Source organism: Conger conger, chromosome 12, assembly GCF_963514075.1.
Source record: "Conger conger chromosome 12, fConCon1.1, whole genome shotgun sequence".
In the NCBI taxonomy this organism is placed as follows: Eukaryota; Metazoa; Chordata; class Actinopteri; order Anguilliformes; family Congridae; genus Conger; species Conger conger.
The window spans coordinates 2861476-2933411 of record NC_083771.1 but is presented as its reverse complement, the minus strand read 5'-3'; the positions used below and the strand labels follow the sequence as shown (position 1 = coordinate 2933411).

The following is a 71936-nucleotide window of genomic DNA, read 5'->3' as shown; positions in this document are numbered from 1 at the left end:
GAAATTGATGTTGTAAGAGATGCAAATACAATAATACATTATAAATATTGGGAAAATGTAAGAATAGGACAAAAGTTAATTCACAAAAAAATCTATAAAACCCTGTTCTAAACCAAGTAGGTCAGACTTATCCAAAGGTAAAGGTATGATTGGATACTTGTCAAATATTAATTTCATACTGTCCAAAGAGATAAATGAAGCAATGGCTTTTTTCTGATTTCACTTATGATGGAGACACATATTACTTGAATTATATATAAAGCACATTCAAAAACAACTGTATTATATTTTGACCAACTTGCTGTATTTTATTTTATTTTGTATTTATTTATGTAGCACCTTTCAAGCCAAGCGCAAAATAAAATGAGAAATTGTTAGAGACCCAAGCACAGACCAAGGAATAATCAGAAAAAACATCTTGTTTATTTCAGTCCAAGGTCAAAGCCAGGTAATCCAATAAACACAATGCCAAATCGAGTTGCAAAAGAATCGTGAGCAAACAGTCCAAAGTCAAAAATCCAGATGAGCAGAAAGGCAATGATACAAAAGGGCAAAGCAAGAGAGAAGTCAGAAGCACAGAGCGTCAAAAAATCATTATAGAAAACAAATCAAAAGGGCAAGGCAAACTCGCAATCAGGCAAAGGGGTGTCTCAGGAATCACTAATAAACAGACTTACAACTAATCGGCACAGAATATGTAGATCAACGCTCTGACAAAGAATAGAACTGAGACCAGGGTTTAAATATACAGAGAGATGAGACAAACTAGCCGGGAGTGAGAATGATCTGACGAATGACTGAGAATGATCTGACAAATAAACATCAGGTGAGATACATGAACTGGTAATTATACAATGACATGGGAGGAACTAAAACGCAGACTGGATAGAACTGCGTTCTGATAGGAAGTAGTGTTATTTATGAATAAAACACTGCAAGAATACTTTAAAATATTGCATTCATCATGACTGCTGGGAACTTATTAGTAGAATAAAAAACTTACAAACAAAATTATCCATAATTCTTGCAAATTATGTATAGAATTTGTGGTACGGTGTGTTGCTACGCCACCTAGCAATACTCCTTCTTTGGCATGTCATGTTTTATTTACATTATTTTAATATCTTTGTCATGGTGCCTTAAATTATTTTGCAATCAGGGTTGATTTGCCAGAAGCACCATGACTAGTGTAATTCACTGTTTTCTCTGATTAGCTGACATTTTCAAAAAAAAGTGCACCAACAAGCAAAACACACAAACACAATAACAACATAAGCTATGGCAGAAAAAAACAAAGAAAGAAGCCGTCCCACAGCTTCACAGCAAACGAAATGGAGATATGGTTGGAGGATGTGGTGCTGAATAAAGAAACAGTATTTTCCAGTTTTAGGACTACAATGACCAACAAAACAAAAGAACTATGGTTACACATGGCTCCAGCCCACAGAGAGAGTGGGAATGGAGGTTCATCTTTGCTGTAACAAGATGCCTACCCTCTCTCTCGCATCGAGAAGGCACTGGACCACATTGCGGGATCCAACTGGTCCTGCTCGCTGGATCTCCGCAGTGGGTACTGGCAAGTGCGGACGGCCCCTGATGCTCAAAGCAGTTGTGTGGTGTGCATGGATGACCTCCTTGTGCATGCCAACAGCTTCGAGCACGCCCTCGCTACCTTGCTCGATATGCTCGCAGCGATTCGACTGGCTGGGCTCCGGCTGAACCCCAGGAAGTGCCAGCTGCTCTGGAGGGAGACGGCCTTCCGAGGGCGCATCGTGAGTGAGCGAGGGGTAGCCACCCACCCAGCTCAGGTAAAGGACTGGAGTTATTACCGGCGGTTCATGCGGGACTTTGCATCAATCGTTAGCCCTCTCCTCCGCTTCACCGACAAGCACCGACCCTTCCACTGGACTGACGAGTGCGCAACAGCCTTTGCCCGGATCAGAACGGCCCTCACCAGGCCCCTGCACTAGCGTTTCCCGATGTGCATCGCCCCTTCATCGTCGACACTGATGCCAGCAACGTCGGACTGGGGGCCGTCTTCTCCCAGAAGGACAGCCCAGGCAGAGCGAAACTATTGTGTCACACGATGCGAACTGCTAGCTGTTGTCAGGGCACTCCACCATTTCCGACCCTACCTCCAAGGCAGTCTCTTCCGCCTCTGCACCTGCCATGCCTCGCTCACCTGGCTGATGAACTTCAAGCATCCAGAAGGCCAGTAGCATGCTGGATAGAAGCGCTGCAGGAATACGACTTCCGGGTGGAACATCGCACAGGGCGTCAGCATTGGAGCAGAGGAGTGGCTGGCCCTCTCCAACCAGGAACTGAGGGAAGGTCAGGAGGCCAACACTACTCTATGAAAGGTGAGTGGCTGGATCGAAGCAGGGGGACCGTCGACCTGGGCTGAAGTCTCAGCCAAAGGGCCCAAACTCAAGACTTACTGCAGCCAGTGGAGAAACCTTGAACTGTGGGACGGGCTGGCTTATAGACATTGTCAGGCGCCCGGGCTAGAGAGCACCACCCTCCCTCAGCACTCCAAGTCCTTGGACTGGCTCACGGCTCGGTGAGGGCAGGCCACTTCGGGAACAGCAGGACTCTGAGGCGCCTGAGGGGGCGTTTCTACTGGCCGGGGGGCCGGGGGGCCGGGGGGCCGTCGCGACGTGGAACTACACGTGCACCGCTGTGACTCCTGTACGGCACCAAAGGGACCTGCTCAGCCCTCCCACGCCCCGATGGAGAGAGTGGGGGTGGAGAGAGAGAGTGGGGGTGGAGAGAGAGTGGGGTGGAGAGAGAGAGTGGGGGTAGATGGAGAGAGTGGGGATGGATGGAGAGAGTGGGGTGGAGAGAGAGAGTGGGGGTAGATGGAGAGAGTGGGGATGGAGAGAGAGAGTGGGGGTGGATGGAGAGAGTGGGGGTGGATGGAGAGAGTGGGGTGGAGAGAGAGAGTGGGGGTAGATGGAGAGAGTGGGGATGGATGGAGAGAGTGGGGTGGAGAGAGAGAGTGGGGGTAGATGGAGAGAGTGGGGATGGATGGAGAGAGTGGGGGTGGATGGAGAGAGTGGGGGTAGATGGAGAGAGTGGGGATGGAGAGAGAGAGTGGGGGTGGATGGAGAGAGAGTGGGGGTGGATGGAGAGAGTGGGGGTGGATGTTCTCGGCCCCTTCCCCGTTACCGAAGCTGCTACATCCTGTATCCATGGACTACGTCACCAAGTGGCCCGAAGCGTAGCCATGGACTACTTCACCAAGTGGCCCAAAGCGTAGCCATGGACTACTTCACCAAGTGGCCCAAAGCGTAGCCATGGACGACTTCACCAAGTGGCCCAAAGCGTAGCCATGGACTACTTCACCAAGAGGCCCAAAGCGTATCCATGGACTACTTCACCAAGTGGCCCAAAGCGTATCCATGGACTACTTCACCAAGAGGCCCAAAGCGTATCCATGGACTACTTCACCAAGTGGCCCAAAGCGTAGCCATGGACTACTTCACCAAGTGGCCCAAAGCGTATCCATGGACTACTTCACCAAGTGGCCCAAAGCGTATCCATGGACTACTTCACCAAGTGGCCCAAAGCGTATCCATGGACTACTTCACCAAGTGGCCCAAAGCGTAGCCATGGACTACTTCACCAAGAGGCCCAAAGCGTATCCATGGACTACTTCACCAAGTGGCCCAAAGCGTATCCATGGACTACTTCACCAAGAGGCCCAAAGCGTATCCATGGACTACTTCACCAAGTGGCCCAAAGCGTAGCCATGGACTACTTCACCAAGTGGCCCAAAGCGTATCCATGGACTACTTCACCAAGTGGCCCGAAGCGTACGCAGTGCCAGACCAAAGTGCTGTGATGTTCACACGTTTCCGAGCCCCTGCCGAACAGGGACACAACTTTGAGTCACGAGTGTGTGAGTGTTCGCCCCTGTCAGCAAACGCCTCTGAGTCACGAGTGTGTGAGTGTTCGCCCATTTCTGCAAACGCCTCTGAGTCACGAGTGTTCGCCCATGTCTGCAAACGCCTGGGAGCAGTGAAAACCTTTGAGTCAAGAGTGTTCGCCCATGTCTGCAAACGCCTGGGAGCACTGAAAACCTTTGAGTCACGAGTGTTCGCCCATGTCTGCAAACGCCTGGGAGCACTGAAAACCTTTGAGTCACGAGTGTTCGCCCATGTCTGCAAACGCCTGGGAGTAGTGACAACTCGAACACCGCCACTCCACCCTCAAAGCGACAGGCTCATCGAGAGGTTCAGCCAAACTCTAACTGTCCAACTTGCACGACTGGAACTGCCATGCAGGAGCCTGCTTGTGCATACCTGCTGCCCTAATGTTCACCTGCTGCCCTAATGTTCACCTGCTGCCCTGATGTTCACCTGCTGCCCTAATGTTCACCTGCTGCCCTGAGGTTCACCTGCTGCCCTAATGTTCACCTGCTGCCCTAATGTTCACCTGCTGCCCTAATGTTCACCAGCTGCCCTAATGTTCACCTGCTGCCCTGATGTTCACCTGCTGCCCTAATGTTCACCTGCTGCCCTAATCTTAACCTGCTGCCCTAATGTTCACCAGCTGCCCTAATGTTCACCTGCTGCCCTAATGTTCACCTGCTGCCCTGAGGTTCACCTGCTGCCCTAATGTTCACCTGCTGCCCTAATGTTCACCTGCTGCCCTAATGTTCACCTGCTGCCCTAATGTTCACCTGCTGCCCTAATCTTCACCTGCTGCCCTGAGGTTCACCTGCTGCCCTAATGTTCACCTGCTGCCCTAATGTTCACCTGCTGCCCTAATGTTCACCTGCTGCCCTAATCTTCACCTGCTGCCCTAATGTTCACCTGCTGCCCTGAGGTTCACCTGCTGCCCTAATGTTCACCTGCTGCCCTAATGTTCACCTGCTGCCCTAATGTTCACCTGCTGCCCTGAGGTTCACCTGCTGCCCTAATGTTCACCTGCTGCCCTAATCTTCACCTGCTGCCCTAATGTTCACCTGCTGCCCTAATCTTCACCTGCTGCCCTAATCTTCACCTGCTGCCCTAATGTTCACCTGCTGCCCTGAGGTTCACCTGCTGCCCTAATGTTCACCTGCTGCCCTAATGTTCAGGAGATCTCCTGTCAACTTGGTGTTCAGGATCCCGGGGGGGGGGGGGGAGACAAAGCGCAAAGGGTTGAACAAGTGAATAAAGAATTACAATAATTAAGTTGTGACAATATAAATGCATCTATGATATTTTCAGTATCCTTAAATGATAAAAAACTAACATTTCATTTTTTTTCAATGATAGACACACAACTGAGAGATTATAGTCCAAGGTAACGCAAAGATTTCTGGAGACTGAGTTCACATTACCTCTCTTGTGAGATCCCTTAATTTGGTCAGCAACATGTCTTGAACCGAGCATCAATACTTCTATTTTATCACTGTTTAGCTGGAGGAAGTTTAGGGACATCCAGCTCTGAACATGGGTCAAACAATTGTGTAAAACAGTCAAGACAGACATGTTTGTTTTGATATGTTTTGCCCCATATCGAGGAAAATGGCTACACTGATTTTACAAAATGCCTATGCACATAATTTAACAAATAAACTCAAGTCAAAAAAGCATGACAGTGCTCCTTTAAGATTACCAGTGTTCACTGAAAAGGTTCTCTTCTTCAGGTACGAAATGAACTATTTTTGAGCAGTAGCCTGAATGCCAGCCCCATTGTCAAAACATGCAAGAAAGATGTTGTGGTCCACTGTGTCACTGGGACCAAGATTGGGCTTTTTGATTGGAGGCTAAAACACTGCATGTTTAAAATGGGATATAACAGAGCCTAAGGCAAGACAGCTGTTAAGAGAAGAAAGAATTCTAGGTAAAAACATGTGTGAGGTATGAGGGAACAATGTCAAGGGGCAGGTTGTGGGGCTTTATGACAAAATATTCCTGTCAGAAAAGAGAGACAAAGGATCAAACTAATTAAGGACAGTAGTGTACATACAAGAGGAAGGATTGTGAGCAACGTGAGATCTAATATTAGCAATCTTGTCAACAAAACATTTAAGAACATTTTCACAAGTTGCAGAGGACTAGTACTAACAGTAAGATTAAGTTTTGCATTTATAGTACTGAACAGAACTTAGATAAATACTTTGCTCTCAGTTTGAACAGTTTGCTGGTATTTAGCCTGATGGTCCCTCAAAATATTATAGAACAAGGAAGAGTATTCAGTTTTGATTTTCCAGTTAAACAATAATAAAATTTATTAAATTGTGGGTGTTCATTCATGTCAATTTTATATAGAGAACGCATGTGATTCAGAATGCTCTTAAACACAAATCCTCAATGGGTTTTTATGGTTATTATGTACAACTGTTATGCAAGTTTGTGCAATATACCCGGAATGTTTTTTCAGGGACAGAAATTGTTTGGAAATACATTCTAAAAACCAAGTGGGAATCTAACTGGAATGTACCACCAACATTCCTGAAATGTTTACTTTTGGGTTTTTGCTGCGGCCCAACAGAAGCAGAGTGGATTTTTCAGGAACTCCTCCGTCTCCCCTGTGCAGGAGTGGCCTTCACTATCCTCATGCTGCTTGCAAGCCTGAACTCCTGCACCAACCCCTGGATCTACACCGCCTTCTCCAGCAGCACCTCCCGAGACCTCAGGGCCCTGCTATGCTGCAGCCCCCACGGTCACCAGAGAGGATCCCTGCCCGATGACTCCACCACCACCACCACCACCACCCACACCTCTACAACCCCCGCCTACACCTCCACCTCCACCCCAACTCACACCACCACCCACACCTCTACAACCCCCGCCTACACCTCCACCACCAACACCACCCACACCTCTACAACCCCCGCCTACACCTCCACCTCAACTCACACCACCACCCATACATCTACAACCCCCGCCTACACCTCCACCACCACCCCACCTCACACCACCACCCATACCTCTACAACCCCCGCCTACACCTCCACCTCAACTCACACCACCACCCATACCTCTACAACCCCTGCCTACACCTCCACCTCCACCCCAACTCACACCACCACCCATACCTCTACAACCCCTGCCTACACCTCCACCTCCACCCCAACTCACACCACCACCCATACCTCTACAACCCCTGCCTACACCTCCACCTCCACCCCAACTCACACCACCACCCACGCTTCTAACACCCCCGCCACCAAAGATGGGATGTAATGAGGGCCAGGGAGTGCATGGCCAGGGCCAGCCCAGGGGTCAGAATTACAGAGAGAGAGATAGAGAGAGAGAGGGAGTGGGAGATAGAGAGAGTGAGAGAGATAGAGAGAGAGAGGGAGTGGGAGATAGAGAGAGTGAGATAGAGAGAGAGAGAGAGTGAGATAGAGAGAGAGATAGAGAGAGAGAGAGCCCTTGTGTGGGCTGTCTGCACACAGCTCACTCAGTTCATCTTCCTCAGTGTGGTCAAGCTTTAACCTTCAGAATTTTCCATGAATAGAAATGAATTTTCCATGTTTTTTGTCAGGCCTCCAGCAGCACTGCTGTGGGACGGGGTCCAGAGCCGAGCATGTAGTGTGCAATTCACATCAGATGTGAGTGCTGCATTTTCAGCCAAGTCCTCAACTGGAAAAGGGAAAACATGGAAAAACTTACTTCCACGGTTTGTTCCTTCCAGCACTTATTACAAATTTGTCTAATTTCTTTTACAGCTGCTGAAGTCCTGCAAAAATATCCATGAGAGACTACATACTTTTTAACCCTTAGATGCAGATGTGGGTGAAAGATTACCAGGTTGTGTTTTTTTTCTTTAATATGTCTCAAAATAAGACATGTTAACAACTGTAGCCCCTTGAATACAGCTACAAACTGGGCTTTAATTGATAGAGTAGATTATGTATGCAACGTTAAGATTAGTTTTTCATTACTACCCCATGTTTACATAGGCCAGGTCATTTTTTAACCTTTTGAGCCTGAATTTGATGTCTTTTTTTGAGTGTTGTGTTATATACTTAAGAAATGAGCTTATATTGTGTTCAAATATACTGTGTATGACATTACTATTATCACATCGTATATACTTCATCATTTTGGATTTTGCATGAGTTACTGATCACAATAAAGTGTCCGTAACATCCCACTTGTATAAGACATGTATGGTGTGGGGGTGGGGGGTGAAGGTGGGGCATTATTTAGATCATAAATATACACTCAGTGGGCCTCATTTATCAAGCGTGAGCCGAACAAAATTAATCGTAAATCCTTCGGAAAAACAAATAATGTGCAATTCATCAAAGAGGAGCCGAACAAACATCACGAGTCTCAGCTATTCGTATTGTGTGCTGTTCATATTGTGTGCAGAAATTAAAGAACATGCTTATGAAGCGTGTTTTGAGCTTTCATTATTCAATTAATTTCTATTTTATTTTCATTAAGTGTGGCAAAATAATTTCACTAAGCCAATTGAATATTGTAATTAGATTGTGAGATTACATGCACATTTATATGGCTGGCCTGTCATTAGATTACATGCACATTTAGTGCTTTATTAGAAGATTAAGGGGCATGGTGTAGCCTACTTCAGAAAGAGCGCGTCTTAAAAGACCGAGCCGATGTCTTTGCCTCACAAAAGAAACAATGAACAATAGCAGCAAATTGCAGTTCAAGTTCAAGTTTACACCTGCAGACATCATGGCATGTGGCTGATGAGTTTTGTTTTCTGCCTCATTTAATGTTAGAGGCGAACTGTTTTTCCTAGTCAAAAGGTGGTAATTTGGTCATTCCGATATGATGTGAACGCAGCATTAGGCTTTGTTGCTATACCTCTCTTTCCCTTACATTTACTGCTGTATAAGAAGATTTGAAGCATGACCAGATAACCACTTTGTTTGAGGCTTGTGACACCCCCTTCTGGCTCTCTGCAAGGACAGGGAGGCTATTGCTGTCATTCTCCAGTGGGATTCCAGAAAGCAACATCTCTCCTATAATTTGCCGATGCCTTCCTCCAGCTCTGACTTTCCTTCTCTCAGTGAAGCCTGACAAGCAGCAGCCTGTAGAACTAGTAAGCTAAGCTAATTATGGCTAATTTGCTTGTTGCTCCCAATAGCGAACTGGTATCATTTTATAACTAGATATGTATTCTTTGCTTGGATAATAAGCAATAGTATACAGAGTTTCAGTGATTGTTTCACTCCGATTGTCTGGAGTTCAATTTGGGCAGCTACACTTTCCTTTTATCTCTTTACGTGTTGAATCATGCGTGTTTAGATAAACTTTCATTTGTCTCAAACTGTGAGTTGCAGTTGCATCATTTGTGATACACTATCATATCTCAGTTATATAGCCATATAGCCTGTTCCATAGCCAAAGTTGCTTGCTCATAATATAGTTGGTTAGCTAAAGTGAAAACTTCAAAAAGACAAAACATATAAATAGTGTTGTTTCCACACACTGAAGTCAACATTTCATAAAGTCACCTGTTTGGTGAACATTTTTTTACTAGACCACTACAAAAAGACGGCAGGCACTGTCAACTTTCCAAAACAGTGCATGTTGTGGTTTGAGGGTGTTTGTTGCTGCAATTCCTCTTGACCGTTAGGAGTCCAAAATGACCTATTGTACCTAATGAGGGTGGCATTAGGGCAGCCAGATAGCAAGTCACATACACTGAATACATTTGGGGTTGAGATAAAAAGATGAACACAAGACACGAGGCAACGGGTGCATCCCATTAGCCAGAAAGTGCATACTTCCTAACTCCACTACCACCCTCCTCCACTCCGTGCCCCAGAAAATGATCTTTCTGGACTGAAAGTATAGGAACAAAACATCTACAACCTACAAAATCTGGCACTGTCCAGACCCAGGAAGTGGAGATGTCAGGGAACTTGAATTCCCCCAATTTGGCTATGCTAAAATATTTAGCTTTGTTATTACTATCATCCTACCCAGATGGTGAAATGTCAGTTTGTTTTTGTGGGTCATATCCAATAAACAAATTTGGCAATTTAAAACAGGGAAGGGTGTTTATGCATTTGTTTATACAAAAAACCAGCATGACCTGGTCTCACAACCCATTCGTAGCTATGGTATGAATTTGCGTACCCTCAAAATTCGTAACATCAGTACAAAAGACCAAAAAACATTGGGTGACTTTACAAGACTCCACGAGCGGTGTCGAAATAATACGAGATGGCTGCCATTTTATCACCAGTGAATCAATACAGGTAAGCCAAGGTCGATATTTAATTTCAAATGTACATTTTTATAAAAGCTTTATTTCGGAATTGCATTTTAATACAATATGAATGAATCATTCTCTACATTTGTCGTCGCATTTATTATGACATATATCCCAATTTGTTTGTATTAGCTTAAACCAGTGGTTTAAAGCCAGCTATGCAGCTAGGTGCAGTTAGATCAGTGAGGCTGCAGTATTCTGATTAATAATGGGTTTATCTCCTGTGCTAGCCATCGGCACATGTTGTTTTGAAAAGTATAACATGAGAGAACTGCGCTAATCTGTCTATTTTATAGAGAAAAGCGGTGTCCGGACATCTCGCGTACATACGCTACCTCATTTTAAAAATGCCTTAAGATCATCTCTGATCTACATAATTTAAACTAACAAGCCACATAAATACCTAAATGGAATAGACGCAACTCACCATTGCCCAGTTGAATGTATTAGAGATGTAATACATTTCTCGTTTTATCACCAAAAGAAATTTAAAGCATTTTAATGAACAAGGATTTTTATATGACCTATTTCATAGTGACATTGCTCAGATTGCAGAAATCCCCAACAGTGAATTAGCGTTGAAACATTTTATCAATATTTTTAATTCAATTGCAGATAAACACGTACCCTTTAAGAAACAAAGAATTAAAGATAGATCTAATCCATGATTCTCTTCTGCATTATCTGAATGACTTATTAATAGAAACAAGGCATGGTCAGTAACCAAAGCATCAAATCTCCCCTCAGACTGGCAGTCCTCCAGACAACTGAAAAATAAATGCCTCACCTTGATCAGAAAGGCTAAATCTGAATCTTTCATCTTTCATCATCTTTCATTGATAACAAACAGAAGTGCACAGCACTGTGCATTGACCTCTCTAACGCCTTTCATACAGGTGATCACACATTTTACTAAAGAGACTGGCCGCGTGTTATTGGTTTCAGGATTATCTATCAAATAGAACGCAAGCCGCATTATCAAACGAGTTTAAATCTCCATTACTAACCCTACAGAAAGGTGTCCCTCAAGGATCTATTCTTGGTCCCTTACTCCAATAAAGTCTACAAAACCTGTGCTTGTGTAATAAAAATATTTGTCATGAATATTCTTTGAGTGTGGGTCAGGAGGACAAAGAGTTTTTTTATATACACAATTTTAAATAATGTTGTTAAAATGTGCACAATTTTATGATACTACAGACACTCCAGTACTTGTTAACGTACATTATGTACTTGATAACGTACATTATGTACTTGATAACGTACATTAAAAATAAAATGGCGTCCTACGCTCAACACGCATCAACCCTACGGTATAACAGGAGGATCAAAAAGCATTCAAATAAATAAATAAATCTGGTCGATAACTGAGGGCTACAACGCCACCTAGTGGTGCAGCAGATACACTGCCTTACCTCCACCCCCTCTTTAAGTGATGGCGTCCCAGCCATCGGATCAACCACCAGAACAGTATACAGTATAACCTGAGAAATTCAAAACAATAAAAGTGTAGTGCATGTTTGAGGTGTCAGGTGTGTGTAGTATGCGTGTGTGTATGTAACTAGCTATCTGTTATTAAAGTGAATGCAGTGTGGCCCTATATGTGTCCAGCCGCTCTTCGTGCTTTGGCTCTTTGCCACAACTTTCTCCCTCTCTGTATCTTCTGCTGGACACTCTCATGGTTACGACTTGGGACTCAAACAAGAGTTTTGCGGGGGGACGCCGCTTCCTCTCCGGGTTTCTCCTTTCAGTGTTGGTTCTTTGGGTGGAGGTGGCACCACTACTGGTCCCATGCCTTTCCTCTCCTTCACTCATTTCCTCCCCACATCAGCCTGTTCAGAACTTGAGTGCTCCTCTCCACTTACTGTTCCAGACACAGCTCCATCACTTTGCTCTGTACCGTCACCCTCTGGTTCCCCCTCTGGGTCCAACTCCAAGCTGGCATCCAATGCCTCGCTGTCTGATTGGCCCTCTTCCGTGGTCACTCCACTGCCTCGTTCCACTGGGAGGAACTGGGTAAGGAGGTTCCGGTGCACCACCCTTTCTGCTTCTCCATCCTCCAGACGCACCACGTATACAGGCTGGCTGGGTTGCTTCTTCACCACGACATAGGGACGGGCATACCAACGGTCTCCCAATTTCTGCTTCCCCTCCACATGACAGACTTTGACTAAGACTCTATCTCCGGGACTGAACTCTTCACTCTTGACTTTCTTGTCATAATACTTATTCTGTTGTTCCTTCGCCTGCTGCGAGGTCTGATTAGCCAGGGCATAGGCCTCTGTCAGTGAGTCATGCAGGGTCTGGACGTATTCAGTGTAGTCACATGGCTTGTTAGTGGTGGAGGAGCCGAAGATCAAGTTGACTGGGAGCCGAGGATGTCTACACGGTCCCGTTACCCTTGGGATGGTAGGGCGTTCTATGGGTTTTGACGATGCCTGTGCACTTACACAACTCTTTCACGATTGCACTTTCGAAGTTGCACCCTTGATCTGCATGTAGCTTTGCAGGGAACCCAAATCGGCAGAAGAAGTTCCTCCACAGTTTCCGAGCCACTGTGCCTGCCTTTTGGTCCTTTGTGGGATAGGCCTGCGGTGGTGACCACTTTCAATGCTACCTTTAGTCTTTTTGAGCGTTAAAAAGTCAATGCAAATCAGTTCCACTGACAGTGGCAGTGGGGGTCTTTCGGAGGCAACACCTCTCACATTGCTCACACCAAGCTTTCGGCCAATAGAATCTCTCTCTTATTGTAGTGTTCGCTCGAATCCTAAGTGCCCCGAGTCGTCGTGGAGGGCTGTTTTAACAGCAACCCGCAGCCTCTCTGGTAGTATTAGCTGCTCCATCAATCCTCTCTGGCAGTCCTTGATGCGGCGGTAAAGGACACCTCTTCTCACCACTAACCTCCTCCACTCTTTTAATAGAAGGCCTCCATTAATGCCCACTTCCATCCTTTCACAGCAACTTGGCTTTTGATTCCAGCTCTTAAAGTGCAAGACAGGGCCGATGACGGGGTCTTCTTTCTGCCCTGCACGGATCTCCTGTGTGGTCATAGCGGGCATTGCCTCCATCCCCACATCTCCATATGGCTCACTGGACTCCATTGGCTGACTACTTCCAGGCTCCTCCACAGCAACACTTTCACCCATGTCCTCCACTGGCTCCTGGTCGGCTTGAGCCTCCTCACACCTTCGTTCACCACTCTTCACTCGCTGGGGGCAGGTCTGCAGGACCTCCGTCACCTCCTGATTGGACATGCATGAGAGAGCATCAGCGTTGGAGTTGTCTTGTCCCCTCCGATACTGGATGTCAAAGTCGAATATGGACAGGTGAGAAACCCAACACTGGCCTGTCGCATTGAGTTTGGCGGAGGTCATCACGTACTTCAGGGGATTGTTATCGGTAAGAACAGAGAACTTGCGGCCATAGAGATGGTCATAGAACTTGTCGGTGACTGCCCACTTGAGAGCGAGGAATTCAAGTTTATGTGCAGGATACCTCGTCTCAGGTGGGCTCAAGCCTCTGCTAGAGTACAGGAGTGCAGGAGGAATGGCAGGCTGTAGTCTAGGTAACCCAGCACCGGAGCACCCACCAACTTCTCTTTCAAGGACTGAAAGGCCCCCTCACATTCAGTTGTCCACATGAAGGGTTGGTCAGGCTCCGGGTCCTTCCTGGCTCCTCTCTTCTTCTTTCTGGGGTCACCAGAAGTGAGGCGGTATAGGGGAGCAGCCAGGCTGGAGTATCCCTTCATGTAGCGCCTGTAGTAGCCCGCAAATCCTAAAAGTGGAAGCACTTCTTTCCGGTTGGCGGGCGTCAGCCACTCCTTAACCTTGCTGATCTTCTCTGGGTCCGTCCTGATGCCGTTAGCCGACACCAAGTGACCCAGGTAATTCACTTCTTCCCTAACGAACTGGCCTGAGCTTTAGGCCATGCTCCCGTAGCCGGTCGAAGACAAGTTGCAGCCTCACTAGGTGATCACTGAAAGACGCAGAAAATATTATAATGTTGTCCAGGTAAATAAGGAGATGGGTGAAGTTCAAGTCCCCGAAGCAGCAGGTCATTAGTCTTTGAAGGTTCTCTACTTCTAGGTTCAGCTACTTCCACCTGCCAATAACCGGAGGTTAGGTCAAGGGTAGAGAAGTACATGGCTTGTCCCAATGACTCTAGAGCCTCCTCGATTCTTGGCATAGGAAACGCGTCTCGGGTGATGCAGGAGTTCAGCCTCCTATAATCTATACACAGTCTTAGGGACCCGTCTTTCTTGGTTACTACAACCACTGGGGAGGCATAGGGGCTTTTGCTGGGACGGATGACTCCTGCCGTCTCCATCACCATCAACAGCTGCCTCACATCTTGCCACTGGGAGGAGGGTATCTTGCGGTACGGTAGTCGGAAAGGCCTGGAGTCCACCAGCGGAATCTCATGCTGGATGGTGGTTGTGTGGCCATAGTCAGTGGGGTGCTGGGAGAACACACCTGCATTCTTATCCAGCAGCTCTTTAAGCTGAGCACGCTGGTTCTCGTTCTCCACCGCTGCTTCGCTAAGGTCAACACCATAACTGGCTACCACTTGGTCCAGACTAAGACATGCCTCTTTGTTCCCAGTTTCACCCCGCTTCTTGTCAGAAAACTCCACCACATTGTGCACCAGGACAGCATTGGCAAGATGTGTGTGTGGTCGGATGGTGATATCATGCTGGGAAAGATTCATCACCCTGACAGGGATACAGCCTCTCTTTACATCAGCAAGGACTTTAGCAATCAAGAGGTCCTGGGGGAGCTGCAAGGTGGCCTGGCCTTCGATCAGGGCAGTATAAGTCTTCCTCTGCGGACCAGCTTTGATCTTGCATCTTAAATCCATTTCTTTACCTCCAGGGATACATATTTTATGACCAGTGTAAACAGCAGGACCTACAATGTCATGCATTTTACTTGGCTTGGCGCTCCCCACCTTCAACAGGGCTGTATACCACTCTGGATGCTGCTCTTTGACGCGATGCAGAAACTGTTGGCCATAGGCTGCTTGGAGGTGGCTCCGGGAGGCACGGATGACATTGGTTCCCACCAGGAGGGGGACTGAAGAGCGGTAGTCCGAGTCAGGAACAACGAAGGTAGGCACAGCTTCATACTCTTTCCCAAGCACTTTCAGGTTCACTTGGAGCACGCCATGATAGGGCACTGCCTGGCCTGCTGCATGCTCAATGGGGATTTTGGACGACTGTAGCTGCTTGTGTTTTAGAACTGGGTGGCTCTGCCAGTAGCTGTGGGTGAGGCTGGTTATCTGGGAGCCAGAGTCAATGAGAGCTCTGCACGCCTTGCCATTGACTTCCACATTGCCTTCATCCCTGGGACCCACAAGGTGTGTTTCCTCTTCACTGTGAACCTTTTCAACTGGTGGGTGGGGCCCTTGCCGTTTAAAGGCTGAGAGGGGTGGGATGTGCGTCCCTCAGCAGGGGCATTAGGCTGGGGGGCTTCAGCTAGGTTGGCATCTGGGAGCACTGCCCGGCTGTATGCCCCAGCTTTCCACACCAGAAACAGGTGAAGCCTGAATTCTGGTTTGCCCTCCCTGGCGCTGAAGGGGCGGTTGGTGGGGAGGCAAGGGGGGGGGGAGAGGCTATTCTCAGCTCCAGGTGGGACAACTTTGCCATCTGCTCCTCCTGGCTAAGGGCTAGCTTCTTCACCATCTCCATCAGCTCTGACTATTTAGACATGGGCTTGGTTCTCTCTCTTTTCACATTTCCACTATCCTCTGATATAATATGCACCTGTGCGAACGTTTTCTTTGCTTTGTTGAGGGGCTGGAATTTATAAACTTCTCTGGCTAAGTGGCGGAGCTCGGCCTGCGGCACACGGAGGCTTTGAGTCTGGGTGTCATGGCGCAATGCGCATGTACACGTCCTCCTCGGTCAGGCCCCCCATGAACGCCCGCGTGAGTTTGCTATCTCGATCGGGAAAAGGCTTGCCCCCTCTTTGCTTGTCTTCCACGGCCCGCAATTTCGCCTCAAGCGCTATAGCATAAGAACAGGCAGACTCACCTGAATTCTGACTCCGTTCATAAAAGTCAGCTAAGGGGTCTAGGGAGCCTTGTGTGTCACTGTACTCTGCCCTCAGCTCTTCGAATGCTTTCTCTGGGGTTTGCTCATATGGCGGTAGATTAAGGATCAGCTTTCGGGCTTTGCCGCCCAAGTGACGCACGAGAGTGGGAAAGCGGAGGTGTGTGGGGAGGAGATACTGCATGTCCTCCACCGGCATCCTGCAGTCTGCTGCATTTCCTCCACCAGCATCCTGCAGCCTGCTGCATGTCCTCCACCAGCATCCTGCAGTCTGCTGCATGTCCTCCACCAGCATCCTGCAGTCTGCTGCATGTCCTCCACCAGCATCCTGCAGTCTGCTGCATGTCCTCTTACCAGCATCCTGCAGTCTGCTGCATGTCCTCCACCAGCATCCTGCAGTCTGCTGCATGTCCTCCACCGGCATCCTGCAGTCTGGGTTCCCAGTGAGGACTTGAACATTCATCACCTGATGAGTTTGCATAAGGCCATAGGCTGCCATCGGAGAGCTATGGCCGTGCATGAACAGGAGTGGTTGATGGCAGTACAGGTGGATGATAGGTGTACAGGTCGGAAGGTGTGGTTGGAGGCTCTGCCTAGTAACAGTGGGCTTACTTATAATGTTCACCCCCAACAATGATGTTTGAACATTTGGCACGGGCATTTGGGGCACAAGGGGGGGATACGGATAGCTCGAATAGGCGTGCGGGCTAGGCCCAATAGGCTGGGGTTGATAGGGGTAGGCAACTGGATAAGTCACAGTGGGCTGTTGGTCAGTTGACATCCTAATTGGGACATGGTGTGGGAAGCTTTGTAGGGGCAGAGCAGCTGTGGTCCCATCCCCACCGTGTTTAGACACAGGGGTGTTCAGTGACCTGTTTGCCTGGTGGCCTTTGTTTGTGTCCGGGCTGGTGTCAAAGCGAAGCAGCGGCGCCTGCCCTGGAGCTCCAGCGCCTGGCAGCCTTAGAGTATCGGCTGGGGTAGTGTACTGGGCAAAGGGCGTGTGCCTTTGAGGCGGTGGGGTATGTCGCTCCAGGGGCGGTGGGGTATCGCTTTGTATGGGCACTTGAACAGGCTGGAGGCTGGGTGCGCCAGCGGGAGGCACATTTAGGTTCTGTGACATGTTGCTATGTTATCAGTTTCGCAATGCACCCAACAAAAAATGCTTTTTCAACTAAAAAGGCTGGTCAATTCCAAAAATCTGTGTTTTAACTGTAAAGTGTTGCAAAGTGATTCAGGTATCAATTAAATTCACAGCAATATCTAGCTCTTAAATCACAGTATGTAAAAACTTCCCCCTTTACAAACACCAAGTAGTTACATAGGCTATATGTAGAGAGAGAAAAAAATAAAATCAACATTCAAACAATAAGGCAATCAAAGTTCACGCATAAAGGATATTACGGCGCCATTTCAACATATTCAGTACGGCAGCCGCCGTCTGTTCACTTCAGTAACACAGTTCAATGTCCAATGCACGAGCGTGCTGCAAAATACCAATCTCGTAGTTCCACCATCCGGGTCATGGCACCAAAGATGTAACCCTGTCTCTCTCGCTCTCCAACGACCCGCTGCTACTCTGCGTTGTGTTCTGTAATTATTTGGCAGGCGGTTGTGTGTAGAAGGAGTCCACGCGGGAGACGAAGGGGTTCGGGAATGGTGGCGAGATGTTTTTATTCTCCAGCACAGTCTCTATAAGGTTGATAACATACAAAAAGCAAAACAATTTCATGTTTTGCTTTTGGCACCAGCCACTTAAAAAACTGCAAAACAAACGTGTTTACTATCTATGGCCCCAAAGAGACTGCAGACAGTGCATTGGATTCTGGGATATGAAGTCCCTTAACCCTCTGGGGTCAGCGGTGATAGATCATAGATCAACTTTCCTTTTTATTTGGATGATTCACTTTGGGAGATTTTACCACATGCAACGAACATATTGACAGAAACTTTAGAATCTTGACTTCGCAATACACCTATCGACACATAATATAAATAGTTTTAAAACATTTTAAATTAGATGAATAAGACCACTGCAATTCTTAATCTTTACTCATTAATATGTGAGTTCCGCCTTGCGCAAATTCCGGCCCATCTCATTCAAATTGAAACAAGGTCATAATTATTATTAATAATTATTCTCTGGCAGAACACGTTTCATTATGCAAAATGTCACAAATGACTGGACGTCATGAGTAGGTGCACTGCAACTTCTCCAGCCTCATTTCAATATTCAGCAATATGCGTGTTTTTAATCCCCACACACTAACCATTGCATCTCAAAAAAATACAGACGTGATGTGTTGTGTCAGAGCCAGGAATCTAAAACTGGGTGTCCTCACACAATTGATATTAGCATACTGTATCTACATCCGAGGAAAAAGCTGAAATAACTTAGCTAAACAGACCAACTCAAGTGTATTTCTTACGATCATTTTGGAAAATTGCAACTACTCTCCGGGTTTGTCTGAATATCCAGTAATGCGTGTTTGTAAGTTACCACTCTGTTCTGAATTTATGAACGATTCTAAGCATTACATCTCAAAATAATACCTCTGCATATTTGCAAGACGTGGACATTGGGGAAAAAACAGAACACTCTGTGGAAGTGCAAAGAGTGTGAAGCCCCCTTGTGCTTGCAGCTAAACAGGAACTGTTTTGAGAAACTCACAAAACTGTTGTGAATGACATTTTCATTGTTTGTAGTTTGTGTGGTGATTTCAATAAATTACTGAATAGAATTTTTTTTTTTTGTTTCTGTCTTCTAAATGGCTCACTGAGTATTGCTTTGTGGAAAGGCTTTGTCTTAGAGGTAGGGAGGGGTCAGGCGAGGTGTGAAAAGCCTACTTACCTGGCAGGACTGCACACTACATAAATATTCATTGAAGAACGGCCATTAGCCCTCCCATTGTCAACTGGTACTGAAAAATAGTAGTGTCAACACTAGGTTTTTGTAATTTATTTTATATTTCTAATTTGATTTGCTGCAATGGGGCGACATGGCTCAGGCAGTAAGAGCAGTCATCTGGCAGTTGGAGGGTTGCCGGTTCGATCCCCCGCCTGGGCTGTGTCAAAGTGTCCCTGAGCAAGATACCTAACCCCTAAATGCTCCTGACGAGGTGGTTTGTGCCTTGCATGGCAGCCAATCACCGTTAGTGTGTGAGTGTGTGTATGAATGGGTGAATGAGAAGCATCAATTGTACAGCGCTTTGGATAAAGGCGCTAAATAAATGCCAACCATTTACCATTTACAATATTTTGTCATCTCTTGATGAACAACCCAAGAACAACCTGCTAGACCCCCATGAATCTGGCTTCAGATCTGGCCACTCCAGAGAGACCGCACTCCTCTCCGTCAGTGAATCATTCCATGCTGCACGAGCAGCCTCCCTCTCCTCTGTCCTCATTCTTCTAGATCTCTCTGCTGCCTTTGACACTGTGGATCACTCCATCCTCCTGTCCTCCCTGTCAGTAACAGGGATCTGTGGCACAGCCCTGGACTGGATTGAGTTTCTGGTCGCTCCTTCCAGGTTGCCTGGGCTGGTATAGTATCGACACCTCGGCTCCTTGCTACAGGAGTTCCCCAGGGCTCAGTCCTAGGCCCGCTTCTTTCCTCTCTTTACACGCGTTCCTTTGGCCCTGTGATCACTGAACATGGTCTATCCTACCACTGCTATGCAGACAATACCAAATTCTTCATCTTATTCCAACCATCTGACACATTACATTACATTATTGGCATTTGGCAGACGCTCTTATCCAGAACGACGTACAACAAAGTGCATACCCATAACCAGGGATAAGTGTGCTGAAAGACCCTAGAGGGAAGTACAATTTCAATTGCTACCCATACAACAAAGATAAGGACCAGGGCCAATTTTTTTTTTATTTTTTTTTTTTAACAACAAATAAACAAACAACAAAGCAAAAGTGACCAAAAAGTGACCAAACACTGCTTACCTAGCCAACTAAAAATACCGAAACACAACGTTAATCACAAATACAACAATTAAGGTTCACAGGGAGGTAGGGAGGGATGGGGAGAGGTGCTGCTTGAAGAGGTGCGTCTTCAGTTTGCACTTGAAGGTGGGGAGAGATTCTACAGTTCTGACCTCAACGGGGAGTTCATTCCACCACCGTGGAGCCAGAACAGACAGTAGTCGTGAGCATGAGGTGGAGGTTCGGAGAGGGGGAGGTGCCAAGCGGCCTGTGGAGGCTGAACGAAGAGGTCTGGCAGGGGTGTAGGGTCTGATGATTTTTTGTAGGTAAGCTGGGGAAGACCCCTTAACTGCTTGGAAGGCTAGCACCAATGTTTTGAATTTGATGCGAGCCATGACAGGCAGCCAGTGGAGGGAAGTAAGCAGGGGGGTGACGTGTGAGTATTTGGGAAGGTTGAAGACCAGACCAGCTGCTGCATTCTGGATAAGTTGGAGGGGTCTGATGGCGGACACTGGGAGGCCAGCCAAGAGGGAATTGCAGTAGTCCAGGCGGGACAGAACCATCGCTTGGACCAGGAGCTGGGTCGAGTAGGGGGTGAGAAAGGGGCGGATTCTCCGTATGTTGTATAGGAAGAACCTGCAAGACCGGGTCACCGCCGCAATGTTCTCGGAAAGGGACAGTCTGCTGTCCATCACCACGCCGAGGTTCCTTGCACTGGGTGACGGCGTGAGTGTGGTATCCCCGAGGGAAATGGAGAGATCCAGATGGGGAGAGGTATTAGCAGGGATGAATATCATTTCAGTTTTACCTGGGTTGAGCTTTAGATGGTGGTTGTCCATCCAGCTCTGGATGTCCCTCAGGCAAGCAGAGATACGGGCTGAAACCTGCGTATCAGACGGCGGGAATGAGACGAAGAGTTGGGTATCGTCCGCGTAGCAGTGGTAGGATAGCCCATGTGCAGTGATCACAGGGCCAAGGGAGCGAGTATAAAGAGAAAAAAGAAGTGGGCCAAGGACTGAGCCCTGGGGAACTCCTGTGGCAAGGGGCCGAGGTGTCGATACCGTACCAGCCCAGGCAACCTGGAAGGAGCGACCAGAGAGGTAGAACTCAATCCAGTCCAGGGCTGTGCCACAGATGCCCGTTGCTGACAGGGCAGACAGGAGGATGGAGTGATCCACAGTGTCGAAGGCAGCAGAGAGATCTAGAAGAATGAGGACAGAGGAGAGGGAGGTTGCTCTTGCTCTTGACAAATGTGATAGTCTGGAGAAGAGGAGAGGGGATAGGGTCAAGGGCACAGGTTGTAGGGCGGTGGGAGAGCAAGAGTTGAGAAACATCAGAGTCTGTAAGGGGGGAGAAAGTGGAAAAGGAAGGGATGGGCCTGGGGGGGGAAGGGCACAGTAAGGGGGCGGTGGTTGTAAAGGATCTGCGGATGACTGTGACCTTCTCATCGAAAAAGTCAGCAAAGTCATCAGCAGCGAAGAAGGACTGAGGTGGAGGAGGCGGTGCGTTGAGGAGAGAGGAGAAAATGGAGAACAGTTTCCGGGGGTTAGAATTCTGAATTTGTGTCTGATAGTATTTTGCTTTGGCGGCAGTGACAGCAGAAGAGAATGCCGCCAGGAGAGACTGGTAAATTGTGAGGTCTGAAGGGTCTCTGGATTTTCCCCACTTCCTCTCCGCTGCGAGGAGGCTGGTCCTGGAGGTACGGAGGGTGTCAGATATCCAAGGACTGGGAGAGGATGTGCAAGGTGGCTTTGAGACAGGGGGACAGAGAGAGTCAAAGGCGGAGGAGAGAGATGAGAGGAGGGTGGCAGATGCAGAGTCAGTGGGGAGTTTGGAGAAGGATTCGAGAGGGGGGAGTGAGGCGGTGACAGTGGTGGCAAAGGAAGAGGGTGAGAGGGAGTGGAGGTTACGGCGGGCAGAGGAAGTGTGGGTGGGAGGAGGGGGAGGAGGATGGGGAGGAAGAGGGAGGGAGAATGAGAACGATACACAGGTTTCAGCCTGTATCTCTGCTTGCCTGAGTGACATCCAGAGCTGGATGGACAACCACCATCTAAAGCTCGACCCAGGTAAGACTGAAATGATATTTATTCCTGCTATTACCTCTCCCCAGCTGGATCTTTCCATTTCCCTCAGGGATACCTCACTGACGCCGTCACCCTGTGCAAGGAATCTTGGCGTGGTGATGGAGAGCAGACTGTCCCTCTCCGAGAACATTGTGGTGGGGACCAGGCATGCAGGTTCTTCCTATACAACATACGGAGAATCCGCCCCTTTCTCACCCCCTACTCAACCCAGCTCTTGGTCCAAGCGATGGTTTTGTCCAGCCTGGACTACTGCAACTCCCTCTTGGCTGGCCTCCCAGCGTCCGCCATCAGACCCCTCCAACTTATCCAGAACGCAGCAGCTTGTCTGGTCTTCAACCTTCCCAAACACTTGCATGTCACCCCCCTGCTTACTTCCCTCCACTGGCTGCCTGTCATGGCTCGCATCAAATTCAAAACATTGGTGCTAGCCTTCCAAGCAGTTAAGGGGTCTTCCCCAGCTTACCTACAAAAAATCGTTAGACCCTACACCCCTGCCAGACCTCTTTGTTCAGCCTCCACAGGCCGCTTGGCACCTCCCCCTCTCCAAACTTCCACCTCACACTCACGACTACTGTCTGTTCTGGCTCCAAGGTGGTGGAATGAACTCCCCGTTGAGGTCAGAACTGTAGAATCTCTTCCCACCTTCAAGTTCAAACTGAAGATGCACCTCTTCAAGCAGCACCTCTCCCTGTCCCTCCCTACCTCCCTGTGAACCTTAATTGTTGTCTTTGTGATTTACTTTGTGTATCTGTATTTTTAGTTGGCTAGGTAAGCAGTGTTTGGATAGTTAAGTCACTTTGTTGGTCACTTTTGCTTTGTTGTTTGTTTGTTTATAAAAAAATAAAAATTCAAATCTATCTTTATCTTTGTACAGGTAGCAGTTGAAATTGTACCTCCCTCTAGGGTCTTTCAGCGCACTTATCCCTGGTTATGGGTATGCACTTTGTTGTACGTCGCTCTGGATAAGAGCGTCTGCCAAATGCCATTAATGTAATGTAATGTAATATTTACTTGTGTATTAGGAAGTTTAGTTTGGCTAGGTAAGCAGTGTTTGGCTAGGTAAACGATTTCTTCATACATTTGCGTGTTGCGGTATTACATTTTCCTCATTTTGCCCTCAGACCGCAGAGGGATAAAGATGTCCGGACACTGCTTTTCTCCTTAAAATTGACAGATTAGCGCAATTCTCTCATGTTATAATTTTCAAAAGAACCGCGAACAACATGTGCTGATGGCTAGCACAGGAGATAAACCCATTATTAATCCAAATACTGCAGCTAGCCAGGCTAGCCAGCTAGCTGCGTAGCTGGCTTTAAATCGCTGGTTTAAGCTAATACAAACAAATTGGGAAATATGTTATAATTAATGCGACAAAAAAGCTAGAGAATGATTAATCATATTGTTTAAAATGCAATTCCAAAATAAGAAAGCTTTTATACAAATGTACATTTGAAATTAAATATCGACCTTGGCTTACCTGTATTGATTCACTGGTGATAAAATGGCAGCCATCTCGTATTATTTCGACACCGCTCGTGGAGTCTTGTAAAGTCACCCGATGTTTTTCAGTCTTTTGTACTGATGTTACGAATTTTGAGGGTACGCAAATTCATACCATAACTATGAATGGGTTGTGAGACCAGGTTACGCACGGCAGCTACAGTTATTTCAGTCGCCTACATAAACATGCATGGATGAATTTATTCAATCAACCGTTTCCAAATGGCATATTTATTACCAATACATTTGTTCCAGATTTTACAGTGGGAATAATTGCTTTTCAATGTGAGCACTCGCGATAACTGATATATGAAGCGCCATATGGCATATGCTACATTTCACTAATCTACAGAAATGTTTCTGAATTAGCGTTTGTGAGATGCAACTGACAATAGCCAAGAATATTAACTGTTATAGTACACAGTGTTCAGATTGGACACATTGGGACTCTGGGATTAGAGTAAATTGTTTGTTGTGGTTTTCCAATCGAAAAAACAAAGCTTCCTAGACTTTCTGTAGAATTTCTTTAAAGTTTTTCAATAATGAGGATAAGGCAGAATCTTCCAGAATATCAGATTTTATTTTCTAACAGTGATCTCTGCAGAGTAACCCAACAGCGTTCAGTAACAGTGATCATAAAGCCGTGGTGTCTCTGCAGAGTGACCCAACATCGTTCAGTAACAGTGATCATAAAGCCGTGGTGTCTCTGCAGAGTGACCCAACATCGTTCAGTAACAGTGATCATAAAGCCGTGGTGTCTCTGCAGAGTGACCCAACAGCGTTCAGTAACAGTGATCATAAAGCCGTGGTGTCTCTGCAGAGTGACCCAACATCGTTCAGTAACAGTGATCATGAAGCCGTGGTGTCTCTGCAGTGACCCAACAGCGTTCAGTAACAGTGATCATAAAGCCGTGGTGTCTCTGCAGAGTGACCCAACATCGTTCAGTAACAGTGATCATAAAGCCGTGGTGTCTCTGCAGTGACCCAACAGCGTTCAGTAACAGTGATCATAAAGCCGTGGTGTCTCTGCAGAGTGACCCAACATCGTTCAGTAACAGTGATCATAAAGCCGTGGTGTCTCTGCAGAGCGACCCAACATCGTTCAGTAACAGTGATCATAAAGCCGTGGTGTCTCTGCAGAGTGACCCAACATCGTTCAGTAACAGTGATCATAAAGCCATGGTGTCTCTGTAGAGTGACCCAACATCGTTCAGTAACAGTGATCATAAAGCCGTGGTGTCTCTGCAGAGTGACCCAACATCGTTCAGTAACAGTGATCATAAAGCCATGGTGTCTCTGCAGAGTGACCCAACATCGTTCAGTAACAGTGATCATGAAGCCGTGGTGTCTCTGCAGAGTGACCCAACATCGTTCAGTCACAGTGATCATAAAGCCGTGGTGTCTCTGCAGAGTGACCCAACATCGTTCAGTAACAGTGATCATAAAGCCGTGGTGTCTCTGCAGTGACCCAACATCGTTCAGTAACAGTGATCATAAAGCCATGGTGTCTCTGCAGAGTGACCCAACATCGTTCAGTAACAGTGATCATAAAGCCGTGGTGTCTCTGCAGAGTGACCCAACATCGTTCAGTAACAGTGATCATAAAGCCATGGTGTCTCTGCAGAGTGACCCAACATCGTTCAGTCACAGTGATCATAAAGCCGTGGTGTCTCTGCAGAGTGACCCAACATCGTTCAGTAACAGTGATCATAAAGCCGTGGTGTCTCTTCAGAGTGACCCAACATCGTTCAGTAACAGTGATCATAAAGCCATGGTGTCTCTGCAGAGTGACCCAACATCGTTCAGTAACAGTGATCATAAAGCCATGGTGTCTCTGCAGAGTGACCCAACAGCGTTCAGTAACAGTGATCATAAAGCCATGGTGTCCCTGCAGTGACCCAACATCGTTCAGTAACAGTGATCATAAAGCCATGGTGTCTCTGCAGAGTGACCCAACAGCGTTCAGTAACAGTGATCATAAAGCCGTGGTGTCTCTGCAGAGTGACCCAACATCGTTCAGTAACATTGATCATAAAGCCGTGGTGTCTCTGCAGAGTGACCCAACATCGTTCAGTAACAGTGATCATAAAGCCGTGGTGTCTCTGCAGAGTGACCCAACATCGTTCAGTAACAGTGATCATAAAGCCGTGGTGTCTCTGCAGAGTGACCCAACAGCGTTCAGTAACAGTGATCATAAAGCCGTGGTGTCTCTGCAGAGCGACCCAACATCGTTCAGTAACAGTGATCATAAAGCCGTGGTGTCTCTGCAGTGACCCAACATCGTTCAGTAACAGTGATCATAAAGCCATGGTGTCTCTGCAGAGTGACCCAACATCGTTCAGTAACTGTGATCATAAAGCCGTGGTGTCTCTGCAGTGACCCAACATCGTTCAGTCACAGTGATCATAAAGCCATGGTGTCTCTGCAGAGTGACCCAACAGCGTTCAGTAACAGTGATCATAAAGCTGTGGTGTCTCTGCAGAGTGACCCAACATCGTTCAGTAACAGTGATCATAAAGCCGTGGTGTCTCTGCAGAGTGACCCAACATCGTTCAGTAACAGTGATCATAAAGCCGTGGTGTCTCTGCAGAGTGACCCAACATCGTTCAGTAACAGTGATCATAAAGCCATGGTGTCTCTGCAGAGTGACCCAACAGCGTTCAGTAACAGTGATCATAAAGCCGTGGTGTCTCTGCAGAGTGACCCAACAGCATTCAGTAACAGTGATCATAAAGCTGTGGTGTCTGCAGAATGACCCAACATCGTTCAGTCACAGTGATCATAAAGCCGTGGTGTCTCTGCAGAATGACCCAACATCGTTCAGTCACAGTGATCATAAAGCCATGGTGTCTCTGCAGAGTGACCCAACATCGTTCAGTAACAGTGATCATAAAGCCGTGGTGTCTCTGCAGTGACCCAACATCGTTCAGTAACAGTGATCATAAAGCCGTGGTGTCTCTGCAGAGTGACCCAACATCGTTCAGTAACAGTGATCATAAAGCCGTGGTGTCTCTGCAGAGTGACCCAACATCGTTCAGTAACAGTGATCATAAAGCCGTGGTGTCTCTGCAGAATGACCCAACATCGTTCAGTCACAGTGATCATAAAGCCATGGTGTCTCTGCAGAGTGACCCAACATCGTTCAGTAACAGTGATCATAAAGCCGTGGTGTCTCTGCAGTGACCCAACATCGTTCAGTAACAGTGATCATAAAGCCGTGGTGTCTCTGCAGAGTGACCCAACATCGTTCAGTAACAGTGATCATAAAGCCGTGGTGTCTCTGCAGAGTGACCCAACATCGTTCAGTAACAGTGATCATAAAGCCGTGGTGTCTCTGCAGAATGACCCAACATCGTTCAGTAACAGTGATCATAAAGCTGTGGTGTCTGCAGAGTGACCCAACATCGTTCAGTAACAGTGATCATAAAGCCGTGCTGTCTCTGCAGAGTGACCCAACATCGTTCAGTAACAGTGATCATAAAGCCGTGCTGTCTCTGCAGAGTGACCCAACATCGTTCAGTAACAGTGATCATAAAGCTGTGGTGTCTCTGCAGAGTGACCCAACATCGTTCAGTAACAGTGATCATAAAGCCGTGGTGTCTCTGCAGAGTGACCCAACATCGTTCAGTAACAGTGATCATAAAGCCGTGGTGTCTCTGCAGAGTGACCCAACATCGTTCAGTAACAGTGATCATAAAGCCGTGGTGTCTCTGCAGAGTGACCCAACATCGTTCAGTAACAGTGATCATAAAGCAGTGGTGTCTCTGCAGAGTGACCCAACAGCGTTCAGTAACAGTGATCATAAAGCCGTGGTGTCTGCAGAGTGACCCAACATCGTTCAGTAACAGTGATCATAAAGCCGTGGTGTCTCTGCAGAGTGACCCAACATCGTTCAGTAACAGTGATCATAAAGCCGTGGTGTCTCTGCAGAGTGACCCAACAGCGTTCAGTAACAGTGATCATAAAGCCGTGGTGTCTCTGCAGAGTGACCCAACATCGTTCAGTAACAGTGATCATAAAGCCGTGGTGTCTCTGCAGAGTGACCCAACATCGTTCAGTCACAGTGATCATAAAGCCGTGGTGTCTCTGCAGTGACCCAACATCGTTCAGTAACAGTGATCATAAAGCCGTGGTGTCTCTGCAGAGTGACCCAACAGCGTTCAGTAACAGTGATCATAAAGCCGTGGTGTCTCTGCAGAGTGACCCAACATCGTTCAGTAACAGTGATCATAAAGCCGTGGTGTCTCTGCAGAGTGACCCAACATCGTTCAGTCACAGTGATCATAAAGCCGTGGTGTCTGCAGAGTGACCCAACATCGTTCAGTCACAGTGATCATAAAGCCGTGGTGTCTCTGCAGAGTGACCCAACAGCGTTCAGTCACAGTGATCATAAAGCCATGGTGTCTCTGCAGTGACCCAACATCGTTCAGTCACAGACAGGTTTTTATACAGCTTCCAACAGGCGTCTCTTTTCATCGCGCCACAATGACTTCCTGACACGTGATAAGGATAGTCAACTCTGATTGGTTTGGCACCAGTTGTGCTTAGTATGAATTAGTGTGGTTCTGAAAATATATGTTCCCCCACCAAGCATGAGGGCATGTATTGATTTCACATTTGTAGCTACCAATCACATTGCTTACATTGATTCTCACATTAATATGACTTTTGATATGAGTGCATATTAGGTACATATTACCAAACGGGAATATATGATGCATTACATTTCAACTTAATATTTCCAACATTTTGATATGATATTAGTACATTTCAACTTAATATTTACAATAAGTTGCCGGTTACATATTATTTAGTGTCTTGACGAGAACCGTAATGTCAGGTTCCTGTTTTTATAGGCTACTGTATCCAACTTGTGTTTGAAACTTTATAGCTTTAAATGGGCTGACCACGTGTACATCTCTAATTGGCTATGGGAATATGTATAGGCTAATATAGGCAAAGTTCTACCAAAAGTTAATATTCCGTTCAATGGTAGTTTTTCTCCTGAGGAATGTGGTTTATGATTATGGTTTCTTATTGTCTATCCCAGACACTAAAACACTTTTAGTGTTAACTGTGATGCAGGCTGAGCCGTAGCCTGCCCGGTTCATAGTCTCTCATTAGCAACAGCTTCCCCACCACACTGTAGTGGATCACCATTACCATGTTGCACAAGATACTGTTGGATACAACACAATAACAGTTCTGCACAAGTGAGAGTCAACAGCTTTATTCAATATGCATATCGGGTCCAACACTTCCAAAGCGGAGAACAATGCCTTATACTTCGTTACAGCTTATATGCACATTCTGTTACTGGGGAGAGTGGGGCAGTCCCTGTCTCCCTCCAGTCAGCAGCCAGCACATGCACCAAGAGAAACAATTCTAAGCTCTGGGGTCAATCCAGTGTGGCTTCGTGGTTAGGTGGGCTCCTGTTTTTCTGCAAGCTCGTGATGATATTTGAAACAAATGTTTCTGATTCTCTTGTCTTACTGGTATTCATGCCCTATGACACATATTTGCTTGCGTTGCTACAGTTCCGTGGAAATTTCCACTGGTAGAGAGCTTCTCTCTGCACTTTAGTAGAAGTGGGCACATATTAATGCTTTGCACAAATTACACAGTTAATGCCATATGAGATATATTTTGTGAGCAAATTAAAATTTTCCCACAATACATTATATTACATTACATTACATTTCAGAGATACAAGTTGAGAGATATTTGTGTGCGGATATTCTACATTCTACACATTTGTGAAGTGTCTCTTACTTGTGGATTGTGTTATGCGCATTTGTAAATATTGAGACTAATCTCTCTCCATACCAACAGGTTCATCAAAGACTTAAACCTTGCAATGTAGGCCTACCAATACACACAATGTAGGCCTACCAAAACACAAATGTAGGCCTACCAATCCCCTTCTCTGTTGTTCAGTTTGCTGCTGAATAGCGGGGCTCAGACGCATTCCCACTGAAACTACCAACGTATATTGCCAAAGGAATGTTTTCAACATCTTGTGGAATCCATGCCACAAAGAATTAAGGCTGTTCTGAGAGCAAAGGGAGGCCCTTTCTAGCATTAGTATCGTGTTCCTAATAAAGTGCTCAGTGAGTGTATATCTGTTGTCATGGTCAATATATCTCTTAAATGCAATATATTTTGGAAATGCAACATACTATTGATACTGCCATGTTTCATAACATTTTGCCAATTGTTGTTTGCTCATTTAAATCTGCTGTCCAACCTAGCTTTAAACGCATTTGCCAGCCTCGCATTCAAAAGCAAAGGGTGGTGACATATAATCTGGCTGACCCACAGGCTACATTCAAGTTGCTTCATTCACAATTCCTTTCTACAATTCCTTTCTATAACTAGCGTTATAGAGGTGCGGATATTGTTAACTTAACATTAATGTAAGTATTTGTTGTACAACTATCTGACATTAGCTGTCCCTGGTGAAAAATCCAGCAATGACCAGCTTGAGATACCCATCTGTTTCCAAACATAGCTTGGTCAAACCATGTTGAGTATGGAACTGGTCTAACTGGTCAACTGGTCAAAATCTAGCTTAAGCTGTTTGTTTCAGCAGCTTCTCCACCATACTGTTACAGTGGATCACCATTACCATGACACTGTATGCTAAGATAGATTGTGTATGTGACTCGTACCACGTTTGTATTAAAACTGAAGGAATTACACTTTACACACACGCACAAAATCCAAAGCTGGTCTGGAAGTATTTCTGTATTTACTCAATATGAATGTTGCACTGTTTGTAACATAATGAGCTAACTTGGCGTTCGGAACAAGTTAAGTTACATTTTGGCAAAATCGTGTTGAGTTTGGGGCTGTAATGCCAAATGTAATCAGGCACACTAAATAGACCCGACGGAACCTATGCATTCAGAGACTTAAAATGGTAAATGGCAGGCATTTATATAGCACCTTTATCCAAAGCGCTGTACAATCGATGCTTCTCCATTCACCCATTCATACACACACTCACACACCAACAGCGATTGGCTGCCGTGCAAGGCACCGACCAGCTCGTCAGGAGCATTTGGCGGTTAGGTGTCTTGCTCAGGGACACTTCGACACCGCCCGGGCGGGGGATCAAACCGGCAACCCTCCGACTGCCAGACAGCTGCTCTTACTGCCTGAGCCATACAGGCAGAGGATAAGACAGATCCTTTAAAAAATAAATAAAATAAAATAAAATAAAATAAAATAAAATAAAATAAAATAAAATAAAATAAAATAAAATAAAATAAAATAAAAGCAGTTGAAATTGTACTTCCCTCTAGGGTCTTTCAGCGCACTTATCCCTGGTTATGGGTATGCACTTTGTTGTACGTCGCTCTGGATAAGAGCGTCTGCCAAATGCTATTAATGCAATGTAATGTAATGAATGGTGTGTGTGCCCTGCGATGGACTGGCGACCTGTCCAGGGTGTATTCCTGCCTTTCGCCCAATGTATGCTGCGGTAGGCTCCAGCCCCCCTGCGACCCTGATCAGGATAAGTGGGTTAAGATAATGAATGGATGGATGAATGATGCTATATTGGCTGGCAAGCTAGTGCCAAGTAGCTTGCTTGTTAACGTTAGCTACGATGTTTGGGGAGTGCTGGCAGCTAACATTACATTAGCAAGCTAGACCACATCGTAGAAATTACATGAATAAAACAATTTCACATTTTTCAGAAATTATTTTTCCCACCTTGGTTAAATGAAACGGAAAACACTGCCTGCTGTTCACATTCCTCCCTCTCAGTAGGCAGCAGAGCCGTAAAATTCTTTGCAGTTGTGACATCACGCTAATTTGTTGTTCTGCCATTTTGGCTCCATATGGCTCTGGCAATGTATGATCGTATCTTCCACGTGTCGCGTGGCTTGCAGTTGCGGCATGTCTTACATTATAGTTACAGTGTGTTACCAGATATTTTATTTTTTGTTAGCTAGCTATAACATTAGCTGCCTTGTCTAGCTAAATTCTCTGTTACTACCAAACAAACATTTACTAGCTTTTCATTTTGAAAATCTGACAATTTCATTTCTTATTTCACCTTGAGAATCTATTTCATAGGGTTCTTAAGTATTATCGCTGTCATCAGAATCACTGTGTTGGCATATAACAGGGCGGCCTGTAGCGTAGTGGTTAAGGTACATGACTGGGACACGCAAGGTTGGTGGTTCTAATCCCGGTGTAGCCACGATAAGATCCGCACAGCCGTTGGGCCCTTGAGCAAGGCCCTTAACCCTGCATTGCTCCAGGGGAGGATTGTCTCCTGCTTAGTCTAATCAACTGTATGTCGCTCTGGATAAGAGCGTATGCCAGTAATGTAATGTAATGTGTAATGTGTGATTGGTCATCAGAATCACTGTGTTGGCATATGTGATTGCTCATCAGAATCACTGTGTTGGCATATGTGATTGGTCATCAGAATCACTGTGTTGGCATATGTGATTGGTCATCAGAATCACTGTGTTGGCATATGTGATTGGTCATCAGAATCACTGTGTTGGCATATGTGATTGGTCATCAGAATCACTGTGTTGGCATATGTGATTGGTCATCAGAATCACTGTGTTGGCATATGTGATTGGTCATCAGAATCACTGTGTTGGCATATGTGATTGGTCATCAGAATCACTGTGTTGGCATATGTGATTGGTCATCAGAATCACTGTGTTGGCATATGTGATTGGTCATCAGAATCACTGTGTTGGCATATGTGATTGGTCATCAGAATCATTGAATCATATGTGATTGGTCATCAGAATCATTGAATCATATGTGATTGGTCATCAGAATCATTGAATCATATGTGATTGGTCATCAGAATCATTGAATCATATGTGATTGGTCATCAGAATCATTGAATCATATGTGATTGGTCATCAGAATCATTGAATCATATGTGATTGTGAGAACTAAACGGGTGCAGGACGAGTCGTGACTGGAAAGAAATGGAGCGTAGAGAGGCAAAGATTTCATTGTAACCCTTTTAAATCTGCCCCACTTTTCATTCACCGTCCTTTAATCCAGAACTTACACCGAGTCTACATAACTTAAAGGATGTGATCAAATTTAAGTAGGTACACCTAAAATGAAATACCCTGGACTTAGCTCTGGCTCTTTATCCAACTAAATCCAGAGTGGCAGTGAAACCTAAACTTCTTCTGACAACATGCTGTTTGGTCAGCTGTCTCATGTCATTCATAGTACCCAAGGCACTCCAGCCAGAATTGGGGTGACAAGGGGTGTGTTCCAAGACTCAAATATTACATTAAAATATCAGACCCCTTAATTCAGATATGACCGCATGTTAGGAATCAATCTAAAGCACTGAAAAATATATTTTATTATTTAAAGATCATGCACATACGCACATTGAACACTAGGTGTCAGCATAGTCGCAGTCTAGTTTTTACAACATGCACAAGCCTGTCCTACCATCAGCCCATGTTATTTTCCCACCACCACCTCCCCATACTGGAGAACTTTACTTATTTATTTATTGACAAATAATACATAAGGCTATCTGACGTCGCTCTGACATTATCATTTTAACCGATGCATTTGAAAAACTGACACACGATCGACCCGCCTGCTAGAATGTAAACTACAGGGATTTAACTACAGACTTCTGACACTGCACAGTGTCAATGTGAATGTAAATCTTGAAATTGTCAATGAGGCTATTATCTAACAATGTTGACATTTAACAATTAAGATGGCCCAAGATAAAGTTTGAAAATGCTATTAAATTTGTAAGTACTCCAGTTGAAAAAAAAAAAGATACAACCCTTAGCAGTCATAACCAGTATCGGTTACACCAGGGGTGTCAAGTCCTGCAGGGCCACAGTGTCTGCAGGTATTTGTGGTTTCCTTTCAATTAGCAGGCAATTGACATCTTCAGAACAAGATGTGTGGATTTTTAGCCAATGAAAGACTTAAATTCATCACTCGTGAAACACCAAAAAACAGCTGCAGCCCTCCAGGACTGGAGTTTGGTTCAAAGTAAACATTGTGCGCCCTTTTGATTTAAATTTGCTTTTTCAGAAATGAACGTAACATCATGCCGTGGTTGCATTAAGTTAGTTAACCGCTCTGGACATGCAAAATTTATTTTCATGGAGACAGCTAACCTTCTAGTCCATACAGGTCAATTTAATGCTTTAAAGTTTTCATTGAGTCTAATTATTTTGAACTATTGTCTTTTATTTGCCATCACAACTCTTTACATTTAAAACATTCAATTTATTAAAAAACGAATTGCAAAGCAAAGTCAAATTCAATTTAGGGCAAATTATGTAAACTAAATATATAAGCAATTCAAACCAAATGCAATCAAATGGAGTAAATTAGGCCCCTAAACACAGTAATTCAATAATAAAGCGATTAAGTGATTAAGTATAACTTAATTAACAAAATAATTAATAAGTAATCAAATCTTTAATCAAAAGAGATGATAATAATTCTAGGCCAGTGTTTAAAGAGTCTATGTCCATGAGGACAGGGTTTCTTGTCTTACCAGTCCTCTAAGAGCCTGTGTTTAAAGAGTCTATGTCCATGAGGACAGGAAGAAAGAAAAGCAGGGTTTCTTGTCTTACCAGCCTGTGTCCCATTTCTCTCTCGCAGCGTCCTGTTCGTATTAAAACCCACAACAGCGCCATCTTGGAGGAGATTTTGTATTCTCCTCCTCAGAGTGACGAGGTCTACTGTTGTCTTTTGGAAGACCTTGATGTTTCTGGTCTCCCTGCTTTATGATGTTTATGTTTATCTTTATGATGGGGCGACATGGCTCAGGCAGTAAGAGCAGTCGTCTGGCAGTCGGAGGGTTGTCAGTTCGCTGTGTCGAAGTGTCCCTGAGCAAGACACCTAACCCCTAAATGCTCCTGACGAGCTGGTCGGCGCCTTGCATGGCAGCCCATCGGCGTCGGTGTGTGAGTGTGTGTATGAATGGGTGAATGAGAAGCATCAATTTTACAGCGCTTTGGATATAAATGCCAACCATTTACCATTTACCATGTTGACAATCCTCCACTGACGCTGGAGCTCAGCTGACGCTGGAGCCCCCTGCAGTCAGGGACGATCTCGGCAGCAACATGTTTGGGGAGACAAGAAGAAACAAGGCCCCGGCCCCTCCTGGCCACGGAGCACCCCCAGGACAGCATTTGTGGGGGTAGTCAGAGCCAGGGGTTTCCTGTACATAAAGGACCTGGTGGGGAGACTATCAATAAAATATATGTTCTATCACTAAACGTCCAAGGTCTTAATTGACAATATAAACGTGCATGTGTAGGCTTACTAGAGTTACTGCACAGGATATAGATGTGGTGCTGTTACAGGAGTCTCACCCTTCTTCAAAGGAGGTACAAATGCTACAGAACTGGCACTATAAGCCAATTGTTGCATCAGGAGATGGCTCTAGATGAGGGGTTGACAACCCTGGAGAGCCATAGGGTGAGCTGGATTTTGTTTTCACCTTATAATCAGCGACCGATTCAGAACCAAGAAACCAGGTGAGGTGAGTTAACTGTGTAATAAATTGCAATTAAGTGTAACAACGAAAGCCAGCACACCCTGCGGCTCTCCAGGACCAGGCTTACCGACCCCTGGTCTAGATCAAAAGGTGTTATAGTTTTGATTAAACGGAACGTAGCATAACAGCTGAGAGAATCTGTTCAGATAACAGCGGTAGATTGGCTTTCTGTGGGGTTTCCATAGAAGGGAAAAATATTGCATTAATTAGTATTTATGCACCAACAATATTCAACCCTTTATTTTTCCCTTGTTAACCAAAGAGTTGCTGATATTAAATTAATATTCCTTGATTATCGGATCTGATATGAATATGTTCCATAATAGGAATCTAGACCATTCAACTAAAAAGGTTTTGAATACCACATCTTCTCAGGTTTTTTGTTAGAGATCTGAACTTCATAGACATGGCGTGTTCAGAATCCAACTGCCAGAGACGACAGTTACTATTCTCTCCTCACCAGATTTCAGTTCTACAGCAGATCATTTTCTCCCAAGATATTTATCAGACCGTGATGTCATTCTAGCCACATTCCTTCTAGCAGGGTAGACCCACTAGGTGGAGGTTCAACACTTCTCTTCTTCAAAATGAAGAATTTCTCTCTCAGCTTGAACAAAAACTTGTACAATTTTTCATATTTAAGAAAAATAAAGACCACCCACCATATTTTAAAATACATGGCATCTAATCCAATATCAACTTCACCACCTAAGGGAACGGTCTCATTTTTATATGATCGTCTTCCTACTTACACCTCTGCAATACCCTGTGGGTTTAAACTCTGGGAAAAGGATTTGGCACAGAGAGCAGAAATGGTAGACTGAAAGGCTATTTGGGATAATGTCTATGGTGCATCAAAAAACCATAGTTATCGGTTTATTCACAGAATATACATTCATCGAGCACTTTATTAGGAAACATTTTGGGGCCACGGTGACACACAGCTAAAGTAACTGACCTTGATGCTGCATCAGTTAATTGCAGTTGCACACCGAGGACCAAGTTAAAACACTAATTGGATTAGGATTGGATTAAATGACTGGGACAGGCAAGGTCAGTGGTTCTAATCCCGGTGTAGCCACAATAAGATCCGCACAGCTGTTGGGCCCTTCAGCAAGGCCCTTAACCCTGCATTGCTCCAGTGGAGGATTGTCTCCTGCTTAGTCTAATCAACTGTACGTCGCTGTGGATAAGAGCGTCTGCCAAATGCCAATAATGTAATATAATTAATTGTCAAGTGTTTATAGACAAGCTTATACAGTTTAAAGCATTTTTTATCATGAAAAAACTGGTTTAAGTAGGTGGTTTTAATGTTGTGGCATGTACGAAAATAATATTCTCATGCATCAAGCAATTTCCAAGCAATCATAGCCTATTGCATTATTTTCAATTTTCAACACCATATTGTACCCAGTTCAGTTGAGTTCAGTTAAGTTAGTGGTGCTATTTTATAGATCTTTCATAGTCAGTCCTAACCTCTTCCTTGGTTTTGTGGTACGTGATGTGAATGTGTAAAACAAAAATAGATTGTGATAGTGTGATATCTGCCACTGCTAGACGAGGCGAGCAGGCTTGTCAACCAAGAAGTGTCCGACTGCAATCGGCTGTTTTCGAGGCGAGCCGAAAGTAATCTCAAACAAGCCTATTGTCTCTGCGAGCCTAAAAGCACACGTGGTCTACTTTCAATGTGACGCAATACAATGGGGAATTTTGGGTAGTTGCTCGAAAGCAACGAAGGACAACTCGGGCATTATCACGTGATTAACTTGAAACGGTCTCTTTAAAAAAAGCTAATTCTACTACTACTAGACCTACTAATAATTTTGGATCAGTGTTTGCTTTTATCACATTTCATAACCTGATTTTAAATGGGCTGTAAAAAAATGTTTTTTACAAATTTGTCAGATTTGATTGATGGTTGGCTACACAAATGTTATGAGAATTTCTACTTGCACAACTGAACATTTAATAGGCTACTTTGATTCATTCTGATTCAGTTTAGCATAACAAACCTTTCTTCAAGGCATTTCCGTCGCTGTAATTGGCCTGCATAAAAACAATACTGCTCTTTTCACACCATGTCTAATAGATTGGGTCTCATTCCAGAAACAGGCATATGATTCGATTTCACCAACTGTACAAAGCTTCCCATGCACATTTTAATTGTCACACCACGATTTTTAACAACCACATTGGCTAAGACAATGAAGCCATCAAAATTTAAAGGGAAAAATGAAGAATTTATCTCTCAGTGATGTAGGACCTACTACCAATATCCCAATGTAATTTGAATTAATGTGTTTAAGAGGCTTCTGGTGTGCATCTAAGTCAACGGAGTAAGGGCCTCCTGAGTTTGATTTCAGTTACAGTTTTTGAAAATGTTGAGAGGTTAACTTTGAACTCTTCATCTATCAATGGTTGGATTTCAGTGACGCTGTCTGCACTGACCTGACCGGTCAAATATTTGTAGCAGGAACTAAAACCAGCCAGGGGAGACTAATTTTGATGACCCGTGAGAGCCAGTGTGTATGTTGTAATTCAAACCTTACTCCGGTTTACATTTCTACAGGGTGCATAACTGACTATCACACACTATTGTAGGTTCAGTTTATCTGTGACTTCCAGATAAACGCATTTAAAGGTACAATAGGTAATTTCGGACTCCTAACGGCCAAGAGAGGAATTGCAGCAACAAACAACCTCAAACCACAACATTGTTTAAGCTTCCCACAGTCTATGAATATAACGCCTAATATAAAACGTTATTATACAGTTCAGTGTTCTCGTGCATTGTTCCGGAAAGCTGCCGGTGACAAACGCAACAGATCCTGTCGTCTTTTCGTAGTGTTCTATTAAGAAAATGTTCACCGAACAAGCAAGTTATTTAGCCATGTAACTAGCTGGCTGTATAACTAATATATCATAGTCTACCACGAACGATGCAACTAACTAAGATGGAAAATAATACCAGTCTTCCCTTGGATGAGCAATAAAAGCGCCAGTTGTCTGTGGCAGCTTGAATTGTTCTACAGCTTTACATTGTTTTGATAGAGTGAGGGCCAGACAAATGTACACTTTGAAACCGTATTTAAGGAGCATAAATACAGGCAGAGGGTGATGCTAGTGAGCTAGTGAGCCCTTTTCAATAATAGGAAGGGATTGACAATGGTCTTGTAACAATGTTTTAACACAAAAGCTTACCTAGTGTACCTTTAAATGGTCTTCGATGTCTTTCCCAGTCACATGACAACGTCAGAGTTGTCCGTTTGGTCTTGCCCAGAAGAGCGACGCATAAGCCGCCATTTTAGCTACTGTGATGTGCACATAACGGACAAGAAACGCAGTGTTTAAAGTGAAAATTCTACAATAATCACGTCGTATATGCGATCACAAGAGGAGGCAAAACGAGTCCTCTGAAAGTATACGCCAAGCAGAGAAAGGGGCGGAAGATGGCGGTCGACAGGCGAGATGAGAAAGGTAGCGTTAGTTTCATTGGTGGCCTAGTCTACAGCTAGCTAACGTGAATGTAGCTGGCAGGCTATTGTTGTGATTTGTTTTCAGGACGTAACCTAACGTTTGCTAAGTGGATGTTGTTTTCCAATATGCCAAATACGAAAGGATATAAAATACAAGTTATGATTTTGCAATGTGTTGTTCTTATTGCATGCTTAAAACTGGTAAATGAAAAATATTAGCAACGTTAGCCTACCCCTACCAAAATACGTCGTCACTGGGTTTTATTTGCTATCGAAGTGTAACTTCGCAATACAGCAAACTGCAATCTGATTATATACCGAGCGTATCGTGGTTAGTTGTGTGGATGAAGGAACATCAAAATTCAAATCATGAGTAACTTTGCATGGCGAAGTAGCATTTCCTGCGAGTTCGTCTTTAGCTGACGAATTTTTGGACGAGTGAGAGGACTGGGTTCAAATCCCACTTCGGACTCAGGCACTTTCTCACCCGTTGCATTAGCTAGGCAGCTCATTATCGTTGATTAAATATTGGTAACGTTAGATCAACTTTACCCATTTTACTGCGACAGAGTCTATTTAGAAACTGGGCGAATAGGCTAGGCTAATGTATCCCTGTTCTCGTTAAAATAAACTGATGTGTTGTGTAACGTAGGCCGGGTATGGCCGCGTGGATGCATTCTTTGCATCGTTGTGATCATCGTTTCGTTAACTGTTGGCCATAACATCATAAGCGTCTGCTTTAGCTCGCCAATTTATGCACTTCGCCCCTTAAACAAAAGCTGTGTCTCAAACCGCTCCCGACTCCACATTCCAGTCGCTCTGTAGCGTTCGGGAGTTCGCACTTAGTTTGAGCACGAAAGCACGGTAGCTCGGAACTTTTTTGGCTGCGTTTCCCGAAGCCTTAATGCTACGTCGTTCGTATATTTTAGCTTAAGCTGTACCTTGCTGCGTGTTTCCCGTCACGTTCTTGGCCAAGTATACCTACTGTAAGTGATACTTTCGCAAGGTTGGTCTGGACCACTGGCTATACATTATCGATGTCAGCTCACTCCGCTAGTGGCCACCACTGTTACGACCGCAAACTTCTGAAATCAGCTGTTACTCCGAGCAGCATCGCAATCTGTTAAGAAATATGTACACTAATGATTCTACAGTTGTAGTTGGCTATTAATGTTACTAAAATACCTAATTAATGGGAGTGTTTTCATGCAAAGAATAAAATTGTGCATTACGATGGATGCATGTTGCACTTTATTGAACATGTAGTCTAATTGCCTTTATAGTTTGTAAATGTATAAATTATATTTATAAACGGACGATTTCCCACTCCCTCTGGGCTGGATCGTTGTTTAACCGTAGTTCTTTGTTTTGTTGTACACCGTAGTCCTAAAACTGCAAAATAATATTTCATTATTCAGCGCCACCTCCTGTAACGATATTTCAATTTTGTTTGCTGTGAACGCAGTCAAGCAGTCGCTGCATGGAGTGAATAATCGGTCCTGGAGTCGTCCATGTAGCCTAGTAACGTCGCACGTTGAAGCTGTGCCTTAAGCACCCTCCTAAGGAATAGTTCGGGAAACACGCCTAAAAAAGTCAACAACTTTAGTAAGGTATACCTTTCGAGTCTTTGTAAAACGCTAAGAGACCCTGTTCAATCCTGGAACACACTTAGTGGGGACATCTGACTTACCTTCAACCGCTGACGTAACTATCTAACGCACTGATTGATACTCAACGGTTCTGTCCGAAATGGTTCACTATTCACTCATTACTAATCCCTAACTAGTGAATGTTCATATAGTGCGCTATATAGTTTACTAAATAAACAGTGAATTCGGAGAGCAGACGTCGTCTTTTGCAATCGAACAGCGTCATCACGTAGGCTACGCGCTGCTGCATGTAGCCACAAGACCATCAACAAACTTATATAGCCGGTTCTTAAAACATTACTCTAGAGATATTGAACCTAATTTCTTTCTTGCAATACCCAGTCAAGATGCAGCTCACTTAACCCTGCGCCGTTAAATTCGTAGTTGACATTTTTATTTTAACGAAAAACTTTTATGTGAAACTACATGACCGTGGCTTATTTTATGTGTGGGACATATAAAATAACCAATTTTCACGGAGTAAACATCCACAACACATCCCCCCTACACATTTATATCCGAAAATTGAACAGAGCAGGAGTTTAGAAGAATGCTGTTGGCGTTTTTGGATGTAATCTACTGGTTCGTTACAAATAACGTTAATGTCAAGACATTATGACGTTTTAGCTAATTTAACAGTCACTTACTGGCCAAACAGGGTTATATTAGTGTAGTTGTACTTTATTATAATGTTCAGTGGAAACATTTTTGTAATTAAAAATTGCTTTGAGGAGTTTGCCAGTTTGCTGACCGTGACAGCAAAAGGGTTCCACACAAATAAAAGCACATCACTTGGAATTTTTAATGCCTTTCTGTTTTTTTAATTGCTCCTGGAGCGCGTCATCGTCTCTGGCAGCTTGAGAATGAAAACAGGTTTGTGTGTAATAAAGTTAGGGAAAATGCTGGTCGCAAAGCATTGTGGGTCGTATCCACCTTTCTAGTGACCACGGTTGTTTAGTAGATTTTACGGTGCATTGTTATTTCTTGTGCCCTCAAAATGTGAGTAAAATTAGATAATAAAAAATAAATCGAAGACTAGAACAAGATGGCAGACGGCCAATCTGGTTTACTAGTAGTGAATAGTGAGCCATTTTCACACAGCCAACCTTTTGAGCCCAAGGGCTACATTTTAAATCTGCCGGTCGACAAAGCCAGGTCTCTAGTTTATTACCATTATGCTATAAAATCAAATTGAAGGTACAATAGGTAAGACTGTTGTAAATCCCTTCCTATCATTGAAAAAGGCTCACTGACATGTTGAATCGCCCTCTGCCTGTGTTTATAGATCTCAAATTCAGGTTTCAAAATATTCAGTTGACAGGCCGGCACTCTGTGCCAAAACATGGTATGCCTGTACAATAATTCAAACTCATTGGTTGAAAATTGGTTCTAATTACCACAGCCAATTGGCGTTTCAACGTCAGTGCGTTCACAGAGAAGGGGTGGGATAAACAGTGTTGTGGTTTAAGCGTGTTTGTTGCTGCAATTCCTCTCTTGATCGTTAGAAGTACCTATTGTACCTTTAAGATGCATAGGCCTACTTAGCTTTCAAATTAATGAATAAATGTGTCTATTTGCTAAAACCATGTCAAAAATGCATTGTTAGACATTGCCAGGTTAACCGGTGTCTGCAGTTGTTGATAGCCTGATGCCAAATGCAATGAATTCAAAGAAAAAGGAATGCAATTGTCATTACAAAATATTAACATTACATGCACTTGCATTGTTTCTTACAAAAATATAAGGCAGTCTCTTAACTATTGAGATGAACTATTATTCAATTGATCCCCAATATATACAAGTAAATGGTCATATTTCAGGTTACCAAAACAAATTTCAAATCCCAAAAGATGAATGCATCAATGTGTCTCCTTTGTGATAGAACTGACAGTGTCTCTCCATGGTCAGTCTGCTGAAGACAGGCTTGTGAGAGGTCAGAGCAAGGTGCTTGCACTGGTTCAGATGTTCATCAGTCTGTTGCACCTCTCACGCTTGATGAGATTCATTATGGAAAAACCAGACTCACAGAGATGGGTAGATCCAAACATTGTCAAAATATGTGGCAAGACTTTTGTAATATTGGTACTGTTGTGCACACTGTCCCAAACGTTAAGACGGTTTCTTCATGGAACTTAGCTTTGATGAGTTTGTCAGTTTGTAACTCGATAATCTCAAGTTGGAACAACGCCTCATCAGTACCGCTCACGCTCTTTGCCTCAGCCGAGCAGGTACCGCTGACCCTATCAGCACAAAGCACATCACTTGGAATTTTTAATGTTTAAAATCTCCTCCTGAAATTCTCAATTACACAGAGTGTCTCTCTGTTGTCTCTCTGTTGTCTCTCTGTTGTCTCTCTGTTCCGTCGTCTCTCTGTGTCTATGTTCCATCTCTGTGTCTCTCTGTGTTTCTGTTCTGTCTCTCTGTCTCTCTGTGTGTCTCTGTGTGTCTCTGTCCCGTCTCTGTGTGTCTCTGTTTGCCGTTTGCCGGTTGTTCTCATATGTGTCCTGTTAATTACGGCATAACAACAAAAAATTATAAGGCTAATACTCTAATCATATTGGGGCTTATCGTTTGCTTATTCTGTCATTTTATTTTACATAGACCTAACTCAATTGTTGCATGTTCGCAACTGGTAAATATCGATTCTTCTGTTAATTCAGCCACGGCGTAAGAAATTCTTCATAATTACGTTAACAATACTGGAATAAGTAGGCAAAGTTTTTTCACCATAGGGATTGTTTCTTTGCCTTGTGTATGCCAACAATCACTCTGAATGACTACCTAATGGTGATGTAGAGAAACAACTTTGTAGACTGTTGAGATTCACTTGAGGGTGGTAAAATTGTTTTTGGGACGGTTATGGAATGATTGTAAGGCTGGCCTATTAACCGAAAGACCGACTCAATCTTGCTCATGTCAGTTACTTCGGTTAATGCGCTCATGAACTGTCCGCTTACACAATACTATGTTATGTTCAATCAAGTGCCTCCACCCTGTCCAACTAATGAGACCAACTATTATACATATATCCACCTGAAGCACAACCCTTGTGCAATCGCAACTGTGTTCATCCATCCGTCCATCCATTATCTGAACCCGTTTATCCTGAACAAGGTTACATTGGGCGAAAGGCAGGAATACACCCTGGACAGGTCGTAAGTGGATTTTGGAAAAATTGGTGAAGCTAACTACAGCTAATTTGCTTATTGCTACCAATAACAAATTGGTATGATTTTAGAATGAGAGATGTAGTCTTCGCTTGGATAATAAGCAATAGTATACGGAGCTTCAGTGATGCTTGTCTGGAGCAGCTACATGAGAATAAGCCCCCACGCCATTGGCTGTGGCAGCTTTTTTTTTTTTTTTTTCAACCAATAAGCTTGAATTGTTGTATAGCTGTTTTGATACAGAGTGACGGCCTGACAAATGTACACTTTGAAACACAAATTTAAGGACTATAAACACAGGCAGAGGGTGAGTCAACATGTCAGTGGCCTTTTTTTCAACGATAGGAAGGTTTTGTAACAATGGTTAGACACAAAAATCTTACCGATTGTACCTTGAGGTATATTTACAGTACAGACCTTGTCAGAGAACTATGAGGTCAGTGTTTAAAAAGAAGTGTATAAAATAATTGTTCATCAATCGTAATAGAGATAAAAGTAATAATCTTGATATTGATTTTAAATGATTTGTCTTAGTGTGAGGCAGAAACGGAAACATGCAGCCTTTTTGGATTTGGGCCCTTGTTTAGATGAACAGTAATGGTTCCTTTAGTTTTGTGCTGTCTTTTGAACTGTTACTGTTATTTTCCATACGCGAAGTGCTGCTGATGTAGGTAATCAAAGTATATTTTATTGTGTATCGCAGTTCTCTTTGAAATGATCAAAACATGCGAAGACGTAACAGGCAGTAACAGCTGTGTTGTTGTACATAGGTAGGCCTATTATGCTACCATACCTATAACGTTACTACATAAAGTTTACGTTTGACTGAAAACTTTCCACCTTACCAACAACCCCCCACCCCTTGATTGAGCATTTTCTCGGTTGAATATGTAAATAAAGTTTGAGTGGTCACCCCCCCACACACCTCAGGTAGATTTTTTACAGAATGATCGATTTGCTTATCTTTCAGAAATGTGAAAAGTTGAGTTTCTTTTGGGTCTGCAGTTGCTTTGACACAGTTAACTGAATTGTTCTTTCTTCAAGCCTAAAATTTACCCATAAGATCATCAACCTTTGTTTGTTGTAGATGGAGAACTGAACGTCCTGGATGACATTCTCACTGAAGCACCTGACCAAGATGATGAGCTCTACAATCCTGAGAGCGAACATGATGCCAATGAGAAAAAAGGTAAAAAGGTGTTGTAACTTCCCTGAAGATGAAGAGAGACCTTGATTTTAGCCGTGTATGGAATGACTTTGAACTTGGTCCCTTGGTGCATTGTATTGTTAGAGTATTGTTTTTAAGGGCCTTGAATTTGAATGTTTCCATGTACAAATGTTCTGCTGCAGGGTCCAAGAGGAAGGGCGATCGAGGGGATACCCTGGAGAGCAAGAGGCTCCGCTCTACCGGCCACACACCCCGACAGGCCATCACACGCTCCCTGCCCTCCGCAAGGGCCAACGGCAAGAAGCTGCTGAACACGAGGAGCCGACACTCCGAATACCACTACGACCGGGGAGAGGAGCGGAAGAGCCACAGAGCGGGGGCCTCCAGGGGGGACCCCCCCAAGTCACACAGCGAGAAGCCCCTGTCCCGCCGGAGAGAGCCTGACCGCAGGGCCAAGCCCCTCCTGCCGGGCCTGTCTGAGGTGGGAGCGTCTTCTGCTCACTTCTGCTCTCCCTGTCATGGAGAATCCGTGTGTCCTGGCTAGTTAACCTGTGTAGTTAACTCAAGGCCCCGCATATGTAAAATATAATTTTGTTGTTTTTAGGGCGTAATATTAACATGTCCTGTTCATTGCTTGCTGTTCCCCTTCGGATTTATTTATTCATCGATTGGACAATAATGAGCACTGAATAAACTGTGAGTGCAGATCTTTCACGTGAGTGAAAGATGAGTACGGGTGTTGGGTGGCAGGCCTTTTCATTATGTCAGTGGGTGTACGGGGACAGAGAGCGGTACATTGCTTTGAGAGGCTAGACAAACCGAAGGAGGAACATGTTCTGAAGGGCCTTGTTTCCCTTGGGCTCAGAAGCTGCGGCACACCAGTGAGGAGAGTGTGGGCCGGATGAGCCACTCCTCCAAGGAAGAGCCCAACTCAGAATACGCCTCAGACCAGGAGACCGGCAGCTCGGCTGAGTCCTCGGAGGGCCACCGCTCCGACCTGGAGGAAGAGGAGGTCATGGACGATGAGGAAGAGGAAGGAGAAAAGGGTGAGGAAGAGGAGGATGAGGAGGAAGAGGATGAGGAAGGGGAGGAGGAAGAGTATGAGCTGGAGGAAGGAGACCAGCGGGAGGGAAACGAGCAGAATGACTACGACACTCGGAGCGAAGCCAGCGATTCCCAGTCCGAGTCTGTGTCCTTCTCCGAGGGGGAGTCTGTGCGCTCTGGATCGGGATCCGAGGCCTCAGGTAGGAGCTCAGCGACCCCGTAACCCACCGGTCTGTCCGTGCCTAAATTACCCCTTGAACTCTTACACACAACACTGGGATCTTGCTTAAAAGGGTCTTTCCAGACCCTACAAGGTTTCTTCCCCAAAATATTTTAACCAAAATGAATATTATTAATTATACAGCGGTTTAAAAAATATCCCTTCCCAGTCCGTCACAAATATAACGTGCACAATTTATACAAGTATCTCCGCCAAACAGAGAATCATTCTTCCTGGAAATTCCTTTCCACCCCAAGGGCCGACTGCACCATTGGGTTTTGTTGAAGAAAGCAGTAATGGTCATTCAACTGGTTTATGTGAGTAGATTTATTTGAGTGAACCTCAGCTGCAGATTTAAAGCTCACAGAAATTCTTTGATGCCTTTTTAATACTGCAGCATTCAATTCCCAGTTAAGTTTACATTCTTGCCCCCTGAAATGGCCCAAGATTGCTTGCTTGGGCTAGTTTGCCGGGTGATAGTTTAGAATGTAAACAGCCTGACAGGAAGTTATTATGCAGCCAGAATCTTTCTTTAAATTGTTCGGCCAATTTGTGCGTTTTGTCACTGGTGGTGAAAACGGATCATGCCATTCCAGCTTCAGAAAAAAGAATAGTTATGGTCATTTTGTGTCAACGTTTACAACTAATTTAAACGTGTTTAACAACTGTTCACACCCCTAGCCCTGACCAGCATTTACACATGGAACTTTCACCGGCTGTTTCTGAAAAGGTGGCATGTTGATCTACTGTATTTCACATTTTCTCCTTTTTATTTTTACTTCTGTTTTGGAGAAGTCATCAGGTGCTGGATGTGGAATTACTAATGGCCTTTGTATCGGTCTATGTCCATGCTCAGTGTCATCCATACTAACTAGGTTGTTCTGGTTCTAGTTATTATTCCACTAGTTGGCTCAAATCAGAGATAAATTTAGGACAGAGGGGTCAGGTCCTTTATAGGTTCTAGATGAGCATTATAAAACAGTCCTTTATATAATTATATACTATAATCCTCTCTATTGTTAGTAGCAGAAGCTTTCCTTTGAGGTATACAATAACTGAGCTTGCGTACCTCTTAAAATATTCAATATTCATATCTTTTGATGACTATCATAGTGCTCAGTCCTGCGTCTTACAACATAAGGGATCTTTAATAAGTAGATGGAAAATAAAATGCTAATTTTGCAATTTAAGCACCTTCTTCACAGCCTAAGCTCTCTAGAAGGAATACCTTTTGAAGAGGAACTATTTCCTATTCCCCTTCAAAAAGTTAAGTAAAAATGTACACCAAGCTATTGTTGGCCATCATGGAGTAGGTTCATAGCTTTCTGACTAGTTTAATGGACTTTCTTTCATCTTTTAGTGATTTATTTATTCTCTTCAGTTTGTCCTTTGGATTATTAAAAGAAGAATGAACCTTTATTGAAACTAAAATCTAGCCTTTCTTTTTCTCTGGCAAATATATGGGAGTCCATCTCATTGAACCATGCAAAAACCATATTGTCTAAAACCAAGTCACTAATCAGTGTGCATCAGTTGCAAAGCAGGACAGATTACTACCTCAGTGTACCTCCCAGAACGGACGCCATCTCTCCACGACCTGTTCCTTCAGTGCTCCGATCAACAAGGTTGATTTAAAAGAACCGCCCCTTTTGTGTAGTTTCATTGAATGAAAATATTCTAGGGCTCTTCACGCATGGCTTTTGCTTTCTAATGGATGTGTTCATCAGTTTATTTTTTATTTGCAGCAAGATGTTTATGGACTACCTCCCATAGTGTACATTTTATTGGTCTCCGGTGTTGAAATGTACTTAATGTCAGCAGAGTTTATTTTCTGCGGATTGTTAGACCACTCATGTAATGTAGTGTTTTGTTTTCTAGGCTCTGAGAAAAAGCATGAGAAACTTCCTTCCTCAGTTCGAGCCGTTCGCAAAGGTGAGCATAGTCCAGTTTTTGTTACCAGTGTTGACTTTTGCTTTTCTCTCAGTGCTGCTGTTCTCAAGCTAATAACTGCCACATCAGAGTAACTGAAGTGTTTGTGCTTCACAGATGTAGCCTGTTTAATGTGTACTTTTTTCTGAACTTGTGTTTGTAGATCAGACAAGCAAGCTGAAGTACATACTGAGGGACGCCAGGTTTTTTCTCATTAAGAGCAATAACCACGAGAACGTCTCCCTGGCCAAAGCAAAGGTGTGTGTCCTGTTGATAAGATGGTTTTCTGTTTCTTCCCAACAACATAACCAGTCAAGCATTCTGTCAGAAATATGTTGGGAAAGGATATGGTCATAAGCTGAATTATGTGACAATATGATTCTGCCGATATGTCTTGTATTCCTCTGGCATTCCTGTGACTTAAATAGCTGATAATGCAATGTTAATGCTTAATGTCCTTGAAGCTGTAATGTAATCTGTGGAAGCATGTACACAAAAGGAAATGTTCCCTGAAAATGGAGTAGTTCAACTAATTTTCCAAATTTCGTCCTGGGTAATCACTGTAACGCTTACAGGGAGTGTTGATCTCTGTAAGGCTTTGCAGGGAGTTTGGACCACAGTGTTGATCTCTGTAACGCTTACAGGGAGTTTGGACCACAGTGTTGATCTCTGTAAGGCTTTGCGGGGAGTTTGGTCCACAGTGTTGATCTCTGTAATGCTTACAGGGAGTTTGGACCACAGTGTTGATCTCTGTAAGGCTTACAGGGAGTTTGGACCACAGTGTTGATCTCTGTAAGGCTTACAGGGAGTTTGGACCACAGTGTTGATCTCTGTAAGGCTTACAGGGAGTTTGGTCCACAGTGTTGATCTCTGTAAGGCTTTGCAGGGAGTTTGGACCACAGTGTTGATCTCTGTAAGGCTTTGCGGGGAGTTTGGTCCACAGTGTTGATCTCTGTAACGCTTACAGGGAGTTTGGTCCACAGTGTTGATCTCTGTAAGGCTTACAGGGAGTTTGGACCACAGTGTTGATCTCTGTAAGGCTTACAGGGAGTTTGGACCACAGTGTTGATCTCTGTAAGGCTTACAGGGAGTTTGGTCCACAGTGTTGATCTCTGTAAGGCTTACAGGGAGTTTGGACCACAGTGTTGATCTCTGTAAGGCTTACAGGGAGTTTGGTCCACAGTGTTGATCTCTGTAAGGCTTACAGGGAGTTTGGTCCACAGTGTTGATCTCTGTAAGGCTTACAGGGAGTTTGGTCCACAGTGTTGATCTCTGTAAGGCTTACAGGGAGTTTGGACCACAGTGTTGATCTCTGTAAGGCTTTGCGGGGAGTTTGGTCCACAGTGTTGATCTCTGTAATGCTTACAGGGAGTTTGGTCCACGCTGCCAGTGAACGAGAAGAAGCTGAACGACGCTTTCCGCTCTTCCAGGAGCGTCATCCTGATCTTCTCTGTTAGGGAAAGCGGGAAGTTTCAAGGTAAGGCTCCGCGTTCTGTACACGAGCCCGAAAAACGGATATTTCAGAGAGCTGCGCTGACTGACGTGTTGATGCTGTCCTGCAGGTTTCGCACGGCTCTCCTCCGAATCACACCACGGAGGGTCTCCCATCCACTGGGTCCTGCCAGCCGGGATGAATGCCAAAATGCTGGGAGGAGTTTTCAAAATTGACTGGATTTGCAGGTATTGTTTTTCTGATGACGTGCAAGTGATCATTACCTGCTTAAAAAGAAAAAAAAGAATGTTTTCTGTTTTCAGGGTTTCTGCTTTGAGGTTGATTGACTCAAAGTGGGTTTGCCGGGATTACAACAATGTGTTGAATTTGATGTAGTGACTCTGTTATATGGTATAGCAAGCTATTCACAAAACTGTCTGACTTGTCCACAATTTGTTTCCTCTGGGGTTTAATCTGAAATGACCTTGACAGAATTGTACTGATATGGTTCCTTTAATATTGCTATTGAGCATTATAATGAAATACGAGTTCATAATAAAACATTCTTCTCTAATTGGACGTCTCCTGGCCTAACTGACGGTTCTGCGTGCAGGCGGGAGCTGCCCTTCACCAAGACCGCTCATCTCTCCAACCCCTGGAACGAACACAAGCCTGTGAAGATCGGCCGGGATGGACAGGTGCGTTTTAGCTTCCCCTGAACTCATATCTGCAGGTGATGGGGATTACACCTGATCACTGAACTCATATCTACAGGTGATGGGGATTACACCTGATCACAGCCTTCACATGACGAACATGTCAGACCGTGTTTGCCACCATGTTAAGCCATTATCGATGACCTTGACACTACAGGGGTCATCTGGTAGATCAAACCGAATTGTACGTTTTATGTGACTTATTTCTGACATCTCTGGAATCCGCTTTGTGGAGCTGGACTTCTCTGTGGCAGGAGACAGCCAGACTGTGTGGGGTCTAACATGGCTTTTCTGTGTGGCAGGAGACAGCCAGACTGTGTGGGGTCTAACATGGCTTTTCTGTGTGGCAGGAGACAGCCAGACTGTGTGGGGTCTAACATGGCTTTTCTGTGTGGCAGGAGACAGCCAGACTGTGTGGGGTCTAACATGGCTTTTCTGTGTGGCAGGAGACAGCCAGACTGTGTGGGGTCTAACATGGCTTTTCTGTGTGGCAGGAGACAGCCAGACTGTGTGGGGTCTAACATGGCTTTTCTGTGTAGCAGGAGACAGCCAGACTGTGTGGGGTCTAACATGGCTTTTCTCTGTGGCAGGAGATCGAGGCAGACTGTGTGGGGTCTAACATGGCTTTTCTGTGTGGCAGGAGACAGAGCCAGACTGTGTGGGGTCTAACATGGCTTTTCTCTGTGGCAGGAGATCGAGGCAGACTGTGGCACGCAGCTGTGCCTGCTCTTCCCCGCTGATGAGAGCATCGACCTTTATCAGCTGATTCACAAAATGCGGCACAAGAGGAGGAGCCTGCACTCGGAGCCCCGCCCCCGAGGCCGCGCCCCCCACAGGGAGCCGGCCCGCGACCCGGGAAGGTTAGGACCCGTAGTCACATGATCTCTTTGGACCCGTAGTCACATGATCTCTTTGGACCCGTAGTCACATGATCTCTTTGGACCCGTAGTCACATGATCTCTTTGGACCGATGGTCACATGATGCCACGTGTGGCCTGAGCTGACGGAGCCCCCGTGCCACTCGCCTGCCCCCCCCCCCCCCCCCCCCTCCCCCGAGCTTTCGCCACTAAAGAAGAGGGCGTCTGAAATCCTCCAATCAGCTGCAGGGACCACGTGCAGCTTCATTGAGGATTCATGCCAAGTTTCCACTCTGGGTTCATTTCTGTTGTTGCTGATGGTGGTTGCATATTCTCTATAATATCTGTCCACTTAAAAAGGATTGTCTCTTCATTCCAGAGTTATTATAATGTCCCAGAGTCTAGCCAATGCACCTAGGTGCTAACTAAACTAAAATTGTTTAATTCTGGTTATTGGCAGTAAACATTAAATGCATTTTGTTTTTGGTTGTTTAATTGAATTTCTAGAAGAGCTGTTTTTAAATCTGTTCCCAAAGCCTTTTCTTTCAGGAGTATCCGTGGGGATAAACCTTTTCATATATGGGACTTTGTAAATGGAGCCGTAATAATTAATCTGAAGATGACGCATCGATTTGAGGGGGGCAAATGTTTAAAAAAAAAAAAAAAAAAGGAAAAAAAGGAAAAAAAATGCTTTCAAGAGGAGCATTTTTGCGGGACATTCTCAGTGGTTCTCCTGTCCGCGACAAAGCGTTCTGTTAAATGCATAGATGTGTGCGTGTGATGCGCGTGTAGCCACAGAGAGACACAGAGCAGCAGCCCTTCTGCCAGTGTGGAGCAGGGAGGAGACCGGGCACCAAGCGAGGAAGGGCTGTAGCTGTGTGTGCTGCTTTTCCCACCGCTGCACTGCGCCACTGGACTCAGTGTTTCAGGGACCATCCTAACGCCACTGCCTTATGAACTCTGTTGAGAGGAGAGAAAAGGGAGGGGAGCAGATGTTTAAGTTAAATATAAAGTCCCCAACCAAAGGAGATCTATTGCCAATGAACTGAAATACCCGATTCTCCCTAGCTGTTTTTGTCCATTCCCACCGAGCAAGCATAACAGGGGGGTTGTTGGTTTGCACCCCGAAAAAGGACTGTGTGTTGTGGTGGTGCTAAAGCCCTTGTTGCAGATTGCCCTCCCTTCCGGAAAGTCGTCCTGGTGGTAGGTAGGAGAGCCCAAAGGAGTTACCCCATTTCCTTACACTAAAGGACTGTGAAGTAAGATAGAGGAGACCTGGTATTTCTTTTAAAGGCTTCAATGGACTGAACCCGAGAGAAGCTATAAACCAAGGGGGTCGACCTTTTGGTTTATTTAAAAAGGCCGGAGCTCCTCTTGTCTTTTTGTTTGATATCGATGGACCGTCATCCCTTCTTTGCCCTGCCAGGCCCTCCCTGTTATGTGTTTGTGGCTGTAGACCCTAAATCGTAAGCTGGACTGTTTATGAACTTTTACTGTCATAATTATTGCCAACGTTAAGAGTCACAAAACTACAAGAAAGCGGTATGTTGCCATTTTAACCAGCTTCTATGAATTTGCTGTAGACACTGTTTCTGGGTTGTGGGCTTGAAAGTGATTTTAATCTAACCTTTCAAATAAGTAGGTTAGTTGCTCAGTAGTTCAGCTTTTTTGGACACCTCTAATATGTTTTCACACATCGTTTAATTGTTAGATCAGTTTTTTTACCCTGACACAATTTAGCTCAGGTCAAATGGTTGTGGCTCCAATTTGGTTATTAGTTGGTGGGGACATTTATCAGTTAACCTTAAAACGGTGTTTGGTCTTTAAATGTGATCCGCTTGCGAGTCAGTAAATGTGATCTGCTTGCGAGTCAGTAAATGTGCATGTTTTAGTTGCATTGCTGCAGTCGTATGATCCGTTAGTTGGCTAATGGGGGATCAGCTTTGGTATCTCTTATAGAACATTCTAGAAATATACACATAGGAGTTGTATACGTTTTAATTTCTTGTGTAAATGTTTTTGGTGTTTTACAGTGACAGTCATGTTCAGAACAGAGGTGAAGTGGAGTGGTTTAGCTAGTTACACACTGACATTGTATTGCTCTTGGTCATGTCATTTTTAAAAGACATGGTGCACTGTTGTTTTTAATACCCTGTTTTTTGGTTAACCGATAAACTATCGTCCCTGTAAGATAATAACTTTTCAAATTTGATATTAATATTTTATAAAGTGTATTGAGTTCTGTGGGAGTGTATTTTGAGATGAATTTCATTTAAAAATATTACTTATTCGTAACAAAGCAAAACATTGCTGGGTATCCCACTCTTCCTTATTTTAAACCATAAGTCATGGATTTTTTTTATGTTATAAATACTCTGACCACCAGCAATAGTGTTATTACAACGGTGCACCTTCACAGCTCAGATCAGTGCAGAAGATGGCAGGAATGTTGTGAGGGGTGTGCAGAGCTATCTCAGTAAGAAGCTGCAGAAGTACCCATGGTTTCTCTTCTAACCGCATGAAGAAATGGGAGCTTATCAGATCTTAATCGAACAATTAAAGTTTTTTTTTTTCTATTGTTAGAGAAATGTGGATAGATGCATACCATTTTTACTGCACAGAACATTGTGAAATACTGAAACCATCTGCATTGAAACAACCTGCGGAGTAGCTGCTAAACAAAATTTAAACATTTTTACACCTTCTGTGTATAAAATGCATGCATAGACCTGCGGTATTGCATTTAATTCATTTTCTACTGTTATTGTGAGTGTGAATGTGTATTGAAAGGTAAGGTATTGGTATGTATAATGTGTGAATGGCTTTTTTCTTAATTGTTTACCTAATTCACGTAGGCGTCGTCCAGAAGAATATGACATGCACAACAGGAAACGCCCGAGGATTGACTATCCACCAGAATTCCCTCAAAGACCAGGTTAATATAAACCTCATGTGGTGACATCAGGAGTTTAACGAAGATTATATACACACTCATTCCACTCTAGGCTGAAATGAAAGGGGTTGTGATTCATCGTATTTTGACACCAGTGTCTGAGAATGTAAAGAGTGGGGCAGGCTGCTGTGGTTTGTCCTAAAGAGTTTCTGCTTGTTTTGTGAAGTGTTTGGGATGCATGAATTGTCAAAAAGAAATTCTGTAACTTTATGACAACAAAATATTAGTAAATTGCTATTTATTGCTATTCATATTTGGAAAACCAAGAGTATTTCCTTGGTGCAATATTGGCAAGTTTGTTTCCTTAAAAGTAGCATGTTTTCTATCAGACATTGGTGTTACTGCTCCACTTCAGGAGCTGCTGAACGGTGTCATTCTGCAAGCCTATGCCCTGCTGATACGTACAGGTCTTGTGAAACCTGCTGATACGTACAGGTCTTATGAAACCTGCTGATACATACAGGTCTTGTGAAACCTGCTGATACATACAGGTCTTATGAAACCTGCATTAAATGATAATGACAAATGTGTGTAGTTTTGATGCTGATGTATGTTAACTCACCTTTGTGTAAATCTGCGATGTGTCTGTATTCAAATGAGTTCTGTAATCATTTGCTGTGTGACCTGGTTTGAGATTCAAAAAACATTTTATTCATGCTATTGTTATGGTTGTATAGAATGTAGTCTGAGTCATTGTACAAGAATGTGATGCCCATATCATCCAACTCTGTGTTTAAATGGTACATACTGGTGTTTACATCTGTGAGAAGTGTGCCCGTTTAGTAAACTGGGTAAATACATTTTAGCACTTCTGTCTGTGACATTGCGGTCTGTCGGCCGTGTGCTGTAACGGAGTCCATTCCTTGGTCTGTACAGGTTTCATGCAGGACCCTCGTAATCAGCCTGTTGACAGGTAGGTCTTATGATGAGACGGGGCTCATGTTTTTACTCTTTTTAAAAGCTGGGATTTTAACAAACCACTTCCTTTCTAACAGACGGTTTTCTGGAGTGAGAAGGGACGTATTCCTCAATGGGGTGAGTGCTCTTGTGAATGCATCTTCAGTTATGAATACACCAAATCCATATGTTTTTGCCTTGAGTGAATGCAGATGACTGCAAGGCCAATTTTGCTATGCTGAGGCAGAGGTTGGCATTTATTTAGTTTCCAGTGTGGCAACTTAACCTGATGCACAGTTGTGTTTTGTAACAACTAATTTAAGGATGATTGAGCTTGAAAAATAAGAAAATCCTGATTTTGTTGTAGGTGGCTTGTAGGTTTCATGAACATTGTACCGCGATGGTTTGAAATAAAGTATTCTTTTGCTAGTCTGTCCACTCACCATTTATGTACAGGTGTTAGCGAAACTGTTTGTAGGTTAGTCACTTTCATATTATAATTATATTTAACACCTGCATCAGAATCCATCTGTGTAGCTGTTCAGAAACCGTTCCACATGGAAATGTATTTTAGTATTTTGAGGCATTGAAAGATTTATGAAATGGTAAATGTAGTATTTCCTTTTTCCTTCTCCAGTCCTATAATGATTACATGAGGGAATTCCATCATAACATTGGGCCTCCACCTCCATGGCAAGGAATGGTAAGTTTGAGTCAGTCTTAAACCATATATTGGATGTTTCCTTTTAGTGAAACCACACACAAACATCCAGTATTGTATTGATATAATTTTATTGGTTTAATGTATTTCGCTCACCATTTGGCTGTGTGTTGCACAGATGTGAGAGAAGCCAATTTCACAAACTTGAACAATATTTAGTGTGATTGCGAAGCAACACTATTGTTATCCAAACATTTTATTTATTATTATTATTATTGTCATTAATATTCCGCCTGTCAGCTTGCTCCAGAATGGTGTGCGTGTTCTTAGCTTTTCAATATTCCCATTCATTCATTTCAATTGTAGAATGGTCAGTTTCTACAGTGCAGTATTTTGCAGTTTCAAAAGCATCAAAATATTCATATACACTCATATACTTTATTAGGTACACCAGCTTGAAAATGCTAATATTTAAACACCATAGTATTAGCAGTAGTAGCAATAGTCCATCGATTTCCCGCAATCACTTCTCATTTTTTTCGAGGAAATGCACATCTCTAGTTTAATATGATCTCTCATGGTCAGCAGCAGACCCTGGAAAGCACAGTAGAAGCTCAGCTCAGCGTGCTGTATAAAGCGAATGACTCTGGTGTCTGTGACATGTCTGACCTCAGGCTCCGTACCCTGGCATGGAGCAGCCCCCGCACCATCCGTACTACCAGCACCACCCCCCCCCACCACAGGCCCACCCCCCCTACTCTGGCCACCACCCCGTCCCCCACGACGCCCGCTTCAGAGAGAAGCGCGTGGTCCGCTCCTTCTCCTCCAGCCTGGTAACACACGCATTTTAAATGAACGTTATGTTTTATCTGTCTTTCCAAAAAACGTCACTGGGTGTAATTTCAAGGCAGCATGGATGTTATTATTATTTTATTTTTTAAATTATTTTAATTTCAGTTTGAAAGTGAGTTTCCAAAGATTTTCTGAAAACTGTTTTAAATGCAGAAATAATGTTCTGTTAAGAGCAGCAAACAGTAAAAAATAAAAATAAAAATAAAAAGATTAATACAAATTCCAATATTTGTTGTGACCCCTCTTCACTTCTAAAACTACATCAGTTCTCTTGGGTACACTGTTAGCTGGTAGGGTTGTTCAAACATATGAGAACTTTTCTTCTGCAGACTTTGCCTGTTTTGCTTATGTCTGGCTCCCCACATAATCCCACATAGCATTGATTGAGTTGTCTGAAAATTGGTCTATTACTTATAGATACAATAGGTAATTTCGGACTCCTAACGGTCAAGACAGGAATCGCAACAACAAACAACCTCAAACCACGACACGTTTTATAACTAGATATGTATTTGCTTGGTTAATAACCAATAGTATACAGAGTTTCAGTGATCACTTGTCTGGAGTGCAATTTGGGCATCTATACTTTCCTTTTATCTCTTTATGTGTTCAATCATGCGTGGACAGCTAAACGTTTTGTCTCACAACTGTAAGTGTGGTTTATGCTTCCCACAGTCTTATGAATATCATGCGTTATATAAAGCGTTATTATACAGTTCAGGGTTCTCGTGCAACAGTGACAAACCTGACAGAGCCTGCCGTTTGTTTCGTAGTTTTCTACTAAGTAAATGTTCGCCGAATTTATGAAATCTTGACTTTGGTGTACTACACAACACTTTATATTTTTTGTCTTTTTTAAGTTTTCACTTTCGCTAACCAACTATATTGTGAGCAAGCAAGTTATTTGGCTACGTAACTAGCTAACTAAGATATGATTGTCCACCACGAACGATGCAACTGTAACTTACAGTTCGAGAGAAATAAAGGTTTAGCTAAACACGGATGATTGAAGACATAAAGAGATAAAAGGAACATGTGGCTGCCCAAATCGCACACCAGACAAGCGATCACTGAAACTGTATACCTTATATATATATATATATATATATATGCTTATCTAGGGGCGACATGGCTCAGGCAGTAAGAGCAGTCGTCTGGCAGTCGGAGGGTTGCCAGTTCGATCCCCCGCCCGGGCTGTGTCGAAGTGTCCCTGAGCAAGACACCCAACCCCCAAATGCTCCTGACGAGCTGGTTGGTGCCTTGCATGGCAGCCAATCGCCGTCGGTGTGTGAGTGTGTGTATGAATGGGTGAATGAGAAGTATCAATTGTACAGCGCTTTGGATAAAGGCGCTATATAAAATGCCAACCATTTACCATCTAGTTAGAAAACAATACCAGTTTGCGATCAGTAACAAGAAAATTAGCTATTACTGGTCAACTTTCTGAATTTACAAATATCCACCTAAAGCACAACGCTACTATGCAATCGCTACTATGTTCGTATTGCCTATATATTGTATTTGTAAATAGTTTTTGGATATTTGTAAATTTGTCATGCTAACTATAGCTAATTTGCTTGTAGCTACCAATAACAAACTGGTACTGTTTTATAACTAGATACTGTATGTAATCTTCGCTTGGATAATAAGCAATAGTTCACAGGGTTTCAGTGATGGCTTGTCTGGAGTGCAATTTGGGCAGCAACATGAACAATCAACCTGTCGGTGAGCCTTTTTCAGTGATAGGAAGGGATTTACCTTTAATGTTACTTTATTTAACCAAAGGCAAATATTTCACTTTTTGGAAAATGAATATTTGGAAACCTTAACATTTCTCTCCTACTGACACTAATGCAGGAAGCAAAAAGATAAATATCTATGTAATATACAGTACTGTGCAAAAGTTTTAGGCAGGTGTGAAAAAATGCTGTACATTACATTACATTACATGGCATTTAGCAGACGCTCTTATCCAGAGCGACGTACAAGGAAGTGCAAATCAAACAAATGAAAATGTAAAATGAAAATGTTTTCAAAAATAGTTTCTTTTTATCAATTAACAAAATGCATCAACAGAAAAGTGAAGGAACAGAAGAAAAATCTACAAATCAATATTTGGTGTGACCACCCGTTGCCTTCAAAACAGCATCAATTCTTCTAGGTATACTTGCACACAGTTTTTGAAGGAACTCTGCAGTTAGGTTGTTCCAAACATCTTGGAGAACTAGCCACAGTTCTTCTGTGGATTTAGGCAGCCTCACATGCTTCTGTCCCTTCGTGTAATCCCAGACAGACTCAATGATGTTGAGATCAGGGCTCTGTGGGGGCCATACCGTAACTTCCAGGACTCTTCCAGGATTCTTTACGCTGAAGATAGTTTTTAATGACATTGGCTGGATGTTTGGGGTCGTTGTCCTGCTGCAGAATATATTTTGGGGGCAATCAGATGCCTCCCTGATGGTATTGCATGATGGATAAGTATCTGCCTGCACTTCTCAGCATTGAGGAGACCATTAATTCTGACCAAATCCCCAGCTCCATTTGCAGTAATGCAGCCCCAAATTTGCAAGGAACCTCCACCATGCTTCACTATTGCCTGCAGACACTCATTCTTGTACCCACTCTCCAGCCTTTCGGCGAACAAAGCTGCCTTCTGCTACAGCCAAATATTTCAATTGACTCATCAGTCCAAAGAACCTGCTGCCATTTTTCTGCACCCCAGTTCCTGTGTTTTTGTGCATTGTTGAGTTGCTTGGCCTTGTTTCCACGTCGGAGGTATAGCTTTCTGGCCGCAATTCTTCCATGAAGACCACTTTTGACCAGACTTCTCCACACAGTAGATGGGTGTACCTGGGTATCACTGGTTTCTGTCAATTCTGAGCTGATGGCACTGCTGGACATCTTCCGATTGTGAAGGGAAGTAAGCATGAAGTGTCTTTCATCTGCTGCACGAAGTTTCCTTGGCAGACCACTACGTCTACGGTCCTCAACGTTGCCCGTTTCTTCGTGCTTCTTCAACACAGCTTGGACAGCACATCTGAAAACCCCTGTCTGCCTTGAAATTTCTGCCTGGGAGAGACCTTGCTGATGCAGTATAACTACCTTGCGTCTTGTTGCTGTGCTCAGTCTTGCCATGGTGTATGACTTAACTGTCTTCAGCAACCTCACCTTGGAAGCAGAGTTTGGCTGTTCCTAACCCAGTTTTAACCCTTCTACACAGCTGTTTCTGTTTCAGTTAATCATTGTGTTTCAACCGACGTATTAAATTGATGATCATTAGGTCCTGTTTGGTATAATTGGCTAATCACCAATGCCTGACTATATGCCTATAAAATCCCTGACTTTGTGCATGTGTACCTAGTACCTAGTTCTTCTGTTCACTCATATTGCATATTGTTAATGATAAAAAATAAATGTTTCTATTTTTTAAAGCATTCTTACTTTACAGCATTTTTTGACACCTGCCTAAAACCTTTGCACAGTTGTGTATGTGTATGTGTGTGTATGTATGATCTGGGGCGCCTAAGTGTGGGGGCGCGTGGGGCCTCTCTCAGTGTGGATTGTGACACGCGTGTCCTGGTTGTTGCAGCATGACTATGACATGCGGGTGGATGACTTCCTGCGGCGCACGCAGGCGGTGGTGAGCGGCCGCCGCAGCCGCCCGCGGGAGAGAGACCGGCAGAGGGAGAGAGACCGCCCCAGAGACGCGCGCCGTGACCGCGAGAGAGACCGGGGCCGCGACCGAGACAGGGACAGGATCCGAGATCGGGAGCGCGAGAAGGAGAGGGGCAGATATCGGAGATAGACGGCGCTCTACGGGAATGTTGTTTGTGGTAATTGAACTTGTAAGCTCTTTTTTATTTTAAACTGAACTGTACCTTCTGCGCAAATTGTGCCCTTTTTTACACTGTTGTCTTTTGAGAGCCTAAAGCCCCTGTGTATCATGCATGCAGTGTATCAAAACTGGATGAAAACAACCAAAAATGCATATTTCGTTTTAATTTTTATTATTGGAAGGAAATTCTGTTTGCTGGATGGAATTCAAAATATGTTTTTTTTTTTAGTTCTGTACACATTCACCTGTTCCTTGCCTTTAATGTTATCAAGTCTGTAGTTGTTGGAAAGAAGGGTTTCAGCCCTCCTGCCACTGTGTCTGTATTGTACGTATTGCACATGGTTCAATGAAGATATTGCTACTAAAGTGTATGCAGTTGTACTGAAGCAAGTATGTTTTTTTATATACTTTTTGTCTCAAGCCATGTATATCCTAGTATTTGAGTGACAAGCAATATTGACATTTTCCTTTCTTTTGTCTCAAGTCAAACCAAGGCTCAGATGAGTGCTGTATCTGTACAGTGACTTGCAATCTAAAGACGTTTGTTGTTTAAAAAGACTAGCTGTGTCTTTTAGTGATACTTTTGTATAAAAAGCAAACAATAAAACAAAAGAAAGTCTGCCTTTGTTTTAATCAATTATTAAGGAAGATGATACTTATGATTAGGAGACCATACCAAAATACTAACACCTTGAATCACAAACGAACTAGCATGCTTAACCACAAAGAAACTAAAGCAGAGTCAGCCTCTGGCTCAACTACGATGAGAATGCTATTAGCATGAAGGTAAAGCCGTGAATGCCGTTCGCTCACCATATTCAGGATTATGTTGCATGCACACTGGTTTTAGTGCACTGGTTATAGTGCACTGTGTTAGTGCAAGGCCAGCATGTCAGATGTGTGGTGAAATTATTTCATTTTATACAAGCTAACTTTAGCGAGATGGTTTAACAACTGAGGGGTACTATAGCTGTCATTAAATTGAGATGGGATGGTATTTTTTTCTTTATATATAGCCCACATCAAGTAATGAATCGCAAAACGCAAATTTACAAAAAGCCTTGTCAGACCACCCTTGCTGTGTTTCTGGAAACTGCAAGAAAGATACGGGGGTGCAGAAAAGGTTTAGAGAGGGGCAATCGGGTTGTTGTTTTGGGCGGGGGGATTAAAGTGAACGGGTGGTTCTTCAGGGTGAGTTCGGTTAGCAGAATGAGGGGTGTAAATGGAAATTGGCAAAGGATAAATTAATCTACGGATGTTAGGCCCCAGCGCCCCCCCACACTGAGAGTGGCCCCCTCACACAGAGTGGCCCCATGCGCCCCCCCACACTGAGAGTGGCCCCCTCACACAGAGTGGCCCCACGCGCCCCCACACTGAGAGAGGCCCCCCCACACTGAGAGTGCCCCCCCACACTGAGAGAGGCCCCATGCCCCCCCACACTGAGAGTGGCCCCCCCACACTGAGAGTGCCCCCCTCACACAGAGTGGCCCCAGCACCCCCCCACACTGAGAGTGGCCCCCCCACACTGAGAGGCCCCATGCCCCCCCACACTGAGAGAGGCCCCCCCACACTGAGAGGCCCCATGCCCCCCCACACTGAGAGTGGCCCCATGCGCCCCCACACTGAGAGTGGCCCCCCCACACTGAGAGAGGCCCCCCCACACTGAGAGGCCCCATGCCCCCCCACACTGAGAGTGGCCCCCCCCACACTGAGAGTGCCCCACGCGCCCCCACACTGAGAGTGGCCCCCCCACACTGAGAGAGGCCCCATGCCCCCCCACACTGAGAGAGGCCCCATGCCCCCCCACACTGAGAGTGGCCCCATGCCCCCCCACACTGAGAGAGGCCCCATGCCCCCCCACACTGAGAGTGCCCCACGCGCCTCCACACTGAGAGTGGCCCCCCCACACTGAGAGGCCCCATGCCCCCCCACACTGAGAGTGGCCCCACGCGCCCCCACACTGAGAGGCCCCATGCCCCCCCACACTGAGAGTGGCCCCATGCCCCCCCACACTGAGAGTGGCCCCACGCCCCCCCACACTGAGAGTGGCCCCACGCGCCCCCCCACACTGAGAGTGGCCCCCCCACACTGAGAGGCCCCATGCCCCCCCACACTGAGAGTGGCCCCACGCCCCCCCACACTGAGAGTGGCCCCCCCCACACTGAGAGGCCCCATGCCCCCCCACACTGAGAGGCCCCATGCGCCCCCACACTGAGAGTGGCCCCCCCACACTGAGAGGCCCTCCCACACTGAGAGTGGCCCCCCCACACTGAGAAGCCCCATGCCCCCCCACACTGAGAGAGGCCCCATGCCCCCCCACACTGAGAGTGGCCCCACGCGCCCCCCCACACTGAGAGTGGCCCCCCCACACTGAGAGGCCCCATGCCCCCCCACACTGAGAGTGGCCCCACGCCCCCCCACACTGAGAGTGGCCCCCCCCACACTGAGAGGCCCCATGTGCCCCCACACTGAGAGTGGCCCCACGCGCCCCCACACTGAGAGTGGCCCCACGCGCCCCCACACTGAGAGTGGCCCCCCCACACTGAGAGGCCCCATGTGCCCCCACACTGAGAGTGGCCCCCCCACACTGAGAGTGGCCCCACGCCCCCCCACACTGAGAGTGGTCACTAGAAGAGCCAGGATTCAGCTTTTAGGCAAACTGCAGCAGGTACACTGTAGTAGTGGGGGAAAGGCTGTGTTGATGGGCTGAACGGCCTGTTCTACTGCTGTAGCCTATCCACTTAGAGTTATGATGGGTTGTGTGTTCAGAGATGCTCTTCTGCATACCACTGTTGTAATGTGTGTAATTTGCATTGCATCATCTTCCTGTCAGCTTTGACCAGTCTGGCCATTCTCCTCTGACGTCTCATTAACAAGGCCTTACTGTTTGCAGAAGTGCTGCTCACTTTTTTCTTTTTCTTTTTTCATCATTCTTTGCAAACTCTAGAGACTAGTGTGCGTGAAAATCCCAGGAGATCAGCCATTTCTGAGATACTCAAACCACCCTGTTTGCCACCAACAATCATTCCACGGTCAGAGTCACTTAGATCTTTGCCCCATTTTCACACATTTTTGCCCCATTCTGATGGTTGATGTGAACATTAACTGAAGCTCCTGACCCATAACTACATGATTGTATGCATTGCACTGCTGCCACACAATTGGCTGGTTCGATAATCGCATGAATAAGTAGGTGTAATAAAGTTAAAATTCCTAATAAAGTTTTCGGTGAGTATATGTTACATGATATTTATACATAAGTAAACCTTAGGATGAACTTGTAATTAGTTAACCATTAACAAATACCTTAACTAACTTTAATTCAAATATGAATTGGCAATAACGTAGTTGTTAACATGAATTAATGATGTACACATTAACAGAGCTGTACAGATTAATTTCTCAGTAGTTAACGACGACATAGTTCATGCCTTATTGTAAAGTGTTCGGCTGTGAAGTGCAAATCACAAGCATTGGTTAATCAAGTGCCTCTGAAGTGCAAGTGAAACATACAAACACAAAAAGGTGGCTCAAATACACAAATGATTCGTCAATGAAGTATTGACGAAAATCTCCAGGCATGAGCTGATATCCATCTGGGAAGTGAAGTTTTAAACCCGTCTTGTTTTTTCGTTTTTGTTTTCGTGCTTTGCACTTCAGAGCCACGGTAAAACACTGGGAACACTCCCGACCGAAGCCACGAGTTACGGACTACACATCCCATCAGCCCCATCACGGACTCTTCGCTTAACGTATTTAGTCCAGCGACCGAGTGCTGACATGGCTGCTCCCATTGAATTTGTTCGGCGCATGAAACGGACAAATATTCTCATCCTTTTGGGATTCTTAATCCCTTCCGCAACCGCACTCATTGACGGATTATACTGCGGGACTGCGATATGCTACGACGTTCTTGGAGTTACCAGGGACGCAACCAAACCGGAGATAGCTCGTGCCTACAGACAGCTGGCCAGAAAGTATCATCCCGATAGATTCCGGGTCGGAGATCCAGGATTAGCTGACGAGACTCCTGAAAGTGCGCACGATAAATTTTTGCTTGTTGCAACTGCTTATGAAACGCTGAAAGTAAGTCAAGATTTTTGGGCATAATTATTAACGCCATATATTCTATAGCTATGTAAACATTTTTATTATGGAAACTAGGCAGTTACCCATAGCACATAGCTAGCTGTTCCTGTTGGTGGGCAGTAATTTAGCAAACGTGAGTGATAATTACTCGATAACTTCAAAAGTATCTTAATGTTTATAATTGATAGCGATTCGTAAGTGACACGTTGTAGCTTGCCTGGCGTAGGCGTACCTCATCTGTCAGTTAGAATTGGCTACATTTTGCGATGTTTGTGTTTGGTTGTATGCCAACGTGGCAATTGCATTTCCGTGCCACATGAATGGTAGCAATTAAGCATGTGTGGACATTTGCTACGGACGGTCTTGAACCATACTCCAGGGTTTGTTCTGGAAAGATTAATCAGTCTTTAAAAAAAACATTCAAAACACACAGATTGTAATGGCAACAGACACTTACTGTTAGGACAGACGTCCAGCTGCGTTGACTGCTGGTGTCCCGACGGACAAATTGTACGACGTAGCCATTAGCTAGTTAAATGTAAAGCCGGTAGAGCTTGTCACACATGGATGATCGCTTGTTTGACCAGTCCTGTTTAATGTTGTCATTTAATGTGACCTTTCCTAGTTAACGCTTAGTAGCTTTCAATTCGGAATAGTCTAAAGGGAAGGGAAACATCATTGAGAAATGGTTGCTCCGTGTGCCTGTATACTTTGGTGAAGTTATTAGCGTTTTCTGGTCGTGTAATGCAGACTGATTTAAACTCTCTCTTATAGGATGAAGAATCGCGGAAAGATTATGATTACATGCTGGATCACCCCGAGGAGTACTACAGCCACTACTATGCTTACTACAGGAGGCGGTTGGCGCCTAAAGTGGACGTCAGGATAGTGATTCTGGTCACTGTGTGCGCTATATCAATTTTCCAGGTAGGCACTTTATTCAGTTAAATTCACACGGAATGGCCTAATTTAAATGAGCCTGTTGTGGGACATGCATACTGTATTTTGCTGGTATCAGCCCTCACCAGTGCTGGCATGTGCTGGTGCTGTGCATTCTGGCTTCAGATAACGTAATATTGCACATTTCCAGATCGGTGGAAGTGAATGGAACAAACCCAAGGATATCACCAGAATTAATTATTCCTGGCCTTCTGTTCATTTCAGTACTACAGCTGGTGGAGCAGTTACAATGAGGCCATCAGCTACCTGTCAACAGTGCCGAAATACCGCATCCAGGCCACAGAACTGGCCCGGCAGCAGGGGCTGCTGAACCGGACCAGGGAGAAGGGCCGGGGCCGTCGCTCCAAAGACGAGATCCGCGAGGAGGAGGAGGAGGTCATCCGTGACATCATCAAAAACAAGATCGACATCAAGGGTGGCTACCAGAAGCCCAAAATCTCCGACATCCTGCTATGCAGAGTCATCCTCTTCCCCTACTACCTGTGTGCCTACCTGGTCTGGTATGCCTGCTGGACCTACAAGTTCACCCTCTGCAGGGAGCAGTACGGCGATGCGGAGAAGTTCTATCTCATACGCCGGAATATGAAAATGTCCCAGTCTCAGTTCGACAGCCTGGAGGATCACCAAAAGGAGACTTTCCTGGAGAGACAGCTCTGGATTAAGGAGAAGTATGAGGTACATATGCATGTTTGGCGTCTGTAGGTTTCTGATGCGTTTTCACAGTGCGTACACTCCGGGATACGGTCATGTTTTATGTGTTTTTAATATTCTGTGTGTTGGCAGGTGTTTAAAGAAGAGCAGGAAGAGGAGATGAAAATGAAAATGGCGGTGGATCCCAGGTGGAAGAGATACCGTCGGTGGATGAAAAACGAGGGACCCGGTCGTCTGACCTTCGCCGATGACTGACGTATTGCACGTCAGTGCCAGTTTACACACATGCACACACTGCATGTACATGCCTCAGCCTTGCACACATCTACTTTGGCTTTCAAGTTTTTTGGCACAACTACAATAAACTACAAAACTGATATAACAGAATAATTGATAAGCAATCATTTTTTATAGAAAAATAACTCAAAATATGTGCAATTTTAATATTAAAGACACAGAAGTGTTTTATTAATAGTATTATTTTGACATAAAAAAAAAGATCAAATCTTTTCATGCCTACAAGCAGTCTTTTGTGTCCCTGTTGGACTTGCAGAACTTCACACGTGCCTTAAGTTTCTCCAGTTTCTTGCTTGGCCTCAGAACCTTCTTTGTGCATGTGTGTTTGTGTTTGAGTGTTGAATACAAACATACACACTATTAGAATCTTATGATTGTGATGACCAGTCAAGGATATTGATAATTGCTGTTAGTTTTTGTCTTGCGTACAAAACCATTTTCTTAATGGCACATAGTAGAATTGTCTTCACCTTTCCCTTGCAAGTTGACCTTTTTGGTAACCTCATTCTTCTCAATCTTGGCTACAGCAGTGGAAGCTATTAAGTTCAGCTTGTAAACTGTTCCTTTTAGATACCACCTGACCTGGCAAAGTTAGTGAACATGGAATTTGTCTGTTAAAGGCTGCTGTCTACTTGAATTGTAATTAAATCATTTTAATTTTCAGAAATGTCTACAAATCAAATGTGCTGTCGATATATGTAGTTCTGGTATTATTAGAATTGTAAATATCTCCATTTATTCATGAAATTATTTCTTTTCTGAAATGTCAAGGGTACTGTTAAATATGGAGGCCTTTGTACATATGTGCATAATTATATATATATATATATATATATATATATATATATATATATATATATATATATGTGTATATATATATATATATATATATATATATATATGTATATGTGTATATATATATATATATATATATATATATATGTATATGTGTATATATATATATATATATATATATATATATATATATATATATATATATATATATGTATATATATATGTATATGTGTGTGTATGTATGTATGTATGTATATATAGATATATATAAACTGAAAATATATGTTTCTATCTACAAATTATTTTCCTAGTCATATTCGGGTTAAAGGAAAGTGGCTTGACTCAGGAATCTGTAGTTTGGATAGAGGGGAATGTAAACTCAAAGTTACAGTGCAGTGCATTAAACCACACTGTCTGGTCACCTTGTTTGTCTATTTTAGTTACTTAAGACCGCTTCTAGTAATCTTGAAACTGACTTTCGCCATTTTCGATCTCATTGGAACCCGTAGCTGCTCCTTTTTGTTTGTTTTTTTTAATCAATAGAATTCCAGGAATTCAATCCACATGTGCATGTTGCCGAGTCATGAAAGACAAAAACCAGCAGACCCTGCGGTCCTCAGGGCCTGGGTCAGTGACCAGCTGTATCAGGTATTTCTTTGCTTAGATGTCATAGCTGAAGGCTATTGTTTGGAAACTTTTTCCAATCAGTCTAGTTTTGTCATGTTCTTCACGTGAAAGTTTAATTTCCTCATGTTCACATTTATTTTAAGTTGTACTCAAATACCAAGTCCTCAGAGTCAGTGTAAGAATACAAGGTATAAAAGTCAGTTGGTAAAATTTGATCATGAAGTGAAAAACATTTATGGCATTCAAAGCAAGGGGTTATTGAGATAAAATCTGGGTCACTGATGGAATGATTTGTAATTCATTTTCAACATTGCAAATGCCTTAATGCCGATGTCAGTTTAACAACATTCTCAGAATTGCAACAGTAGGCGTCATGTTTTGATATGGTTTTTTGTATAGTGGTCGAGTCTGGTGGTGTTAGTTGAAGTTTCAACTAGTCCTTATTTCACCAAACCAGGATTTTGGGCTTATATCTTGAAGCAAAAAGACCCACCCAAATGTGACTCCATTGGAAGTAACTTGAGCCAAAAAGCCTCCTTGGGAACTCAAACCCTTTCCCTTTCAATCATCTTTTTCTATGTCCTGTCAATGTATTGCTGGGCTGTTAGGTTTTTGTGTGTGTTGTTAAATGGGTTATATTTATTGAGTGAGGCCTGCAAGAAGCTCTGTACATACTGAGAGCTGCTGATGTACAGTACCGATCATGTTTCTCCAAATAAAAATATGTTTTGATAAGGCTGATTTGTGTTTGAACAGTGTGCACAAAAGATACCGAAAGTCATTCAGAGCTAAATAATTACCATTTTTACTGAAAAAACTAAATTATATGTGATTTACTTATTTTTCCCCAATTCAGAATGCACACATGCATAGCTTGTGTGTGTGTATATTAGGTAGACCTTTACACTAGCTCATTAATTCAAATATGTAATCAGACAAAGATGTGGCAGCATTTCAATGCATAAAAGCCTGCAGAAATGGTCAAGAGGTTCAGTTGTTGTTCAGACCAAACAATGGTTAAATTTCATTCCACGTTGCTTTGTTGTGTTCCCTCTGTTTTTCCCTCATTTTTTACTCTGCAGGTGCCATTCAACATTCCGTTCGCTGTCCCTCCTGTCAATCATCGTTATCCTGGTCTCGCCTCCACCAATCACATCCCTCTCCTGCTGGTGTGTGTTTGCTGCCACTTACTCTCTGTCATCTCATTCTCCCTACAACTCGTGTGTGTGCATGTAGAAACACAGAACTAGTCATTCCCCTTGTGCGTATGTGTGGTTGTTTATGTATAGTTTAGGCCCTGGGGCAGGTAAGATCGAGGCCCCTATACACTGTTGCTACACTGAGGTGGTGGTTGCCAACAGTGTAATTTGTGTTTTGTTAGAGTAGTCAGATAGGCTTTTGTTTGCTTAATTAGTCAGCCTATCTTTGGTTGTCACTGGTTTGTTTTGTTTTGTTTTGTTTATTTATACAGTGGCTATTTTATCGCTTGTGACAGTTTAGATTATGAACTGGTGAATGCTGTGGTGCTCCGTGCTTATGAGTTGGTCTCGGAGGACAACAATTTAGAGACTACTGAAAAGGCCCGACCCAGTCCTTTGTTGGGTTCGCTAGAAAGAAGGCAACTCTTTTCGATAAGTGGTGTGCTGCTAGCAAAGTAACTGATTTTAGTTCACTCTGGGCGTTAACTTTATTGGAGGAGTTTAAAGAGTGCACGCCAGAGCGTTGTGTATCTACATGAGAGAAGGTTTCTTCTTTAAATGAGGCGGCAATCTTTGCTGGTGAGTTTGCTCTCACACATGAAGGTGTGTTTGTGATGTCCCATGGGAAAACGTCTGATGCTGCCCAGGCGGTTCAGGCACCAGTGAAACCCCCTAAAGAGCGAGAGTGCTTCTCCTGCCACACATGGGGCCATGTTATAGCGCATTGTTTTCTCTTAAAAAGGAAAGGTCCCAGCACCCCAAAAATTGGATTTGTTAGAACAGTATCCAAACAGTCCCCCTGTAGCTGCGACAAAGGTAACGTTGCCTATGGACCAATCATATTTGACCATTCATATTTGACACCCCGAGATGCACACTACGCAAAAGCTCAAAAGGTCTCAAAAGCTCCCCCTGATGTTTACCCGAGCACAAGCATCTAAATATCGTGAGCAGGTGAATTTATCAGACTCCATCCTAGCCACTCTGTTCACTAGCGATATTCCACTCCCTGAGGCCCCAACTAAAACCATTGTTCATGCGTATGCCTTCGATTAAGCTGCCAGTCAAACGTGAACAGCTTATTGTGACAGATCCATCTCTCACCTCTTGTTTTAAATCTGTCACCCCTGAAGCTGTGAAAGATAAGACTATCTTATTTTGTGGAAAACGGCGTGTTGATGAGGAAATGGTCATTACCTGTTGCAGCTGGCATAGATTGGGGTGTGGTGACCCAGGTAGTTGTACCCACACCTTATTGTTAGCAGGTGTTATCGTTGGCACATGAGAGCCATTGGTTTGGTCACCTGGGTCTAACCAAAACATACAACAGGTAGTTAAAGACCACGGTTACTCAGTACTGCAGAACCTGTCATAGTCAGATTACAGCTAAGCCCAACCAAGTAATTCCTCCCACTCCTCTCTGTCCTATACCTGTTATGGCCGAACCTTTCACCCATGTGATAGATTGTGTTGACCCGTGACCGAGAAGCAGAACAGGAAATAAATTCCTACTTGTGCAGCAACCTGATGCCCGGAAGTGATTCCCCTCCATGCTAAAGCAGCAGTGGTTGTTCTTCTCTCTTTGGTTTCCCTAAGACTCAGGGATCTAATTTTCTCCATCCATCCATCATCACCCGCTTATCCGGAGTCAGGTCGCGGTGGCAGTAGGCTAAGCTGGGTATTCCAGGCATCCCTCTCCCCAGCAACGCATTCTAGCTCCTGGGGGATCCCATTACATTACATTATTGGCATTTGGCAGACGCTCTTATCCAGAGCGACGTACAACAAAGTGCATACCCATAACCAGGGATAAGTTCGCTGAAAGACCCTAGAGGGAAGTACAATTTCAACTGCAACCTGTACAACAAAGATAAGGACAAGGGCCATTTTTTTTTTTTTTTTTAAACAAACAAACAAAAGTGACCAAAGTTAACTATCCAAACACTGCTTACCTAGCCAACTAAAAATACCGATACACAAAGCAAGTCACAGAGACAACAATTAAGGTTCACAGGGAGGTAGGGAGGGATGGGGAGAGGTGCTGCTTGAAGAGGTGTGTCTTCAGCTTGCGCTTGAAGGTGGGGAGAGATTCTATAGTTCTGACTTCAACGGGGAGTTCGTTCCACCACCGTGGAGCCAGAACAGACAGTAGTCGTGAGCGTGAGGTGGAGGTTCTGAGAGGGGGAGGTGCCAAGCGGCCTGTGGAGGCTGAACGAAGAGGTCTGGCAGGGGTGTAGGGTCTGATGATTTTTTGCAGATAAGCTGGGGAAGACCCTTTAACTGCTTGGAAGGCTAGCACCAATGTTTTGAATTTGATGCGAGCCATGACAGGCAGCCAGTGGAGGGAAGTAAGCAGGGGGGTGACGTGTGAGTATTTGGGAAGGTTGAAGACCAGACGAGCTGCTGCATTCTGGATGAGTTGGAGGGGTCTGATGGCGGACGCTGGGAGGCCAGCCAAGAGGGAATTGCAGTAGTCCAGGCGGGACAGAACCATCGCTTGGACCAGGAGCTGGGTCAAGTAGGGGGTGAGAAAGGGGCAGATTCTCCGTATGTTGTATAGGAAGAACCTGCAAGACCGGGTCACCGCCGCAATGTTCTCGGAAAGGGACAGTCTGCTGTCCATCACCACGCCGAGGTTCCTTGCACTGGGTGACGGCGTGAGTGTGGTATCCCCGAGGGAAATGGAGAGATCCAGATGGGGAGAGGTATTAGCAGGGATGAATATCATTTCAGTTTTACCTGGGTTGAGCTTTAGATGGTGGTTGTCCATCCAGCTCTGGATGTCCCTCAGGCAAGCAGAGATACGGGCTGAAACCTGCGTATCAGACGGCGGGAATGAGACGAAGAGTTGGGTATCGTCCGCGTAGCAGTGGTAGGATAGCCCATGTGCAGTGATCACAGGGCCAAGGGAGCGAGTGTAAAGAGAAAAAAGAAGCGGGCCAAGGACTGAGCCCTGGGGAACTCCTGTGGCGAGGGGCCGAGGTGTCGATACCGAACCAGCCCAGGCAACCTGGAAGGAGCGACCAGAGAGGTAGGACTCAATCCAGTCCAGGGCTGTGCCACAGATGCCCGTTGCTGACAGGGCAGACAGGAGGATGGAGTGATCCACAGTGTCGAAGGCAGCAGAGAGATCTAGAAGAATGAGGAC

General features: G+C 44.5%; 3 protein-coding genes across 4 annotated transcripts in view; all 3 read left to right on the top strand.

Moving 5' to 3' along the window:
- LOC133141444 (G-protein coupled receptor daf-38-like) overlaps positions 1–7181 on the top strand; it is a 23341-nt gene extending 16160 nt beyond the window's left edge. The window contains exon 6 of the mRNA XM_061262015.1: positions 6532–7181. Within this exon, the coding sequence (XP_061117999.1) occupies positions 6532–7181 (650 nt within the window). The remainder of the gene's footprint in view (positions 1–6531) is intronic.
- A 31390-nt stretch (positions 7182–38571) lies between these two features.
- ythdc1 (YTH N6-methyladenosine RNA binding protein C1) lies at positions 38572–60789 on the top strand. 2 transcript variants are annotated; one of them, XM_061262569.1, is made up of 16 exons: positions 38572–38791; positions 44694–44795; positions 44957–45255; positions 45643–46018; positions 47917–47970; positions 48131–48225; positions 49336–49444; positions 49530–49647; positions 50013–50097; positions 50806–50975; positions 53828–53907; positions 54802–54838; positions 54921–54960; positions 55460–55525; positions 56158–56316; positions 59925–60789. In XM_061262569.1, exons 1-16 carry the CDS (start codon positions 38764–38766, stop codon positions 60138–60140), a joined length of 2034 nt encoding a protein of 677 aa, XP_061118553.1. In that variant the 5' UTR covers positions 38572–38763; the 3' UTR covers positions 60141–60789. The 2 variants fall into 2 exon arrangements, with proteins under 2 accessions (XP_061118553.1, XP_061118552.1); XM_061262568.1 differs by having other exon boundaries at positions 45640–46018.
- Positions 60790–63873: 3084 nt separating this feature from the next.
- Positions 63874–66986, top strand: dnajc25 (DnaJ (Hsp40) homolog, subfamily C, member 25). Its single transcript, XM_061263747.1, has 4 exons — positions 63874–64256; positions 65034–65186; positions 65424–65894; positions 66003–66986. Exons 1-4 carry the CDS (start codon positions 63951–63953, stop codon positions 66123–66125), a joined length of 1053 nt encoding a protein of 350 aa, XP_061119731.1. The 5' UTR covers positions 63874–63950; the 3' UTR covers positions 66126–66986.
- The last annotated feature ends 4950 nt before the right edge of the window (positions 66987–71936 follow it).

Excerpts from the sequence above, each read along its gene's own strand:
- ythdc1 (XM_061262568.1), top strand. The coding sequence starts at position 38,764 with ATGGCGGTCGACAGGCGAGATGAGAAAG. Across the intron at positions 54,961-55,459 it reads GGGACGTATTCCTCAATGGG|TCCTATAATGATTACATGAG; the intron begins GTGAGTGCTCTT and ends TTCCTTCTCCAG. Across the intron at positions 55,526-56,157 it reads CACCTCCATGGCAAGGAATG|GCTCCGTACCCTGGCATGGA; the intron begins GTAAGTTTGAGT and ends GTCTGACCTCAG.
- dnajc25 (XM_061263747.1), top strand. The coding sequence starts at position 63,951 with ATGGCTGCTCCCATTGAATTTGTTCGGCGCATGAAACGGACAAATATT. Across the intron at positions 64,257-65,033 it reads CTGCTTATGAAACGCTGAAA|GATGAAGAATCGCGGAAAGA; the intron begins GTAAGTCAAGAT and ends TCTCTCTTATAG. Across the intron at positions 65,895-66,002 it reads GGATTAAGGAGAAGTATGAG|GTGTTTAAAGAAGAGCAGGA; the intron begins GTACATATGCAT and ends GTGTGTTGGCAG.